This window comes from Carassius carassius, chromosome 41 (assembly GCF_963082965.1).
Source record: "Carassius carassius chromosome 41, fCarCar2.1, whole genome shotgun sequence".
Lineage (NCBI taxonomy): Eukaryota > Metazoa > Chordata > Actinopteri > Cypriniformes > Cyprinidae > Carassius > Carassius carassius.
Genome location: NC_081795.1, coordinates 18043029 through 18113238, shown reverse-complemented (window position 1 = coordinate 18113238; position 70210 = coordinate 18043029). Strand labels below are relative to the sequence as shown.

Below are 70210 nucleotides of genomic sequence, written 5' to 3'. Positions count from 1 at the left end.
TTGCCACTGTTGATTCAAACGTGAGTTTTGAGCAGTGTAAAGTAGTGCTTGTTGTTTGTCGTTTTTCCAATCACAATTTTTATGTTTACTTGGCGTGATACAATGCTAGGCATACAAAGACAGTACCATATTTTCCACACTATAAGGCGCACCGGATTATAAGGCACACCTTCAATGAATGGCCTATTTTAGAACTGTTTTCATATATAGGGCGCACCGGATTATAAGGCGCATAGAATAGAATATACTCCAGTCAAACGTTTGACTGGGTTTGCGTTATGCATCCACTAGATGGAGCTGTGCTAAATGGAATGTCAACATTTTGACAGAGAGCCTTGATCCATATATAAGGCGCTCCGGACTATAAGGTGCACTGTCGTTTTTTGAGAAAATTAAAGGCTTTTAAGGGTGCCTTATAGTGCGGAAAATACGGTATAAGCCATTATAATCAATTATGTCCCCACTAAATGCTACAAATACCTTGCTTGTAATGGGTTTTATTGGTTTTGTCTAGTCGCGACAGGAGATGACATCACAGCATGGCAAGGGGCTTAACATTTCCATTACACGCTTGAGCTATTTGTCCAATCTCAACACACTGGAGAGCTGGCCAATCAGCTTACACCTCGCTTTTCAGAACGATGAGCTTTGTAAAAACTGACTAGCGTGTCAAGGTTTTCGGACCCTTAAACTGCATAAACACATTTCATTACACCTATTACACAAAATAATGTTCTTTTTTTTTAGCAATTTCATATGACCCCCTTTAATAAAACAATGTTTCACAGAAAACCACAAATCATTATATGCACAGAAACTTAGTCCTCTTCTTAGAACTTGGTTACAAATTCCAACCACACCCCGCCAAATGTCAAAGTTGGTTTTCTGTACTCAGAAAAATAATTCTGCAAACAAATATATGCATTGAAGATGTGCAATTAGATGTGCAAAAATGCATAAAAAATGATGTGCATTCACTGTGCATGTATTATCACTAAGAATCCAGGCACAGATATACATGTACACACATGCATGTGGTCACATGTTGATATGCAAACATACTTGTAGTTCAATACTGAGAAACACCAACATTTTTATATCTTAGAAAATGTGTTAATGACAAACAGTAATAACTTAATGAGCCATTACTAACAAAAATTCCTTTGTAAATACCTAGAACAAACATGATAACTCTGGTACTCTCCCTAATTAATGTGTGCATTGGTATTTCCCTGTACATTGGCAATAATTTACATGTAATCATAGGTTCTCACAATAATATTGTAGATGTTTCATGTTCTATATTTACATGTGCTCATGTACACGGCTACAGTTTGCACTTGATTGTACATTTATAACTAAGAGAGAGAGAGAGAGAGAGAGAGAGAGAGAGAGAGAGAGAGAGAGAGAGAGAGAGAGAGAGAGAGAGAGAGAGAGAAAACATGTTGCTTTCAGAGTGGGTAAATTATCTGCCATCACGGAAGACTGACTAAACCAAAACAGAAGGGGGGGGGGGGGGGGTTCAGAGTGCAAATACATAGAGAAGCAGTCAACCGCTCAGTCTCACATTCACAAGAGAGAGAGAGAGACGGGCGGACGCAACTGAACATTGAGCTGGCTCTTTTAGAAGAGTGATTTAGTTATCAGGAACGCTTCATGCTGAGTTTTTATGCGTGTGTTTGTGTGTGGAACTGGACTGGAATTGGGATTTGTAATATTGGATATGATTTTCAACTGATATAAACATGGATTGGACTTCATGGATTTCTTTTTTGGTCACATTAATAATCATTCCAGTTTACATAGCAGGTAAGATTGATTGATTGATTGATGTAAAATATTTTGAAGCTAATTCTTAATTTTGCTAGGATATATATATATATATATATATATATATATATATATATATATATATATATATATATATATATATATATATATATATATATACACTGTATTTTACTGGATAATAATCGGAAATAATATTTATTTGTACATTAAATATTCATAAAAATAATATCCACAATACTGAAAATGCACAGTGGGCGCTTGACTTGAAACTTGTCCCCAGTTTCTGTCACAGCAATGACGTGAGTGATGTAAATTCCTTGCCAATTTGGCCGCCCCCCAGTGACCTTGGAACCTCTCAAAATGAATGTATTTCAAAGACAATCTTTAACTATTCATTTAACTATTTATTTGACAAAGGATACTGATTATAAACACTGATGCTAGGTGATATTTGTCCGGTTCCTTAGGTGTTAAAACCAAATGTTATTCTTTCATTGTTAAAACCACCCTAAAAAATACTGTTAGAGAAAACTGAAACTTGTGTAGTTGGATTTTTTACTCAACCCACACAAACTAACCCCGGTCTTCGCCAATACATTGTATTGTTCAGCATTGTGTAAGTGCTTTTTGGGAAAATTTGGGTGGTTTGCTTGATGAAGCAAACATCCATTTAACTAAAATGAGCAAAGAGAAGGTGTTGTCATGCCACCTACATCTGGAAAGTACAGCTGATCATCATTTGTTCACAATAAATACGGTACCTTAAGTGTGACTGGAACAAGTGCAAATAAACAACTTCTCCATTGGGAAGAGATGAGCATTGATCAAAAGAATGGGGAAGGGTGTGGACAATTCTGATATTTTTTCTCATTTGTTCACAGGTAAACCGCTGGAATTAAATGTGACATTTGACATATGGGAGGGAAATGTAACTGTGCTCTGGGATCCCCCTGAAGGAGCCACCGTATATGCCCTTTATCAAGTAAATACAGCACTGTAAGCAGAAATCTTTTCCTAATATCCATCAACCAGTATAATACAATATATATCCACAGTTGCCAAAATATTATTTTCGTTTTTTAGCTTGAACTCATTTTTACAATACTCCAAAGCTAATACCTACTTCTCTTTACTTTGATAGAGATAAAGGTCCTGATGCTGAGTGGGACATTGTGCCAGAGTGTAACATGACAACAGAAACTAGATGTGAACTTGGGAACTTTACATACGAACCTTTAATGAAAATAAAGATCGGACTGTTTGAAGGAAATTATAACTTTTCCTGGTCAACATCAAGAAGATTTCATTTAATGTACAGTAAGTATTCGCAGGACAACTATTTACCAAACAAAAGTGTAATAAATACAACTACCAACTTTTTTACTGTCTACAAGTTGCACAGTTGGTAATGGTGATCTTCCATCTTTCAGGCAAATTGTTGGCTCCAGAGTTTAACCTTTCTTCCTCCTCTAATACGGTGAAAGTTAAGATTCATAGGAAGCCTTTTCTCGCAAAGCTTTTTCCATATGGGACAGAATACTCAGTTATTCTGTATCCAAAAGGACGGGAGAGTGAGGTGGGTTTTTTAGTGTACCAGCCCAACCTGTTTTGTTGAAAAAGTATCTTTACAAGAACTGAAATTGCTTATTACATTGCATGCCATTGCGATCCCTATACCTGTGTTTTCTCTGACGTAGGCTTTAAAAGTAATTGATGTTGATGAAGAGGGTAAGGTGGAGTTCACTTCATTATCGTTATGGCAGGAGTATTGTGTTCAAGTGAAAGTGGAGTTGGTATCTAATGATGGCAGAAACACCTCATTACCACAATGCATATATCTATCAGCAGGTACTATACAGTAGATCACATTTAAATAACTAATAATCATCTAATTTTACAGATGTCTTTCAAATAGAAGAAGAATCTGATGCTGTTTTTATATAATGCCAGCAAAATATTAAAAATGAATCTGTATTTATTTAATACAATAATATATGTAGCATTGTTTGTAGCACAGTTTATTGGGCATATTCGTTGGGTTTATGTATGTTCCTAAAATAATTTCTATGGAAAATAATTTAAATCACTTTCTCCTGTTTGTCAGATATGTCCCTGATGATCTTCGTAGCTGCTATTGGTGTAGTTGGAGTCATGTCCTTCTTCATATTTGCCGTCTGTTTCTTCCTGAAGCGTCCGAGGAAAATGCCGGCGGTTCTGGTGAGTACGCTTGGGGGTTTTAAAACAAATGCAGTTTCTTCAAAACCAAAAGTGCTAGAGCAAGCTAGTTTCAGGGTCTTAAAAAAGGAATAAAGTCTAAGAAATACAGCTCAGTACTGACGCCTGTCATGAGTGTTGGTTCTCCTTTCGAGGAAGAGTAGCAGAAAAGGGAAATGCTGGGGATTTTTTATGATCTTTGTATCTATCATTTCAGTGATGTTTGGTTTTAATTATAACACAATTTGATTCAGAATGAAACTATTTTCTGTCACTTCCTGGTTGTTAAATAAATAAATATATATATATATATATATATATATATATATATATATATATTAAAAAAAAAAAAATCCTATACAGTGTACAATGTATTAATATGTGACAAAGCTGAATTTTATGCAGCCATCACTGCAGTTTTCAGTGTCACATGATCCTTCAGGAATCATTTTAAGTGTGTTGTGGAAAGAGTTTTACATTTAATTTAATTGTTCTGGATTCTGTGAATGCATCCCTGTTGAATAATAATTAGTTCTTACACATACACAGACCTTACAGACCACACATTTCATTTATTATATTATCTAATTTTTATTTCCATCAGAAATCTGCTGTGAATGGATGGAACCCTATGAACGTAGGATTTATCCAAGTGGAAACAGTCACTGACAAGGGATGGCTATTGACCAACAACAAAAAGGCGGGAAAGAGTAAAGCATTTGATGAGAACAAGGACCTTCTGGAGGAGGACAAAGAGAGAAGAGAGAGTACAGACAGTGGAGTGAGTGTTGGCCAGCAGCATTTAGTTAAGAACCCAAGCACAGATGGAAATATGGGACAGGAAGACAGCGGCTGTGGCAGTGTGACTGACTCCGAGGACAGTCTCAGCAGTGGAAGAAGAAGTCTGGAAGAGCTCCCTTCCCTTGACGGAGGAGTAAATAGCTGCAACCAAAGTGAAAGAAAAGAGGACAGTGGCTTGGGAATGGGAAACCGGGATGTGTCTGACAATCTCAAGGGGGCAGTTGGGGACCTCCTGTCTGAGATAGTAGTCATTGGGGATGGATATCGTAGTCAGAGTCCTTCAGCTTATGCTGAAAGTGAGGCCAACATCCCATGTGACATAGAGGCTAACATGGCTAGCCCTAGCAGTGGCTATCGTTCTGGTCATGTCACATGCTTATGTTCTGACGTTGAAACTTGCATGTGGTGCAAAACCAGGAAGCTACCAACAGACACTGATTCATTGTCTCATGAGCAAACCACAACCGATGATGACGACGACAGACCAAGCTATTTGAAAAAATCTCCTCTACAGTCTGTGAATGTATTAGGTTTGGGAGATTTGTCCTCCCAGTACGACGAGAGCTGCATCGAGTCTTCGCTTTTTATCACCTGTCCACAACTTTTACAAGAACCTTGCCAGCTGGACACATTGCCTCTTAAATTAGAAGACATAGAACTGACATTAACGTGAGATGTGAGACTTTTTATGACTGGGTAAAAGCACAGAACAAAGCGTATCTGCTTTTCCTCATGCTGCTTGCTCCAGCAGATGTTTATTTCTCGATTAGAGCAACAGCAGAGAGATGCTATGTGTGGCTATGTCACTAATACTGGGACATACGATGTGGGGCTGTCCCTCTGTGACTTCCTGCATGCATCAGGTTATCATTTTGGCAATATGATGACCAGAGAGTCAAGCTTCTATTTGAGTGATCAAGAGTGAGATACTATCAGAATGGGATGACGATGACACTGAGACATTACTAATTCTCAGTATCTAATCTCACGAATCTCACCCACCATTGAGACAGTGACGCAAATATGTAACAATCTCAAAAAAGGGGGGAGTTTTGGTAGCAGTGCTGCAGACGAACTATTTTTTTGGGTGCCCAAAGAACCTTTCAGTAATCTGTTGTTTAAAGAACATTTTTTTTTCTTCTTAGACTCTTCAAAATAAAGTTTCTATATTGGCAATGTTTTTTCCAAGAAGAACAAAAGGTTCTTTGTGAAGAAAAGGTTATATATATATATATATATATATATATATATATATATATATTAAAGAACATTTTAAGTGTCACTATAAAAAAAAGTGCAATGGTAAGGTTGTGTGGATGCTAAAAGTTCCTCATAGGACCATAAGTGGCAATAAAGAACCTGTACATACACACTTTAACAATTTTGCACATACATTGTACGTATTTACATTTTATGTTATGTTCTGACATTTTTATATGCTGAATATTGAGTTGTGCTGAATGTGATGGAATGATGGAAAATTTTTTACATTTTATTTGAAAAAGTGTATTCATATGCAGAACTCACCAACATGATGATTAGACTGGTTACAAGGGTGTTGCTTTGGGGTTTTTACTTTGGTGTTTTAGCATTTTGCCTAAGTCAAAAGTGCCTAAGCACTGGTAATTGAATTTTTTTTTTTTTTTTTTACATTAACACGTTCAAGAGACACATTACATTCATTACATACACAAATTGTTGCTTTCCCTGTGATTCGAACCAATGACCTTGGTGTTGCTAACACCATGCTACTGTTTGGAAAAAAATAAAATAATATCTGTACTTTTTTTATGTTCACTTTAATTTAATTTCAGGTGACCAAACAAGACACAAATAAACTGAAAATGCAAAAATGTGGCCCAAATGTGAAACCTGTGATTCTGCATATCACTAGCAAGAATGTATACAAATCATGAGGCAGGAATGTACCATATGAAATTCCAATATAATAATAAATATACAGATACTAATGACACAGGGAAAAACCAGCACTTCCTCTAGTAGAAACCCACGAGAACCTGTGACTGTTTGCATATTAAAATGCCAGGCATGCTTGTGATTTCCTTTAACAAAATATGAGATGGATTACAGCTAATGCAAACCACATCACTTCTGTAAATAAATAAATAAATAAAAATAATAATAATATATAAATAAAAAATCTAACTACGAATGAAAAGAATTTCTGGAGAATCCATGAGCAATTTACCCTGGTAAAGTCCTGGATATAAACATATCTTCCAATGCAACAATGAAACAAGTGATGAGCAAACCCATTACTCAATGTTCCCACATAGTCACTGTGCTATATGGTGAAACAGACTGAGTAAGCGAGTGAGAATAAGAGAGTGAAACTCAGCCGCAATCAATGACTTCCATCTTCAGATAGGGAGGGAAACAAGAAGTACTCTACCCACATCATTTTCAACACACTGGCAGAAGCTTACAAAAGCTCTATTCATAATAAAATTGGAAACGTTGATTTGGAGACAGAAGGTCATGGTGATTCCAATTTTTTTTTTTTTTTTTTTTTTTGAGGGAGAGAGAAGTGTACATACTTGCTTAAGAAATCATTCTTCCCACTGTAGTAATTATCAGCTATTTTTTATTTGATTTTATTATTTTAATTATTATTATTATTTTATTTGTTTGTTTATTTATTTATTTATTTTTTTCAAAGAAAAACCTCAATCTCATATGGACTGTAATACAGCATGAGGATTGATTTGAATACTTGCTTTCTCCAAAAAGTCTTGTGTTGACAGTCATTTGTAGAATGGCTGGTACCTCTGCTTCTCATCTCAATAGCAAATTGATTGCTTAAAGAAACCACACAGCTGATACAGAACACAAGAACAACATTTATACACACCTAACTATTCATCGTTAAATCTCACAAGTTCAGTTTTGAAAGTGTCAGGCTGATGCATAGCGAAAACGATTCACTTTCTGCACTACAGACTACACTGCATTGAAATCATTAAACGGGTGGTAAATAATATGTTCCTTTGTAAGGAAAAGTCTTAAATACCTAGTGAAAGTTATTCTTATTATAACATGTTGTTTCAGATTATAAGTAATTGTATATATATATATATATATATATTTTTTTTTTTTTTTACTTGCCCTTGCAAAGATTTCCCTGGCCTTGCCACAATCAGTCAATCAATCAATTAGACGTATAGTTTTCATTGTTGACCATAACCTTGTATTGTAATAAATGATAACCATTTAGCACATATAGCTACAATATAAGATAAAAATGAAATTAATATTCATTAATTTTTTCATTATGTTTTTCAGGTATGTCAAAAAGTATTCCAGATAAGGATGCACTGATTTTCTTCCACTATTTCGAACAACAAATTTTAACCATTAGGCCATAACTTTCCCTAACATCCTGTTTACAGACTCTGTAATATTTCCACACAAATGACAATTTGGGAAATGATTACACTGCTGTGTGCATAGAAACAACACGCATGTGATAGAAGCGCACTGAGCTGTGGGCTGATCCATTTAGTGACAGATCGGTCAACTGTCACTGGAAGTCCTTATTGTTGAGGCCTTGTTGATAACGTGTTTTACAGATAACATCATGATGATCACTACGTTCACTAGGAACAAAAATAACAGCCTTCTACCAGTTCTCAAGGATTCAGCAAGTGAAGGCCTGCTGCTGGAAACTCCAACAGGGTCTACCGAACACACACTCTGGAATAGTTTTAGCAAACCGAAACTAACCGGGGCCTCTCAGTGCCACTAACCATTTTAGGTGAGAACACAGGAGGATACTGGCTCCACACGAAGGCTATAGAATAAAAAATGAAATAAACTCTCTTAATGATTCTCTCATGATACTCTCATACTTACTCAGTATTAAACTCTCATTGATTTCCAAAACATATTTTAAAGAACTATTGAAACTAAATAAGATAATAAATATATATTTTTTGTCAAAAAATGTATATGATATTTGGGCTTTAAGTTAGCTTTTTTACACAGTTGCATTCTTACTGCACTAATCAGTTTAATACAGTTCAAGTTCTACAGAACAATGGAGACAAACCAAAGATAGAAAACAGGAAGTGCTTTAGAATGCACTTCCTGCCTTCTATCTTTGATGTAACAACTTAAAACTGCCTATCAGTAATAAAACAAACAATTGTGATATTTATAAGAATACAAGAAAAGTAATTTAAAGTAGTTTCAGATGCATAGCATGTCACAATTTTTATTCATTGACATGTCAATCCAACTCCCTATATGGAGAATAATGAATACCAGAAAATAAAAACGAGGACTCAAAATGGTGAAAAAGAAATAGATCTCAAAACATTAACTGGAAATTTGCACAAAAAAACCTGCAAGAATCTTCTCATCTAGTGACCTCCAAAGACATTGCTTTTGTTCATCTGTCACCTTTTAAAGAAAAGATGCCAACAGGTTAGAAGTAAATGGGAAAATTGTGGAGTTTTTGTGGGCTAAGTTGACATCTCACTCCTCCGGTTTGCTAACATCTGCTATCAGCTTAGTCATGTCTGCGGTTTCCTAGCTTCTATGCAGATCTCACAGAAAGTATCTGCCACATATGACCGACACTGAACAGAAAGATTTTGAGTGTATCATCTCAGGGTTTGCCCCACTCTAATATGTAAATATGATAAATAACATCCTCATTCACATTTTGATCGCAGTTATCAACATTTAACGAGTCAACAAAGTTCACAGTGTAAGATATTGTAAGATTATTATTATTTTTTTAAATGTTCTCACTTAGACTGAAGCACGGCTCATGCTGAGTACCAGACAGGAAGTGAGTAGGAAGGGCTGATGAGGAATGTGGTATTTTTAGTTGTAGTTTCTGAGTAGCTCTGTAGGTCTCAGATGGCCCACACAAAGAATCAATTGAGAATCAACAGCCTAAAGCTTATACTTCACAATAGCATTCCGACGATTAACTAAAACTTTCATCAGGCCGTCATCTATTTAACCCAATTATTCACAAGTGCAAAAATGTCATATGCTGGTTGGGGCCATTGCAAATTTTATCTAAAGATGCATACAGAAACCTGGCCAATTAATGAAGTGTACTCTTAAAGGAATAGTTCGCACAACAATGTAAAATACCCCATGATTTACGGACCCTCGAGCTATCCTAGGTGTATATGACTTTCTTCTTTCAGACAAATACAATTAGAGTTATATATATATATATATATGTGTGTGTGTGTGTGTGTGTGTACAGTATATATAATGTCCAGGCTCTTTAAAGATTTATAATGGCAGGGGTTACATTTACATTTACGTTTAATCATTTAGCAGACGCTTTTATCCAAAGCGACTTACAAATGAGAACAATAGAAGCAGTCAGATCAACAAGAACCTTATCTTATCTTATCAACAAGAACCTTACTTAGAACAACAGTATACAAGTGCCATGACAAGTCTCAGTTAGTCTAGTATAGAACGCATAGCTGCTTTTTTTTTTTTAAATGAAAAGACAAGAAAAGGAAAAAGTGCTAGTATTAGTTGGTTAAGTGCATGCGAAAAAGATGAGTCTTTAGATGTTTCTTGAAAATGAGTAAAGACTCAGCTGTACAAATTGAGATTGGGAGGTCATTCCACCAGCTGGCCACAGTCCAGGAAAAGGTCCGTGAGAGTGATTTTGAACTTCTTTGGGATGGTACCACAAGGCGCAATGACAGTACATGCAGGAAGGCCCGCCAGGAGAGCATTACAATAGTCCAGTCTGGAGAGAACAAGAGCTTGGACAAGAAGTTGGGTGGCTTGCTCTGACAGGAAGGGTCTAATCTTCCTAATGTTGTATAAGGCAAACCTCAAGGGGCGGGTCGTTGTAGCAATGTGGTCTGTGAAGCTTAACTGATGATCCATCACAACTCCTAGGTTTCTGGCTGTCCTCGAAGGAGTAATGGTTGGTGAACCCAGCTGTATAGAGAAGTTGTGATGAAGCAATGGGTTAGCTGGAATCACCAGGAGTTCTGTCTTCGTAAGGTTAAGCTGAAGGTGATGGTCATTCATCCAGCTAGAAATGTCACTCAGACAGGCTGAAATGCGAGCAGCTACCGTCGGGTCATCTGGCTGGAATGAGAAGTAGAGTTGGGTGTAATCAGCGTAGCAGTGATAAGAAAAGCAATGCTTCTGAATGACAGATCCTAATGACGTCATGTAGATGAAGAAGAGAAGTGGTCCAAGTACTGAGCCTTGAGGAACCCCAGTAGCAAGGTGTTGTGACTTAGAAACATCACCCCTCCAAGACACACTGAAGGATCTGTCAGAGAGGTAGGACTTAACCCACAGGAGTCCAGTTCCAGAGATGCCCATCTTTCTGAGGGTGGACAGGAGAATCTGGTGATTAACAGTGTCAAAAGCAGCAGACAGGTCCAGTAAGATGAGTACTGAGGATTTTGAAGCTGCTCTTGCTAGTCGCAGGGCTTCAGTAACCGAGAGCAGAGCAGTCTCAGTTGAGTGGCCACTTTTGAAGCCAGATTGGTTGCTGTCCAGGAGGTTGTTCTGTACAAGGAACATAGAAAGCTGGTTGAACACAGCTCGCTCAAGTGTCTTTGCAATGAAAGGAAGAAGGGATACCGGTCTGTAGTTTTCAAGAAGCGCAGGATTTAGAGATGGTTTCTTGAGCAGTAGGCTTACCCGAGCCTGCTTAAATGCTGAGTGAAATGTTCCAGACTGAAGAGAGGAGTTGATAATGTGAGTAAGCGAAGGTATGACTGAAGAGGAGATCGCTTGAAGGAGGTGAGTGGGGATCGGATCAAGTGGAGAGGAGAAGTTTGGAGACGTCCATCTCTGAGAGTGGGGAGAAGGAGGAGAAAGAGTGTGCGTTGGTCATTGTGAAGTTGTCCTCAGTCTGCGGTTGGGAGAATTGGTCACTGATGGTTCTTGTCTTATTTGTGAAGAAAACTGCAAAGTCGTCCGCTGTAAGAGTTGATGGAGGAGGTGGCGGTGGATTAAGAAGAGAAGAGAAAGTCTTGAAGAGTGTCCGAGCATCACAACAGCTGTAAATTTTTTTGTGGTAGTAAGATGTTTTAGCCGTGAAGACATTTGCAGAGAAGGAAGAGAGGAGAGACCGATACACACTGAGGTCGGTAGAGTTTCTTGTTTTATGCCCTTTCCTCTCTGAAGCCCTGAGTTTAGAGCGATGTTCATGGAGAACCTCGGACAGCCAGGGGGCAGATGGGACGGTGCGTGCTGGTCTAGACAACAGTGGGCAAAAGTTGTCCAAGCAAGATGTTAAAGTGGAGCATAGAGTGTCCGTAGCGCTGCTCGTCTCCAGAGCTGAAAACTGAGAGAGTGCAGGAAGTGAGGATGAAACCACAGAAGATAGGCGAGATGGAGATAGTGAGCGTAGGCTCTGTCGAAAGGTGACCTGCGTTGGAGTGTGAGGCGCTTCAGGAGTAAGTGCTAGGTTAGCAGTAATGAGGATGTGGTCTGAGGTGTGCAGTTGAGCAACTGAAGAGTTGTCCACAGAGCTACAGCGCGTGTAGATAAGGTTCAGTTGGTTGCCTGATTTGTGAGTCGCTGTAGTAGACACTAGCTTGAGATCAAATGAGGCGAGCAGATTTTTAAAGGGTTAATGGGGGTTAATAAAGGATAAAGGCCTTCTGAGGTGAATCGATGGATTTGTGTTAGAAAAATATCTACATTTAAAACTATATAAACTGTAATCTTTAGCTTCTGCTAACTTTTATATGTGCTTTCACAAGAGAGTGGTGTTCCACCATGTTGGACGTAAGAGTAGCCAAAGGAGGATCTATAGGCTAGATATCATCATATTAAACATGCTTTGGCTATGAATCATGCCATATTCACATGACATAGCCATAGTTTCTCAGTTAACACTCCAAAAAAGAAAAGATAAATATCTAGATCATTCAGCACTCACTGAGAAATTCACAGAAATTCACTGATCATTCACTGAGAATCAGCTCTAAATGATTCGGTGAGAAGGCGCAGCCCTGTCATCAAACTGAATCATTCAGAATGTTTTGCAAATCCATTTAAATTCATTGAAAATAATTGACTCAAAAAATAATTAATTCACGCAACTGTAAATACTGTTCAGTTTCTTGCACAGACCAATCGGTCTGCTTCATAAGACCTCAATATATGTTATATATATATATATATATATATATATATATATATATATATATATTTTTTTTTTTTTTTTTTTTTTTTTTTTACAGAGAATAAAGTTATAATTTATGATCAACCAAAACAATTATCAAAAACACCATAAATTAACAATACAGTAATTCAGAAGTGCTCTGTGCCATATGACACAATCATTTTAGCCTTTCAAAGACATCTGAGTGAGAATCCTGTGGAAGACTGCATGATAAAGAGAGATATAAAGTTAAAAAATATGTACAGTTATGAGACACAAAGTATTGAATGTGAGATAAATTAGCATTGGGGTATATAAAGTCAGCATTACAAGAAATAAAGTTGCATTTTTGTTTTCTTACTCTGAGGGGGAAATGGGCAACCTTTGTTTTAATAGAAGACTATCAGTAAATGTGAACATGTTGATGTTTTCAAGTGAACAATGATCGCCAAAGAGCAAAGAGGAACAGCAATCACAACAAAAATGTTCACAGGGGTCCAAAATGGTTCTATTTTGCATTTCATAAACTGAATAGCTATATAGTACAATTTGAGTGAAAACTTGAATAAAAAAAAAAAAAAACACACTAACAAAAAGGATACTTCTAGTCTAATAAATCTGGCCAAAAATGATCAAATATGACCTTATTTTTCTTTGAAATTAGAAATCTTGATATACAAGTCAAGTTCCATATTCCATCACCTTAACAGGAAGTGTATCACCCAAGAGGATTTCTTTGTAAATCACAATGGATATTTTGTGACCTTTCTGCGACCGAAGAGACTAATATTTCATCAGTGTATATGGTGACCTTTGACGTCATTTTTATGTGGAAACAGTCTGGCGTGAGAAGTAGGCTTCGCCGTTTTTTTGTGGTGAGACTTGTACGGTGACAAAATTCAGAGAATGTCAGAAAATGAGAAAAACAACGAGAGAAGCGATCGCAAAAAGCAATAAAGGTTTGCTGTTTTTCCTTAGCTGTGTGAAAATGATTTTTTTTTCTAGATATGAATCATCAACATCCCCATCACTAACACCTTCACCTCAGAAACGTGAATCACACTTTACACAGAAATAATTTCATAACAATATGGAAAAAATTACAGTTACAGATGTTGTAAATAATGGACTAAAATAGATTCTGTCATGGTCTATGTACACTATCTATAGGCAGGGAGAATGACATAGGAGCAGTGACGGCTGTTACTTCTTGTCAACGATTCTGCTGACTGAAAATGGACTTGAAGATTTCTTAATCCCAACTTTCCTGTTAAGATACACACAATTGAAATAAGTCAATAAAAACCAACCATAAAATGATTCCACACACAAACATAAACAAACAATAATTAATAATTTCTCTTACTTTAAAATTTTGTCTTTCACCGAAGGATCTGTCAAAGAAAAGAAAAAAGAAAGAAAAAAATAATAATACATTTCTCACTGTTAACTTGCATTGTTGAGTTCTAGTTCAATGACTTTGATGAATTCTTGTTTGTTAGTCAGGAATGAGGATGGTGCTTACTTTTGCAACATTTGATTTTCTTAATGCAGATCTGCACCAAACAGATAAGCACGAATAATCCCAAGATCCCAAATGCTACAGCTATCCCAATTGACACTGATGAGGAGCTATCTGGAAGATGCCATCACATAATCAGCTCAAAATATATGTATAAACAACAGCACACCATTACATTACATTACTTTTGTATTATTATTAAACACAATTAAACACATTGTTAAGTAGCTAAATTAAACTACATTGACTTGTTGAGTGTGCATATAAGGATGATTGACTGGCCAGTATACTGTGACATAATGCAACTATACAACAGCATGTTCCATTAAAAACCCAAGGAGTATGTCTAATGTCCAATAAAACATGCATACTCTTTTACACATTTAAATTTTTGCTATTTTTCTTAACAAAAAAGTACATATTATACTTAAAAATAAGCAAACTGGTATGCAGCATTAGACTCTCTCATATCATCAAAATTATAAATATGCAGTTTTGTTATGGTTGTTGACAAAAAAAAAAAATAAATAAATAAAAATACTTAGTTCATTAATTATCCTTTTTGCGCTCTTGAAATATAGGCTATTAAAGAACAAGGAAAGAACACACATACTGTATAACATTTTTATACATTTTAAAAGAATGGCATATCAAACGATAATTGGTAGCTACAGTATATAATTACATTTAGCAGACACTTTTATCCAAAATGACTTACAGTGCGTTCAGACTAACTTTTTTTTACCTGACGTGTTCCCTGGGAATCGAATCCACAACCTTGCACTGCTAATGCAATGCTCTACAACTTGAGCCACAGGAACACATATATAATGCTACTTGTTACTGACTGCTGCCATTTTGGTTGTTGTTTTTATTTTAAGTTTTTCTTATGTGACATCGCCACAGTCAAGTGCAGGAAGTCTGTGATTTTTTTGTCCCAACTTGTGACTAAGGGCCCTATTTTAATGATCTAAACGCAAAGTGTAAAGCACACAGCGCAGGTGCACTCAGGGCATGTCCAAATCCACTTTTGCTATTTTAACGACGGAAAAACGGTTGGCGCACCCGGGCACATGGTCTAAACGGGTTGTCCCTATTCTCTTAGTGAGTAATGGGTGTTTTTTGGGGGTAACGTGCAATAAACCAATTAGAGTCTCGTCTTCCATTCCCTTTAAGAGCCAGTTGTGCTCGTGCCATGATGGATTTGCTATTTACGCAGCGGTATTTGGCAAGCGCAAAGAGAATGCGTCTCCGAGATGAAATGGAGCTGCTCAGATAGCCTAGATAAAAAGCCTAATTCTGATAATTAATAATTCATGTGATGACTATCCATTATGACATGTAGGCATATATATATATATATATATATATATATATATATATATATATATATATATATATATATATATATATAAATTTAATAAGCCTACAGACTTTAGACCAGGTTTGAGTTGGTCTATGGCGCAGTCTATTTTCAGCTCCTTAAAATAGCAATGCGCCAGCAATGCGCCTGAACACACCTCTTTTTAGACCAGCAAGCCCATGGGTGCACAAATGGGCGCAAGTGCATTTGCTAATTAAATGACGTTGTGTTGGACGGGAAAATGTGAATGGCGCCGGATGGAAACTAGCAAACACACTTACGTTGCGCCTTGCGTTGTGCCTTGCGTCACATTGCGCCGGGTGTATGATAGGGCCCTAAGAGTTTGACTAAAACACACATATTCACTAGAAAGAACGCACTAGTAATCACAACTATCACTAGTTATGGATGCTAAGTCTAGCACATGAGCTGAAAATATGCATTATGTAATGTTAAACGTTTAATGAATCCACAAAATACTTTGACACAACACTAACATACTGTCCCTGAACATTTAAAATGTATTAGTATGTGTTGACAACAAAAACACATTAAACATATTCAAATTTATTCATTCAGAAGCTAACAAAAGCTTGTTTGTGAACAGCAATAGACATACTCTGAGAAACTGTGTTTCTTACCCATGATGCTTTTTTTCCTGAGAGCAGCTGTACTTTTTTACAATGTGCTCAGAAGAAGAGTTCGATATCCTTTTTTTACTCACAGAAACAAGTATTTTCCAAGTCTTTCTCTACAGTGCTAACTTTATATGCCACTGACTAGTCTTATATACATCTGTTGACAAGGAAAAGTTGACATTTTCTAAACTGGTCTGTCTTCATTCTCCTCTTTTTTTTTTTTTTTTTTTTTTTTTGTAAAAGGCCCACCCTTTTACATTAGTGCTTCACATTGGCTATTATGGCTTATTCTGATTGCTTCTTGAGCTCATTGGCTAGTTTGTTTTAGTGATGATGATTTTTTTTTTGTCTTGCTAAGACTGAGGCTACATTTCCTTTTTGATTTGGAGACACTGAGGTGATTTAAGGACAATTGGTTAGACTGTTTTCAGTTGAAGTAAGTGTTCTGTTCTGGTAAATGTGCAGTATGCCACAGCATGTCTTCACCCAGTCTTCTTATATACACCTACATTTGTCATCTAGTTTATTGTCACCTGTCTGGTTATGAATCAGATGGAATGAGTTTCTGCATTGTCATTCATAACACGGCAGACTTTGTGTGGGTGGATGGGTTTTAAGTGAACATGCATGTGTTTCGTAATGCCCTCTGCTGTTCAATAGTTGAAATACTGGAGGCTGGTGGGTAACATGGTTGGTGGACATGCTTTTCTATAGTGGAGAGTGAAAATACTTTTCATCCATTAATGGATTCCTCTCTCGGAATGCAATAAAATGCCCTTTAATTCAACAGGGGCTTGTGTAAGACAGAACGGGAAACTTAAGGAAGGAAATTAAAAACCAGAGAGATAAGGTTCAGCCTTGTGAAAGAGAAAGTGTTAAGTGTTTTCACCACATTGTTCAACCCCAAGGCTTCAGAAAAGATTATTCTTTGCTAGTTAGTTAATTAGTTCTGGAACACGTAGTTACATTAGTTTAGTCACTGTAGCTTTATATGCTTTAGAAATATAACTACATGGTCTAGATATTTTTTGGCTTCAGATGAGTTATTTGTAAAGTGAAACCAACCAAACATCACAGATGCTAAAGAAGCTAATTTATTGCTGTCCTTGTATGGGAATTTTTCTTTAGCATGACATAAAAAAATTACATTAAAAAAAATGTTATATTAGGTCAGTTTCTAGAAATATAAATGTACTTTTTTTTTGTCTCAAAAAGGAAACAGAAACGAAAAGGAAAAATAAACTTTTTATATTTGAATAGGTTTGCAGTAATGTAAGGTAAATGTTTGACCTTTACATGAATAGAAGAGAGTGGGTCAAATGTAACAAGAGTTGAAGGACTAATGTATTAATAACAAAATATCAGCTCCTCATTTAAGAGGAAATCCCATGTGGGGATTTCGAATTTTGCACCTGATTCTGTTTATTAAAAAAGTGGTGAAAACCGATCTGATGCCCTGCACACAGTCAGTTGCAGAGTTCAGAAATAGAGCAGATAGACAGACAAAGCAGAACTCACTGCAGAATTCCCAGAATGTATTAAACACATAGATCAAGTACCACAACCAGTCATGTGCCACTCACAAGGCTACAGGTCTAAAATACCCTTGAATAACACATTTGTGGTTCTTGCCTAAAATGAGGCCTTTTGAAGCTGTTTTTGGCAAGATCCACTAAATGCTAAATATAAACAGGAAAAGCAATACATATGATTGATTGATTTCATATTTTTGTATAATATTGTCACGAAACAGAGAGAGAGAGAACCCAGGAGGCGAATAACAGGTTAATCTTCTTTCAATAGAAATAAAGCGAAGCCGCAACGGCCGATAAACAAAGGCAGATTTCAAGGATAATTCCTGGTCGAGACAATGAAGCCTAAGTGGCTGGTCCAGGGAGCTTGTGTGCAGCGAGACCAAGGAAACTGGTGAGGCGTCGGACCCTTCATTACTCCTCATGGCAGAAAACTGGGCGGAGAACAAAACAGGTAACAAACAGCCAACAATAGATTCTCCAATCGACTAGACAAAACTGGACAGGACAGAACAGAACAGGACTAATGGTCTGTAGATAAAGCACAAAAACGTCAGAAACATCCGAGGTGGTTAGTAATAATCCAACAGGGAATGAAAAGAGACAGAGCTAGAAATAGAGAGCCTAATGATAGGAGATGGAGAGCAGGTGAGAGGATGAGAACGAGGAACAGCTGAAGATGATGAGAGTAGAGATAAGTGAGCACAAAGAAAAAGGAAAGAACCAGCAGATGGAGACAGAGATAGAAGAGAAGAGAGAAAGAACCCGGATCATGACATAATATAATATAATATAATATAATATAATATAATATAATATAATATAATATAATATAATATAATATAATATAATATAATATAATATAATATAATATAATATAATAGTCCCGCAGATTGTTATCTTGCCTATTTACAATGTTACTTAAAAATGTATTAATATGATAATAATTACTTATAAAAAATTAAAAAATAAATCAATCCATTAACACATTTTGACATGAAATGTTACATTATTTTATAAATTATTTAAAAAAAAGATTTGATTGTTGTAGTGATGAGACTGGATTAACATGAGACACATGAAACTTGTACATAATATAATATAATATAATATAATATAATATAATATAATATAATATAATATAATATAATATAATATAATATAATATAATATAATATAATATAATATAATATAATATAATATAATATAATTTGCAATTAAACCTGATTATTTCTTACAATTTATGAAGTGCCTATCTTTTGATTTAATTGAAACATTTAATCTAAGACTCATATGTGACCTTCTGTAATTATTTATGTGAGTAGAGATTCACATCCTATTTTACTTTGGTTTAGCTGAAATGATTCAACACATCTATAGACAGATACTTGATTCCACACTAGCTTTGTGTAATATCCTGGTCAGTGCTGTAATCTAAGCCCATTTCCCTGCATATGGGATTCTGGGATATTAGAGAAAAAAAAAAATTGCTATGTGATTAATAGCAAAATCATAATAATTAAAGTTAATTCAATTACATTTACTGTAGGCTTTAAGTTCTTTTGTGTATTTGTAACAGGCAGGGTGTGAGTGTTTTCTTAGCATAGCAGGAAGTTTAAAAATATAATTTAGCTGAAAACAACGAAGAAAAAATTGTGTTTCTAATACATGACAATATAAGAAGTCCCTTATAACCTTATCTAGTGTTTGTGTAAAGAATTTGTTCCAAAACATTGACATTCTTCTGTAGATTTACAACCTATTTAGTTTTGGTTTTACTGTAATGATGCAACAGATCTATGGACATATTTCTTCTTTTTCTATTAATATTGTACAATATTCCAGTAATGTTAAGGGCATTTTTTTTTCTGTATATCAGATATGAGGTTATAAATATGATTTATTCCTCTAAAACAGTTCAACCTCATAACCAGCACTGATGGCATTGGCTTTGTTTTTCACATTCTTGCTCAGTTACAAAGTGATTTGAAATACAAAAACAATGTGAGTCACTGATTCACATGACACTTTAGTATATCTGCATCATAACAGTAGCTGAGCGACTTACTTTGTAACGATGGCAGTCTCAACAACATGTTTAGCAAGTAAACAGCTCTGGTCATGGCTAGTCAGTATATGTTAAACAAAGGTCTTGTCATTGGAGTTCATTACACACAGTTTCCTAATACAAGACCAGTATCATGGGGTCATACTTATCAAGAAGAGGTCACTCTGACCTGACCCTTAACAGAAACATGACCACTCTCCCACTGAGAACTTTAACAGAAAACGTGTTCTCTACATCTCACTCGAGTCCTCTCTCTTTTTAAAGAAAGAAATAAAAGTGATAACAGAGCACCATGGTGAACTGATTATGGATCTGGTTCACTTGATTATATAATGGTTTATTGTGTGTTTACCTTTGAACTATAGCAAAGTTTACAGAGTTTAGAAAATGAGGTGAGAGATTGTTTCTATTTATATACCCTGAAGTTGAATTCATGACGTGAGTATTGGGTTTATGGCATTATGAGGTAAATGTGAATTTGAGGCAAATTCTTAAGTCATGGTGAGTAACTTTACTTCTAAAAGGAAATAGTATAAGCCTCAATGTGCATAAGTGAAATTAATGATTGAATCAAATCAAATGAAATGGAAACATAAACAACTTAACTGAATTAAGTATGAATCTGGATTCACAGTTATAAACTACTCTGTTAGGTATCATTTATGAAATTGAATAAAGTTAAGTAAACTTAATTTAATCAAATCAAATGGAAACATAAACAACTGAACTGAATTAAGTTTGAATTTGGATTCACAGTTATAAACTACTCTGTCAGGTATCATTTATGAAATTGAAGTAAAGTAAACCTTATTTAATCAAATCAAATGTCAACATAAACAAATGAACTGAATTAAGTGTGAATCTGGATTCACAATTATAAACTACTCTGTCAGGTAGCATTTATGAAATTGAAGTAAAGTAAACCTTATTTAATCAAATCAAATGTCAACATAAACAAATGAACTGAATTAAGTGTGAATCTGGATTCACAATTATAAACTACTCTGTCAGGTAGCATTTATGAAATTGAAGTAAAGTAAACCTTATTTAATCAAATCAAATGTCAACATAAACAAATGAACTGAATTAAGTGTGAATCTGGATTCACAATTATAAACTACTCTGTCAGATAGCATTTATGAAATTGAAGTTAAGTAAACCTAATTTAATCAAATCAAATGTGAATATGACTTCACAGTCATAATTGAAGTAAATTAAAGTGAAATGAACCCCAAATAAACTAAACTATCAAATCAAATGAGGAAATGGTCATAAATTTAGCATTTTCAGTAGTGAAGTGAGTGAAATGAACCAAATCCAATCTAATCAATCTAAATGAAAAGTGAACTTAAATCAAATGAAATGTGAATATGCTCTTACAGACATGGACTTTATTTTTAGAAATAATTTTTTCTTCACTTCAGGACTAAAGTAAAGTGAACCAAACAAAACTGAATCTGATTGAATCAAATGTGAAAATAATTTCACAGTCATAAACTGTACTCTGACAGGTAGAATTTTCAGAAGTGAAGTGAAATAAATGAGTGAAGCGAGCAAAGTTAAATGAAGCAAATCAAATATAAAAAAAAAAAAAAAAAAAAAAAGAATTTTTCAATATAAAGCTCATAATCTTTTTTAAGAAAGAGGTCACAATGGTAGAAGAGTTATTGAGACATGAGCAATGATACAACAGCATGAATGATATGTTCAGTTGTTTCAATGTGAAAAACCCGGAGATTCCTGATCCACATTAATAACTAATTTTATGAGCTGTGCTCATTCAAATAATTTAAATACAGCATAATTGCAATGATAAACTACTAGTCATAGCCACCAAAATCTCTTTGAAAGAAGATCCGGGAAATTGAGAGCTATTTCCTGCTTCAAAAACGGTGCAGACAGCAGCCCTGAACCCAGATTAATTTGTAATCTTTCTCAACCACACACAAGATTTGGCCCCGTCCCACTGAGGAAGTGAATGCAGCAGGGAGGAGCAATGTACCTAGGTGAGATGGGCGGAGGTATCCTCTTACATAGGTGAGAGTTTTGATCAGGAGCAGGGAAACCACGAACGAATCTGCACAAGACAAAGGCTGGAAAGGAGGAATTAATCAAAAGGCAGTGTCTTTCAGCGTGGTGAGTTTGAAACAGCATTAGGGCCGATCAGGTAGCAGTAATTAAGTGAAAGACAAGACAAGGAAAGAGTTACAGTAAAAGAAGCATAGTGTAGAAAAACAAGATTAAAGGAAGGTGTCTTCTTCTGGCATCGAAGTGGCTTCTGTGGTTTCTACTGCCCAGTCTACTGTGGTCTGTACGACCGGCAAATTGCAGGAACGTATCGACAGCAGTGATATAACCATAAGGGTGAGTGTGAACTGATTTTTTTCTACTCAAAGAAAGTTTTTCTGTGCAGTCATAAGCAGGACATTACTGTACAGAGCTGTAGATCACTAGGTTGACAAGTGTAGTCTGTGTTGTTGCGCTATTTTGAAAAAGATAATTAACTTTTGGATGATATGGATCTGTTGAGAATTGTGCGGTAAAAGATACTTGGACTTGGAGGAATTTGCTTTAATGCTGATAATTCTTTCATAATTCTATCATCATGTACTTACCTTTATGTCATGCCAAACTAATCTGACCAGCAGATTTACTATCATATGGACAGCAGATTTATTATTAAAAGCAATTGTTATTAAAATGTCCATGGTTCATTAAAATCTAGCCTATATGTTGCACTTGAATTGACGTGCTACATCCGTCATGTTGTCATTATCATGTGATGACTTACATTGTCAGCTGCATCGCTTCACAACTTATCTCCTGTTGCCTTATGTGATAGTAAAAATCAGCTGTGCACTTCAGAATCTCACCAGAAATAACTTTTTTTCATGCTCTTTTATAATTTTTGGACACAGTACTATTTTCACATACTGTTTTCACCTACTAGGATACTCTGTAGTATTCAGACTACTAGTCTGTTTGTTAGTGATGGGGATTTTTCGCAGACTCTTCTGCAGGTTACATTGTTAGGACAGTAGGTGGTAAGTAATTGTCTTATTTTTTAATTCAAAGAACAAAACACGTAAAAGTCTTACGGGTCATTGAATTATTCACTTAAGCCATTCAGAAAAAAATAAAAAATAAAATACTACGGGGCAACATAGAATTTTGCTGCGTTTGAAAATATTTTTACATTTACATTACATTTATTCATTTAGCAGACACTTTTATCCAAAGCAACTTACAGATGAGGACAGTGGAAGCAATCAAAAACAACAAAAAGAGCAATGATATATAAGTGCTATAACAGGTCTCAGTTAGTTTAACACAGTACACATTTAAACACATTTTAAATAATTTTTATTGGTTTTATTGACTGTTTGTCTCTAAAATGTAAGTTAGTCAATATAAACTCTGAACATTTTTATTTTAAGGAGTACTATTAACCGGCATGGATATTACTAGCATATTGGCTGTTTATTAGTAATTATAAAACACATATAAAAAAAATAATAATAATAAATAGATTAAATGTTCAATTCAATTCAAGTTTATTTGTATAGCGCTTTTTACAATACAAATCGTTACAAAGCAACTTTACAGAAAATTATGTTTCTACAATATTTAGTAGTAGCTAGTAGTTTGTGCACGTTTGACAGGATTTTAGAAAAAATAAAAAAAAAATAATAATAATACAAGACGTAGTCAGCTAGACGATGAACTATCAATATTATTAATTAATAGTTATCATATGATGCAGTCACACATGTAGCAATAATTATTTAGTTCTGTTGTTGATTCAAGGTTAGGATCATCTGGGGTCCTCTGAGGGTCAGCATCATCTCTTCTCAGGTGTTCTGGATCCAGACTGGAGCTTGTGTAAATCCTAGTTACCACGGGATGTAAATCCCGTGGCAAAACATAGAAACAAAATAGAGACATCATTAGCATAGCTGATGTTCCAACAAAGTAAAATTAGTTTAACACAAGCTAAAGAATAAAAATGCACATTTGATCAGATGCAACTACACTCACAATTTAAAAGATACATTTTTCATATGCTTGGCGAAAGAGATGTGTTTTTAATCTAGATTTAAACAGAGAGAGTGTGTCTGAACCCCGAACATTATCAGGAAGGCTATTCCAGAGTTTGGGAGCCAAATGTGAGAAAGTTCTACCTCCTTTAGTGGACTTTGCTATCCTAGGAACTACCAAAAGTCCAGCGTTTTGTGACCTTAGGGAGCGTGATGGGTTGTAACGTGGTAGAAGGCTAGTTAGGTACGCAGGAGCTAGACCATTTAGGGCCTTATAGGTAAGTAATGATAATTTGTAACTGATTCGGAACTTAATAGGTAGCCAGTGCAGAGACTGTAAAATTGGGGTAATATGATCATATTTTCTTGACCTCGTAAGGACTCTAGCTGCTGCATTTTGGACTACCTGTAGCTTGTTTATTGAAGATGCAGGACAACCACCTAGAAGTGCATTACAATAGTCCAGTCTAGAGGTCATGAATGCATGAACTAGCTTTTCTGCATCAGAAACAGATAACATGTTTCGTAGCTTGGCAATGTTTCTAAGATGGAAGAATGCAGTTTTTGTAACATTGGAAATATGATTTTCAAAAGACAAATTGCTGTCTAATATAACACCCAGATTTTTGACTGTAGAGGAAGTAACAGTACATCCGTCTAGTTGCAGATTGTAATCTACAAGATTCTGTGTAGTGTTTTTTGGTCCAATAATTAATATCTCTGTCTTATCCGAATTTAATTGGAGAAAATTATTTGTCATCCAATCTTTTACATTTTTAACACACTCTGTTAGCTTAGATAATTGGGAAGTTTCATCTGGTCTCGTTGAGATATATAGCTGAGTATCATCAGCATAACAGTGGAAGCTAATTCCGTATTTTCTAATAATATTACCAAGGGGCAACATGTATATTGAAAATAGAAGGGGACCTAGGACGGATCCTTGTGGCACTCCATATTTTACTGATGATAAATGAGATGACACCCCATTTAAGTAAACAAAATGGTAGCGATCGGCAAGTAGGATCTAAACCATCTTAGAGCCTGCCCTTGAATACCTGTATAGTTTTGTAATCGATCTATGAGTATGTCATGATCTATGGTGTCGAAAGCAGCACTAAGATCAAGTAAGACTAGAAATGAGATGCAGCCTTGATCTGACGCAAGGAGCAGGTCATTTGTAATTTTAACAAGTGCAGTTTCTGTGCTATGGTGGGGCCTAAAACCCGACTGAAATTCTTCATACAGATCATTTTTATGCAGGAAGGTGCTCAATTGAGCAGACACAACTTTTTCTAAAATTTTAGACATAAATGGAAGATTTGAAATAGGCCTATAATTTGCCAGTACACTAGGATCTAGTTTTGGTTTCTTAATAAGAGGCTTGATAACCGCCAGCTTGAATGGTTTTGGGACGTGACCTAAAGATAACGACGAGTTAATGATATTGAGAAGCGGTTCTTCGGCTACAGGTAACAGCTCTTTTAGTAATTTAGTGTGTACAGGATCTAATAAACATGTTGTTGTCACTTTGGGGTACATTATCTATAGCAGTAAGATCGATTCCATGCGATATAATTAAATCTAGTGTATGATTAAAACGATGAGTGGGCCCGGTGACATTTTTCTTGACTCCAAAGGAGTTTATTAGGTCAGTAAACGCAAGTCCTAATGTATCATTTGCATTATCAACGTGAATATTAAAATCTCCCATGATTAGCGCCTTATCAACTGTAACTAGAAGGTCTGAGAGGAAATCTGCAAATTCTTTTAGGAATTCTGTATACGGCCCTGGTGGTCTATACACAGTAGCCAGAGCAAGAGATACATTAGATTTCTTTTGCATGTCTGACAGTGTAACATTTAGCGGAAGTATTTCAAAAGAGTTAAACCTGTATCCTGTTTTCTGGGTAACATTGAGAATATCACTATATATTGTTGCAACACCTCCTCCACGACCAGTCTGACGGGGCTCATGCTTATAACAGTAGTTTGGTGGAGTAGACTCATTTAGACCAAAATAATCATTTGGTTTTAGCCAGGTTTCAGTCAAGCAGAGTACATCAAAACTATTATCTGTGATCATTTCATTTACAATAACTGCTTTGGGTGTGAGTGATCTAATATTTATGAGCCCACACTTTAAAAATTGTTTTTGTTCATTTACTTTACATTTTTCTGGTTTAATTACGATAAGATTTTTTCTAGATCCTACATTATATTTTGACCTCACTATTCGGGGAACAGACACAATCTTAATAGTTTTTACAGCGCAAGTACTTTTATCATTTAAGCGGGTGGAACAAAAGTCATCATAATAGTTATTTGAGAATTGTCTTACTAGTCACATGGAGCGAAGTGTCCTGGAGATGTTGTCAGAGAGCAGCTCCGCTCCGACTCTGCTGGGGTGTAATCCATCAGCGCGAAACAGCCTAGTACGCTCCCAGAAAAGATTCCAGTTATTAACAAATAGCAGTTTTTGTTCTTTACACCATGACAACAACCATTCATTTAAAGCAAAAAGTCTACTGAACCTTTCGTGTCCTCGCCGATACGTGGGCAGTGGTCCTGACGCGACGATCGTCGCTGCGGGCGTCGTGCTGCGAACCGTCTCGATCAGGCTCCTGAAGTCCCTCTTCAGCGTCTCCGTCTGCCGCAGCGCGGTGTCGTTAACCCCGGCATGAAGCACGACCGCTATGGAGCTTTCCTCGGCCTTCAGGATCGCCGGTATCTGCGCAGAAACATCGAGAACACGAGCACCAGGCAAACCACTGAGTGTGCACTTTACCTTCGGCTAACGTAGCACTTATGTGTCGGACGACGTAGTCTCCGATGATCACAGTGTCGCGTCCTGTGTCGTGGAGGGGAGCGAAGCGGTTCCGGATGGAGATGTCGAAGGCAGGAGGGGGAGAAGTCGTCGCCCGGGACCCGGCTCGCGTCCTCCGCTGTGGATGCACCCAGGGTCTGTGGTGTCCCGGCGTCGCAGTGAAGGACATCTGGGAAGATCGCGTCCTGGGTGCACCGGGCCTGTGCAGAGAAACACACGGAGTAGACGTGGTGGGACTGTTAGCAACACGCTGTATACTTACCCCGGACTTGTGAGCGTCAGCCCGGGATGATTCCAGCGCGGCTCTCCGCTCTCTCAGCTGGGCCTGCCTTTCCTCCAGGTCGCGAATCTGCTTCCCCACGGCCTCGAGCTCGAGCTGCACAGAGTGGAGACATTCATCCGCCATTAAAGCAAGTAACAGTGAGTACAGCAGTGGTAATGTGTGTGAATAGAGTATTAGCAATGTAAGCGCAGTTAGCAGCAACCACGCTTGCTGATGCTAACGGGCTAAAAGCTAATAGCGGACCCGGGAGATCAAAATAAAACTAGTAATAGCGAGGTGCTCTGATTGTTTTTGTTGTAGAATACAATAGAGGATATATTCACACGTTATATAAACGGAAACGATGATGTATAAAATTGATTTTTAAGTTAGAAATAGTCAATGAAAAGAATATAGTGACGGAGCTCAAACGCAGTACAGCCGCCAACAACAAACAGGAAGTGACGTTGAAATGTTTTTTGCATTGGTTAAGTTGGTTTGGGTGCATCTTTTGAACTAGCAATACAATAACCTGAATATGTGGCACAGGAATATACAGCCATATATAGCCATAACTTGTGGATGTGATAGGCTATTGTAAACTATTTTGTGCTTTATGGTGACTCCACGTGAAATATACATGTTGGTTCAAAAATCCCTACTTTGCATTTCAGTCATTTGAATAGGTTTGGTTTCTGAAGTAAGGTGGATGTGAGGTTAGTATTCCTGAAGTTTTAACTTCAAAAACTGAGACGTTGATAACAAATGCTTGGTTGCAGTTTGAAAGGAAATATTTGGGTTGGCATGTGTAACTAATCTGCTTTGGCTTTTTTTTATATAAAATATGTACGAATTGCCGTAAGATCAGGCTGGTTAACATAATTCTATAATTAATTATGGGTGAATTTTGATTAATTAATTAATAAAAATAAATGCATTACAACACAAGAAAACTGTGAACACTGCACATTGTTTGTGGTTGTGGAGTTGTTGACCCAAAATGATAACTCCCACAAAACAGATGCCATGCAACAAAACAATAAACTTTCAAATCTGAAGAAAATATCTCGAAGAAAACCATTTGCTCAACTGTCCTTCCACGCATCATCAAGCCCCCTCCTTCCCTCCTGGCCATAATGCCCTGGTCATTGAAAGCTGATTTAGAAGTGTCAAGAACTAAGTTACTATACTTACATATTGAGGTTATTATATCTTAAGAATGGTCTCAATTTCACAGTAGTCATTTATATTATAAAAAAGATTGAAAACCTTTTGAAGAATTCTGTTCTGCTGTCAGAGGTGTGTCTCCCTCAGGGTCCGTGAGAATATTTTCCCCTCTCAGACTAGGTGTTACCCTTGGATCAAGGAATACTGACAAACCAAAAGGTTTTTTATTTTTTTGCACCTAATTGGAAGATTTAAGTAGAGTCTGGTATTACTGCGAATCTGCATCCAGGATAGGTCACTGTTCATCCTTTTAATAAATATAGAACCCTAATGAATGAATAATTGAAAGCATGGAATATCCAGAATAATCAAATATCTAAATTAAGATAATTAACTAATTTCTTAATTAGAAATACAGCTTAAAAGGATAGTTCATCCAAACATGAAAACTCTGTCATCATTTACTCACCCTCATGTCGTTCCAAACCTGTATGAGTTGATTACTTATGCTAAGCATAAAACATATTTTGTATATTGCTGGTAATCAAACAGTTGGTGGGTGCCATTGACTTAGTATTTATTTTCCTACCACCAACTTGTTTGATTACCAGCAATCTTCAAAATATCTTCTTTTATGTTCAAAATAAGACAGCAACTTATATACAGGTTTGGAACGACATGAGGGTAAGTAAATGATTCATTTTTGGGTGAACTTCCCCTTTAAGTTTAATGATCACTTAAAACTGGAGCCATGCTTAAACATGGAGCTAGAATAAATTTGATTCTAAATTATGATAAATCTAGTTCAAGTATAACACCTACTGTACAAACATTACACCTTCTCCCATGACATTGTATTCTGTCGTTGGGACAATTAGACGGACCTTACACAGTGTTCTGTGTATATTGTTTGAAAATGCTTGTAGCTATTATTGATAAATGTATGTTTAAGGTGTGCCATCTCATTGTGTGTCTAAGGTCTGTCATCTCATTAGCATTGCATATTGCACACATACTGGTGAAAAATGTATAGCTTGAATGCACTGTAAGTCAGTTTGGGTAAAAATGTCTGCTAATTGCATAAATTAAAATTGTGGTTGATAAATTAATAAGAGGAGAAAAAAAACACACCCCAAAACTAAGTCTTTAGTCTGAATGCTTGTCAATACAAATTCCATCATGTAAGAAATCAGCCATACAGCTCTAACTTGTTGTACACATGCACAGATACAAGCATCAGAAATTCAGATCATATCACACCCCATTCTTGACCTCAGTTCATGGAGCTTATTAGTGAAACTGACCTGTGGCTAATCAGTTTGTGACTCCCAATGACGTTGTTTAGAGGCTCATTAGAAAGAGTGCCATAAGTTATAGGCTGCTATAAAGATAAACTGTAATTGAGATCATTTATGTAATTTGAATCATAACATTTCTGTTAAAGGGGTCATACGATGCAATTAAAATTTTTTCTTTCTCTTTGGAATGTCACATGCTCAAGAGTCAACCATGTTCTCCTATAATGCCTCGTTCTAACACGCCCCCACAAGTCTACATCACAAAGTGGGAAAATTGGATAACGCTGCTCAAATGTTAATGCAAAGAAAGAACTATTTTACTATTATTCTTGCTATTGCCGCCATGTTGTGGAGTCGCTGTGTGATTTGTTCTGAAAGCAAAACTACTTTGTACCTTTCAAAAGAGAACACAGCTAGAAATCAGTGCTAAAAGAGAACCTTTGATGGGATGTGCATGAGCAGAGCAGCTGTCTCGTCCTCCTGGGAGACGGCATCACAGTTTGTTAAGTAGAGTAACATTTCTATCACACGCTTGAGGCATTCAGCCAATCACAATGCACTGGATAGCTGGCCAATCAGAGCACACCTCGCTTTTTTAGAACGATGAGCTTTGTAAAAATCTGTGCGTTTCAGAAAGGCGGGGCATAGCGGGGCTTGCAGCTACTGTTTATTTCTTGCTGCGGCCTACATGTTTATGCTGAGTAGGATGGTTTACAAGGAAGTGAGAGAGATTTCGTGAGCTATTGGGAAAAAAATCCCTCATGACACATTGAAAGCGATATGAAAACTACAACTCAGTAACAAAGATTCATGCGTACGTGTGTGAAAGAAATAACAACCTCTCATGTTCCCTTTCCTCTTTTCTCTTCCTCATTCCAATTCTCAGACTAAATTTCAGGTTCCTGAAGAGAACACCAGACCCTTAAACCCACCACCACAACAAGGTACAGTATCTGGGTTAGCTGGTCTAATGTATCACATGATTTATCAGTCCAGTAAATACCCTCTGTTGTAAAACGCATGATTCAAGTGGGTGTATTGCCAGAAAGAAACCATAGAGAAACCACACTGCATTGATTTCAACTTCATATTAATATTCTCCTTCAGTGCCTCAGCCCGGAAAACACAGAAAACCAATGACGGCTCCAAAGACTCAGAAAAAGAAAAGACCAAACAGGAAAAAGATCATCATTACTGTCCTGATAGTGGTGGTCGTACTGGCCATTGTGGCAGTGGCTGCGTTCTTCAGTAAGTTCTAGGTCATTTTAACCCCGTCTGGATTTCATTTGAACGCACATGATTATGATAATGATGGAGGCCGAGGCTAGTCGTCTTGCTTTCACTCCTGTGAATATTTCTCAGGGCAAGTTTATTAACCTATTATGTAACCTAAAGACTTGGCTACTTAAGTTACTGGATATTTTCACTGATAAAGTTAGCTGAACAAACATGTAATGTTGTTAGACTGTATGTCATTGAATGGGCTATTTATCACAATTTATCAGTAAAACACTTGCACAATTTATGTAGCAGCAAAAATATAAAAGCTATCATGCATGAAAATTGAATGATAGACTTAAAATAAATTGTACAATTCATAAAATTGAAAACAGAAATGCTCCAGTATAAATCTGTTACATTTAAAGCCTGGAAACTGTAATGCATAGTATAAATGTATAAAATTTAAGTTTGTATTATTAAATCATGAATAATATTTAAAATAGTCATGGACATTTCAGTTGATACTTAGTACACATTCATTTACTTTATTTAAAAACTGTATTGTGTAAAAACTGTGTATGTATAACTGTATTTATTTAAAACTTTATTGTGATAACTGTCACACAATTTTATAACAATTTAAGCATGAAAATGGTAATGAATTCATCATATAACTTGTATAAATTGAAAACATCTAAAACCCGCAATTCATTGTATAAATGTATACAATTTTAAATATGCAAACTGTAATACATAGCAAAATAATAATAATAAAATGTAGATATATATTTACGCATTTAGCAGACGCTTTTATCCAAAGCAACTTACAGTGCATTCAGGCTAACATTTTTTACCTAACATGTGTTCCCTGGGAATCGAACCCACAACCTTGTGTTGCTAACGCAATGCTCTACTTTAACTTGAGCTACAGGAACTTTTTTGTTATTATTATGTATAGTTTCACAAAAATATAGTCAAACCATTCTGTTTAGCTTCAAATTTTGCAATTCTACTTATTTAGATTAAAAATCTAAATAAGTCAATTAAAAAAAAAAAAAAAAAGTGAACCTGGGTCTCTCACACCAAAATAATATGTATTATCCACTGCGCCAACACCACCCACGTACAAAAGCTTACATTTAAAGTAATTACTAGTTGTAATAAATTTATTATATATATATATATATATATATATATATATATATATATATATATATATATATATATATATTTTATTATAAATTGCCCTTACTTGATAAAAAAAAAATTAATAAAAAAACCATGTCCCGAGAACACCTGAGACGCAGGCTTCCTTCAGTGTTTGTTTTTAATGTGGGTCGGCGAAACTGACTTGCTATTTTCTGTTTATGACCTTTCACACATTTACTTTTTACAATAACAATTAGTCACAAACTGACAAGTCTGAACTTCTCATTAGTTATTTAGTCATAAACAGAATGATTCATTTAACCTCAATGCTGATTATTTAAATAACAAATGCTATTGTTACTCCTCTTCATGACAAAGTCAAGCAGTTGATCGAGAGCAAGTATTATTTTTGCTCCACGTCGGTGAAGTTCATTCCGCTAGAGAAGGCCTGTGATGGGAAGGAGGACTGCAGTGGAGCGGAGGACGAGTCAGCCTGCGTCACAAAGTTTGAAGCCAACTCCACCTTCCCCTGTAAGCACACACACACACACACACACACACACACACACACACACACACGCCCACACACACGCTCCCACACATACCTGCTCAAAAGCATGTGTGCAGTCAGTACTGCTAGAACCTGTATGTCCTGTTTAAGGACAAACAAGACAAAATCCCCAACCGCACCCTCTGAATTTTAAAACGGCAATGTTCTCTTTCTCCACAGTACGGCTGATCTCAACCAATAATGTGCTCCAGATATTCAGCCCTGATGGTAATAAATGGAAAAGTGTATGTGCAGACAGTTTCACCCAACAACATGCTGAAACTGCATGCCAGCAGCTGGGTCTCTCAGAGTGAGTTTTGGCCCACAAATCATAGTGTCATTGCACACTTAAAAACTTCCTGTTTCGACAGGAAATATATCAATGCTGAAAGTTTGCACAACTATTTGATTTAGAAAATGAAATAAGAATAACAAGCCTTGGATTACTGTTATTTTAGTTTAGGTTTTAATAATATTTAGGAAATATATATATATATATATATATATATATATATATATATATATATATATATATATATTATATTATTATTAATTTTAATTTAAGTTAATGTTTTAGTAATTTTGTTGTTGTTTTTATTGTCTATGTCATCATCATTATTACTATTATTATTATGATTATTATTTCAGTATGTCATGTTAAATGCCTTTGCAACCAGCTGGAATAAAATAACCTTATTAACATTTTGTTTCTGTTAAAGTTTATTTTATGTCATGTAACAAAAGTTTATTTGAGGTTCCAGTTTCAGTTAACTATAATAACCCAGTTTTGGATTCATTACTTCTGTAAACATTTTAGACTGCTAAATAAATGTAAGAATCCAGCTGATCATTTGATCTCAATTTCATTTAATTGCATTTTTCCTCCTGTTTTCAGTAAACCCACTTTCAGCACAGTTCAAGTGGGTGTTTTGCCATCTGATCTGAAGATGTCTTTCTGTATGGTGGGCTCATCTAATCTGACCGTATCAGATCTGTGAGTAGATTTACACACTGTAACTTTGTACATACAGTGGCCTTGAAAGCATAACATTTCGGAAAAAGAAGGTTTTTAAATGATGAAACAATAAATATGTTGTGTCCAAATTAGACAAAAGTACTTGCCATTGTCCTGGTTGTCAAATGTTAAGCATGAATTAAGTTAATTTGAAAGTATTTTGGGGGGTTGCCCATTATTAGTTTTGGTTTTAAGCTTTCTCACATTCTCTTTCTCTCTCTTTCTCAGTAAGTTATGCAGTCAGGGAGCAGTCGTCACGTTAACATGCTCAGGTAACTGTGGACTCCTAATCCAACAGCTAAATAGGACATATTCAATAATAAAACAAATGGATAATTACAACAAGCACAAAACTAGCAATAGAACATCAAATGTGTTCAATAACACAATCAGTCATATGGACTGAGCAATTTAAAATGTTTAAAAAAAAGAGAATAAGAACACAACCGCTGACATGTAGCCTATCATTTGGTTAAACTCTTCATTTAATGTTTGTGTTTAAAATACTGTGTTAGGGTTAACATGTATTTATGACATATATTTGTATTATCCAATTTTGTTTGAACATACAAGTTTTATATCATATATTATTTTTCTTATGTTTTGATATATTATTGGCTCTTTTATTTTGTAGCAGAGTGTGGGTTGTCCAGAAACCAGGACCGGATTGTAGGCGGACAGGACGCTATCATTGAGAACTGGCCATGACAGGTCAGCCTGCAGAGCGTCGGCAAGCACACCTGTGGAGGGTCACTGGTGTCTCCAAACTGGGTCGTGACCGCGGCCCACTGCTTCAACGGGTGCGTGTGCAAAACCCTCATACTAAGCAAATGCATGTTTAACCTTCTGGCTCTCGAACACATTTCATTCCAGCTGTGGTCCACAAATCTATTAACTTATTTAATTCAAAATATCTATATTTAAAAATGAAAAAAGTACACATTTCTGTTATCGTTATTGTGTTATCAAATTACAGTACGCGCGTACTCCAATGTATAATTAGAGGTTCCCTTGAAACTGTATGCTGTACGTCGTTCATTATTCACCATACAAAAAAAAAAAAAAAAGTAATCAGTACTGGATTGTTTGCATCTTACCTGATGCATACATTTACACTTTTCTATATATAACTAATACATGGTGTTTGTTGACTGACTAATGTTTTTAAGGTCACATTGCTCTTGTTTTCTTCAGGGAGGGCAAGAAGGCTCTGATAAGATGGAAGGTGGTGTCTGGATACACATATTTGGGCTCTTCTGGAGCTTCATCTGTGGACAAGATCATCGTCCACAGAGAATACAGTTCAGGACGCAAAGACTACGACATTGCCATGATACGACTCCAGTCTCCCATTACTGTGGGAGGTACATCAGCACACTCAACACTCACCATTCGACACAATTCAAGATGTCTAGATACTGTATGATCCAAATCGAAACCCCAGAACGTTTGAGTTACTTTATTTTGAACTGGATACAGCAGCCTTCCATTTAAACCTGGCCACAAAAATGCATTCTTATCAGTCTTTTTGGAAGTGCTGAAGAGATGTATATGTACAGTACACAAGAGAAGGTTTTCATCAGTATTTCTTCTTCTTCTTCTTCTTCTTCTTCTTCTTCTTCTTCTTCTTCTTCTTCTTCTTCTTCTTCTTCTTGTGCTAGTATTAGCACAACAACAACAACAACAACAACAATAATTATTATTATTATTTTATATTATAACTATGATAATAATATAATTATATGTATGAATAGCATAAGTACTAAGTAATAATTGTTTATTACTAAACTAATCTGTTTATTTAATTATTTTATTATTAAGGTAAGTACTACTAATTAAACTAATGAAGACAAAATTATTTATATTTAATGTAATTATATATATATATATATATATATAATTGAATTACTGAATTATCATATATTATAATTTCATAAAATAATAGAATATTTAAACAGTTATGTGAGATAAAATATATATGTTTGTATGTTGTATGGTAAATAGTTAATTAATATAATAATATATCTATATATATATATACGGTGCATTAAGTTTCTAAAGAAAACTAAACAATATGTTCACAACAATAAAGCGTTAATATAAATTTGTAAACAGCATATTATAATGCTGTGATAAATCCACTTATTGATTTTTAATTGATAAAATATAATAATTTAGTTTAGATAAAATGTGTCAGCTATAATTTTATCATCGGTACATACCTTGAACTCTTCAAGGTCAATGTTTTGTGTTATCTTTGGTCATGCAAAATGGTACTATTTATTTATTTATTTATTTATTTTCAGAATCTCGTAGGCCAGTGTGTCTGCCACCTCAAGGTCTTGGTCTTAAAGATGGAGACCCCTTAGTTGTGACCGGCTGGGGCCATATGTCAGAAAAAGGTTCCTGGCTTCTTTCCTCTCTAGCAGAATCCTTATTGTTCAAATTCAGTATCCGTCAAATAACTCTAATTCCTCAAACTTTAACATTATCTGGTTGTTTTTTTCCTGCAGGGAATTTGTCTCCAAAGTTACAGAAGGCTCAGATCTCTCTGATAGACAGTGCAAAGTGCTCAAGTCCCACAGTGTACGGCTCTTCTGTCACTCCCAGGATGGTCTGTGCAGGTTATCTGACAGGAAAAGTGGACGCGTGCCAGGTAAGTCTTATGGTTTTCTGTGAATCATTAGTTAAAACGAGTGTATTTGTATTGTTTCTCTCTGTTAGGGCGATAGCGGCGGTCCTTTGGTGTATATAACTGAACGCTGGATGTTGGTGGGTGTTGTGAGCTGGGGTGTGGGTTGTGCCAGAGAAAATCGTCCTGGTGTTTACACAAACGTGGACCAGATGCTCGACTGGGTGCATTCGGTCATGCAGGTATGAGCACATTGTTCTGGAAAAACTGTAGCTGGAACCAAAATCACAGATTGTCTTCATTTTTTTGTTTATATTTGGCTCTGTATTTACGACGTATTTATTGTTCTATATAGTTTGAACATGTATGGAAGCTTATTTCTGCCACAGAATAAATGAATAAATAAATAAACATGGTAATTATGGCTTTTTATCCGACAATATCATTATTCTGAGAAAATAAAAGTACTAATTGCAAGATATAAACTCAAAATGGAGAGATATAAACTTGCAATTCTCAAAAAGACAATTGAGATATATTACCATTTTAAAAAAATTCTATTTTTTCTTGCAATTCTGAGCAATTCATTATCATGTGAATTTTAATTTAACTGTTCTTTTTCTCAGAATCAGAAGAAAAAAAAGTTGAGATATTAACTCAGAATAGCACAACAACAACACAATGTGATTATTGTTAGAATAAACTCACAACTGTGAGAAAAAAAAGTCAGAATTGTTAGATAAAAAATAATTAAAGTCCCAATTACCTTTTTTTTTAGCTTTTTCATTCTGTGGCACAACAGAACTGTGAAAAATAAACATGTATAATTGTGATACATAAATCTAGAATATGTTTATATCTTGCAATTGTGTCTTTTTACTCATAATTGCAGGTTTATATCTTGCAGTATTGAATTTATATCTTGCAATTCAGACATTTTTCTCAGAAATAGCAGAATAGCAAAAAATAAATAAATAAATAAATAATAATAACTCACTTGTAACTATGGGTAGTATGAATACAATGTGAATATACAACATCTGTGTGTTGTTGCTACTATTCACAAATCCTCTTCCATACTTTTACATAAAAAGCAATATGTCTGAATTGATAGAATTTGAAAAAAAAAAAAAAAAAAATATATATATATATATATATATATATATATATATATATATATATATATTTTTTTTTTTTTATTTTTTTATTTTTTTAAATTCTATGAATTCGGACATATTGCTTTTTTTCATGTAATGTTTAGTATGGAAGTAGGCATTTCCGTACACAGCATGTGTCTGTGAACACGTACTAAAATTAGAAGAGTGGATACTCATGGCTGTTTGTTGTCTTCAGGAGTACCATTGAATCTGGGATGGAGAGAAAACCGCAAACCCACAGATTCACAAAGATCTTCAGTTGTCAAAAAGAAGATATAATTTTGAAGATATACTGATTTACATAGATTTGTGGAAGAATCGCTGTGGGAGTTTTACTCAGGGTCTTAAATGTGAAATATATCATGTACAGTATGTACAGAGTATAATGAGAACACCTATGCCATCTTCTGGCTGATTTATACTACTACTTTTTTGGGACACAGCAATGCAATCTTAAAGGAACAGTTTTGTCATTATTTACTCATCCTCATAGCTCCAAAGCAGTACGACTTTCTTTACTTTGTGGAAAACAAAATAAGATGTTTAGAAGTATGTTCATTATGCTCTCCTCTAAAGAACAAAAATGGATTGGGAACAGAACTCTTAGAAATAAAGATTCCAAATGGGAGTTCCCTTAGTAATGCCATAGAAGAATTATGTTTGGTTCCCTAAATAACATTTCAGTGGACAGTTCTTAAAAGGAACCTCCCACCGCTTATTTTTTTTTTAAATAATCTGAAGAGCATTTTTCCACTAAAGAACCTTTTTTTTTCTGTAATGGAAAGATTCCATGGGTGTTAAAGGTTTCATCATGGAGCCATAGATGCCAATTAAGAACTTTTATTTTTAAGAGATGCAGGGTCAGTGAAGTTCTAAAACAGACAAAACTATAACGCAAAAGTCCATACGATAGCTTTGTGTTTGGAACTCATTACAATTGAAGTTTGATATGTTGTCATTTGCTTTTAATATATGGAAAAGAGCAGCTAAATTTCTTAGGTTGTGTTCTATTAAAGATGGAACATCAGAAAGTCTTGAGGATGAGTAAAAAAAAAATATATAATAACAAAAAAAATAAAGTCTTACAGGTAATATTAAACATAGAATGACAAGTCATGCCATCAGTTATAGAGGCCAAATCGTTTTATACAGACTGTTAATATTCAATTGTCAATGAGTCATATTCAGACTAAAGCTAAAATATGTCATTCGACCAGTTTTTACATTTTATTTTTATTAATGTCTCTTATTATTAACTTATGAATGTTGGTTTTTAATGTAGGGAGGATTCATGTAATTAGGGCTTTATTGAACAAGTTCAAAAAGTCACCCATTTTTATCCGAATTCACGCTATTTCTGAAAGTAAAGGATATTTATTTGTAAATGTAAATATTGTACAGATTTGCGTTTGTCATGTCTAATTCATTATAATAAAGTGAAGTTTGGTAAACAACGAGTTTCGTCAATGACTCCACCACCAGCAAGCAAACAAGCACAAACAATTATTTTTTGCAAACCTTTATTTCGCATATATATTCATTCATTTATTTGTTTATTCTTTACAATCCAGAAAAAAACTACTGAGGTGCGTTGTTATGATAAGGGAATATGCCTATATGTTGGTACAAAGTGAAGTTTTGAGAATAAAGCTGTACGTACATGTTCTTTTTTTCTGAGAAGGGTACATGAAGTACGTCTATAAGTATTTAAAGTGCTTAATCAGAGCCAGTAATCACAAAACCTGTAGTAAAATGTTAGCCATTCAGACATTGTTGCCTATTATTTAGCTGGTTCCCTCGTGAACATACAGAAGAGGGTTCAAATGTACTTTTCTTCTGGGTGCACTGAACAGGGCTTGTGTTTCAGTAGCTTTGATAGTTGTGTATTTAGGCTGTTGTCTTGGTTTACTTATTGGAATAAAATATCTTTCATTTGTTTAGATTATGTGGTGCACAAAGAACACTTGCGCACGCCCGTAAAATATACATTTTAAAACTCTACATATGTCCTTATCGAATGGCTAAGTTTGAATTAGCATGCTAGCATACCACTAGTAGCCTACTATATTTGCAGTAGCCTATGCAATAGGTGATTTTCAAAATGTATGGAATTCCTACTACAACTGACATTTGCTAAAATTTTCAATATACTGTATACAGCATGTGTAGTTATTGTTGAAAAATTAAAAGTAAAAGTAAAAGTGTAAAAGTAGCTCAATTCCACTGAACCACAGACTTGGCACCACTGATGGAAACTGAAAATATAAAATAAAAGCTAATTTAAAATTGTAATAAATATGATAACAGTACATCAATAATACTAAAATACCACTGTATATGATGTACAATGTGGTGCCCCACATTGCAGTGCTTCTAACATAAATTTCCATTTACAGTGAGATTGATTTTCCAATTTCCAATTATTAAATGTAAGACTTGATTCATGACAAAAGTGAAGCATATTGCATTCTGTTCTTCATACTATTTTTAAAACGCTGATGGTATTCAGTGTATACTGCGGAGTATGCAGTAAGCAGTATACTAATTTGCCTTTTCAAACATAGCCAGTGCTACTGGAAATCTTGATCATTTTAAAATGTTGGAAGTCTAAAATCCACTAGAGGGAGACAGGGCGTCTTGGAATGTGTTAGAGCACATTGCAGTCTTTACACTCTCTTGGCTTGGCAGTGAGAGTGAGTGAGTCACCCAGGCACATATCCATTATTTTGTAAGTCTACTTTACAAAAGGTCAATCTGTTCCTGATTGGGAGCCGATCGGTGTGAGACAAATTCTCAAATGAATATAGCACAATAATTTTAAAAGAGTGCAAGTGGTTTTGGACATCCCAGTAGAACAAATTCTCGCTGCAAAATAGAAAGGAAAAATGGTGCATATAAAGCATATGTTATATTCCATATCTCATATTTTCTTTCTACCAAGATCAAGCAGCCTATTTGAAAATGCAGCTGTAGATATTTACCATAAATTAGTAGCTGTAAGATGTGGCATGCATATATATAAATTATGATATAAATCAGACTTATCCCTTCAGATTCCCTGCTACAGATGCATGGCTCAGTGCTGCACTCTTAGAATGCAGTTTGCACTGCAGCTATGCAGTCTGGTTTTAGCGCAGTGGCTCTCCTTCCCAGACATTACTAACAAGCCCAGAGTTGGTTGATCTGAGCCAAACATTCCAGCAGACATAAGTAACCAGACCAAGATATATATATGTCTATAGAGTAACGCGTTACACCAGTGGTTCTCAAATGGCTGCCAACCAAAAATGGATTGCAGGTCAGTTTTTACAGCTAAATGCATTATTCTAGCAAAGCAGGCGTATAATCATGCAAAGAATTCTGTGGTATTTTGGCAAATCTTTACCTGCCACTTGGTAGAAGCAAATTAATTTCGACAGACTCCATCATGGACAGTTTATATGACATCCAGAACCATGATTACATTAAATACTATATTTGGAGTTTTCAGTTTTCAATGCTTGATTTTGAAGACATTATGGTTTACTTTGTATGACAAGCTTTATTTATTATGCCACTTGGTGTCCAATGCAAAGCAAAACCAGTTGAGAACCACCACACTACTTCATTATCATTAAACATCAGATTCAAAATATTTAGAGAAAAAAAATAACAAGTTACAAAAACTGAGAAGAGCAGGAATTGGATTAACAAAACAGCTAAAAATAGCGAAATAATAATAATAACAAGAATAATAATAATAATAATAATAATAAAAGAAGCTCTAATAAAAGTTAAAGTTGGCAATTTGCATACAACAGTTCATTCTCGAGAGCGTAGGCACTCATGTATTGAGCATTTTTTTTTTTTGCTAATAAACCAATTTTTTTTTTTTACATTTTCCTTTCTTTTTTATTACAGTATTGCTGATCGATGTAATCTCCTTGTTTATGTGACCATTTAATCATAAATAAACTAGCTGCAAATGACAAAAGGCAACAATCTGTAAGAAGCATAACATGTTAAAACATTCAGCCAAAAATGAATCAAAGAGGCCATGTGAACAGCTCGAAAACAGTTAGGACACTCAAGACTAACCACATTACTGTACAGTGCATCTGACAGACAGAGTGGCACCAAACCCTTTCTCCAAAGCATGGCTGATTTAACACACATTTATTATTTACACATTACTAAGGGTTTCATACAGCTCTGTCAAAAGCATCCCACACAATTGAGATTGCCAAAGCCCCTGATTTCTAAATATATATATATATATACTGTATATATATATATATATATATATATATATATATATATATATATATATATATGTGTGTGTGTGTGTGTGTGTGTGTGTGTGTATGTTTGTGGTGTAATCGCAAAAAGACATTCATCGCAGGTTATGAATTTGTCAATATATTTATACTTAAATAAGATATGGATATGAACACACGTTGTGCATTTATGGGGTTTCCAATACAATAGGGAAGAGAAAGATGAACGAAACATGATGGCAGAAGCAGTTTTGTTTGGTACTTGAATCTTAAATAACTACTGAAACATTTGGAAAGTTGGCTTGTTTTGATCAACAGAGTTCACTTCAGAGTTCCAGAACGTTTAACAATCAAAATCTGCCATCTGTGTGTTTTCTCCAATTAGCATCAAGATCATCTGATCTATGAGAAGATTTGAGAGGTTTATGCTAATGCTAGTTATGTGATTTAAGAGGTTTATGCTAATGCTAGTTATATGTGATTTAAGAGGTTTCTGCTAATGCTAGTTATATGTGATTTGAGAGGTTTATGCTAATGCTAGTTATATGTGATTTGAGAGGTTTATGCTAATGCAAGATTAACTAGTGAGGATAACATTGTTTACCACAAGCACAGATTGATCAGTCATGTGAGAAGAGACAGGAGAACACGAGTCGGTTGAAATTGATACATAGTACACTAGATGAACTGTATAAAATCGTTCACATGCATAAGGAAAATTTATTGGTTTATTGGAAAGCAGCATCAAAAGATCATTCATTTTCTACAGGGAGATGGTTTCTGGGGATTGTCTTTATATATTGTATCTAAGGATTTTTTTTGGTAGTTTTTTTTTTGCATTTTTATGTGAGCATTGTTTAATTTATTTATATAGCATGTGGAGCTTGAAGCGTTTACAGGCACCTGTGTTTTATCTAAAGCAGAAAAAAAAAGCTGAAAAGTAAATACATTTAATAAACCATGCTGGATATACCCCTTATCTAAATTTTTTTTTTTTTTTTTTAGATATCACTTTTAGAAATGGAAAATACTCTACACAACCTAATTTTCAAACACGAAACGTGTAATTCATATTGTACTGCAAGTTTGTGTTGTATTATCAGCATTGCCACAAGAGGTGCTATTACATCAAGGGTGTTTCTGGCCTTCAAGTGGAGATGCATCCTGTTCTTTATGACCTCCAAATCAACTGTAAAATTAATGAGAGAGGTTAATAATCAGACACAGTTAGCTGCTTGAATTTGTGGTAAACATATTCCAATTTAAAGAGGCACCCATGGTTTCTATATGTAACTTGTTTAGTCTTTTCCCAGAAAGGTGTTTCAAAGTTAGTTTTGCTTCTGATTTAGAGATTTTACCTCAGGATATTTTGGAATGCAGTGTGAAGATGTGTAAAGTTGCACTGGAGGTTTATCGCAAACATTTTCTTATGTGGGTCTTGTGCCGTTGAGCAATTTAAAGGATATGGCAGTTTGTGAAGAAGGCAGTGTGTGTGTGTGTGTGTGCTGTGTCTCACAGACAAGAACAGAATCCAAGCACACCAAAGAATCTGCTATCATCTGCTATTTGAATATTTTTATGCCGTTTCAATCTAGCAAAGGGTGTGTGTGATTTTAGGATCTAAAATATATATTTCCACATAGCAGTATTTTTTTTTTCTCATAAAGATAATAAAACTGTCCATTGTTATGACACACATGATCTTTTCACGCTTTTGGTTTCGGTTTGCTGTCTGCTTTGGATCCCTGGAGACCATTTTCTGTATTGTCATTCCTTGAAGAGGTCACAAGGCAGTCTTTACTATAAGAAAGAGGAAAATGACATTGTAGGATCAATGACAAATATGAGTGTGGTTGACAAAACAAACAAACAAAAGCAAAAAAAAAGAGAAACATATTTCAAAAATTGTGTTTAAAACATTTATGCCAAGTTCTTAGAAATATACTTGATTTCAAATATTTTCATATGGACATACAGTAGGATGTGGTCATATATACTGGTGTTCTTGCAAATTGTCCTGGTTTAAATTGTGTCATTCACAGCTGGTTCAATTATGTTGACTATAGAGAATGGAAGATGAGCATCCCAAGGTGTCTTCTCTATGACCTCATATCTAAATCCTCGTTTTGTACTTCTAATTAGTGACTGGTGTTTTGTTTTGCTCTCTCCTCTCCTCACTTCATCACTTCTCAATGGAGCTTACGTATATATGTGAACGTTATATGTGAGCATTACATATGAATGCATGTGAGATGGTTAGGGTTAGCACAGAGCCATGTGCAATACTTTTTTATGATTGATGGATGCACTTTATTGGACTTCTGTTGGACTACTGAATATCAACAACTATGCATTGCCATTATAAACCTTGGAAGAGCCAGGACACTTTTTAATATAACTCTGATTGTATTTGTCTGAAAGAAGAAAGTCATATACACCTAGGATGACTTGAGGGTATGCAGTAAAATTCATTTTTTTGGGTGAACTATCCCTTTAAGTCACAATGAATCAGAAAGAGGAAATAGGGAACTGTTGTGCTGGGATGGATGACCCCTTTTACCACTTTTTACCATTACCCAGAATGCCTTGTTATTGACATTCACTCAAAATTACAGAACGATATTTATTGACCTTCGCTCTGGTCTCACATGTGATTTATAACAGTCACCATGTCAGAGACACCAGACAAGCACTGGACCCTGGTGGATCTCTTCTGTTAAGCCCCTTTCACACTGCACGGTGGACCTGGAACAATTGTACCCTTGTATTGTCCGGAATGGCAGTGTGAAAGGGGCTTTAGTGTGCAGCGCATATACCACCATTTACGGAGAACTGAGGATGACTCTGACTCTCAAAATATAATGTGTTTAACATATAATATCTTGTAGCTAAATATCTACCAAATATCTAATTAGAAAATAAGGGCAGGTTAACATTTATTCATTCGTTTTTTTTTATCTAGTCAAAAAACTATGGGAAGTTAGTGTAAAGTTTATTAATGTAAAGTTTATGTAACATTAATGTAAAGTTTTTGCACAGGATACTTACTTCTTCTCCTGGACCTTGTTTAGAACAGCGAGGACTACAGCTTTCACCACCATGATGAGAATGATCAGACCTATGACCCCGCCAAGCACGGACACAATGATGATGGTCAATGTGTTGTCCACCTCTTTCACTGCGAAGACAGTAACATATTGAGAAGATCTGAGTGGGTAAACATCAAAAATAATGAAAAAAAAAAAAAAACACCAATGGAGACTCACATTCGTCCACCACAAAAAGAGTGAAAACTGCACTATGATTGCGTTCCTTCTCTTTGGGGTTACGTGCGAAGCAGATGTAATCTCCCTGGTCCTCAAAGGTGACGTTATGCAGTAAGATGGAGATGTTATTCTTTTTGCTAGAGCCAACATAATCCACCCGCTCATGATAGATTTTCACGACGTTAGGTTCTATTCCTTCTGCTGGGATGATGGCCTCACAGAGCTGAGGGAAAGGATGATAGACAGTGTCATCAGAGAGTATTTGGACAATTAATCCACACCTTTTGTTTGCATGAACTGTCTAAATCTCTCACCTTAACCAATGTCCCATTGTCCTTGAACTGCCAGTTGAAGTAAAGGTTTTGAATGCCAATGCAGCTGGCATAAGTGCAGGGTAAGAGTACTGAACTTCCATTCATCACTTCTATGGAATGGACCTTCCCTGTATTCACCTCCAATGCCTGAGCGTACCACACTCCTGAGAGAAATGGAAGAAATGAGCACCAATTATCAAGCCAGCAAAGACTTCCTAACAAGAACAATAAATAGTGACTGAGAGACATTTGTATGGTTGATAGTACTTCTCTGGGTGTGTGTGTGTTTGTGTGTGTGTGTGTGTGTGTGTGTGTGTGTTTGTGTACATCCTTACTATGGATTATAAAGCAGTTTGCCAAATGAGTATAATATCCAAATACTCAGTATTCACAATGCATTGAGCAACCAATACTCGGATATCCTGTATAATGTACTTTCTATTAATAAAAGAATCCTAAAAATGAATAAATAAATCATTTTATTTATTTGATCATCATATTATAATGATTTCTGAAGTAAAATTTCAGCTTTGCCATGACAGGGATTAATTACATTTCATAATATAATAAAATAGAAATAGCTATTCTAAATTGTAATAATGTTTTATTATTGATCAAATGATCAAATAAATGCAGCTTTTGAAAAAAAGTATTTTATATTATCATACATATATATATATATATATATATATATATATATATATATATATATATATATATATATATATATATATATATATATATATATATATATATTGTATTGATTCAGTTCATTGTAAAATTTTGCTTATCTTTTACTCATGGCTATAAAAGGGAGTTTAAAGGGTCACCCCAAAATGAAACACAATTTAAACACAATTTAAGATATTTTGGATGAAAACCTGGAGGTTTGAGACTGTCCCATATACTTCCAATTAAATAACAGTGTCAAGGTCCATGATAGGTATGAATAGTCTTCATCAGAGTACTCCATCTGCCATCAGATGTGCAATCTATGTTATATGAAGCAACAGGAATACTTTTTGTAAGCGACTTTGCAATCTATGGGACAGTTTCAAGCCTCCAAGTTTTCATCTAAAATATCTTAAATTGTGTTCCGAAGACAAAAATAGCTTTTACGGGTTTGGAACGACATATAGGTAAGTGATTAATGACAGAATTTTCATTTTAAGGTGGAGTATTCCTTTAAATCTCAGGAGACTGATAAAGACAGAGAGAGGAGGCAGTCTTTGGTTGCATCGCACTTGTTGCATTGCTCAGTGTCTTATCAACAACTATTTTGTTTTCTTTTACAAAAGAACTGAGAGAAATATTCTCAAAACAGGACTTTTGACTGTGTGACCAGCCTATTCTCCAAACACTGAAAAGAGAGCATTTATGACAGACACAAGGAACATAACAGAGGCTATTTACGGCAATCCGTTTAACTTTTAATGTTTAAAAACTATTAGTATCTATTTTCATGCTACAAGTACTTATTTTTAGATAATAGCATCTATTCCATTATCTACTAGTACTGATTCATTAGCTACTAGTGCTTATTCTTTAGGTATAGTAATAAAATAGATGCTGTTTATTAGAAACTAGTTCTATATTTCAATGGTAAACTGTAAAAAAGCTGCCAGGAATTTACAAGATTAAAGAGCATTATTTTATAATAATTTACTCTAGTCAGACATTTACTGTTAATCAGTGTTTATATATATATATATATATATATATATATATATATATATATATATATATATATATATATACACACACACACAGTTTATGTGTGTGTATTAGCATAGTTTCATCATCCTGCCACCAGAGGTCACTTGTACAATGACTAACAGAAAAAAAAGAACAAAAATTTAAATTACTGAAAAAAATATGTTTTCATTATAATAAAGTGTTATGTTCCCAAATACACACATGGATCATATGCAATACATGAAATACCTGAATAATTGAGTGTTAGTCTTATCTACAGAGCATTGATTAACAAAACAATTGACATACATTTGAACTTATTTTCCCTGTAGACTATTTCAGGCTGTATTTCAATAGTTTTGACTAGCAGCACTATAATCCATCTTATCTCCAGCCAACAGCTTCATGATGGTTCATTAATATTCACCGTATTATTTACATTCTGAGTAGAAATGTAAATTAATTAAATAAATTAATAAATAAAATACTAGTATCTAATAGGCGCAGGATATCCTTGGTCTAAAAATTTACTAGTAACTGAAAAATGAGATAAGTAATAGTTAAACATTTTCTTAACAAGTAAAGTATAATTAAAAGTTATTCACTATTGGAACAAATACTTATATTTTCAAAAAGGATACTAGAAGTAGAATAAGCACTAGCTAATGAATTAGTAGCTAGTAGCTAAGAATAAGTACTAGTACCTAACCAAATAGAAACTAGTGTCTAAAAAAGTAAGTACTTGCATGAAAATAAATACTAGAACATTTAAATATTAAAAATTAACCCCACTTGACATAGGCTATTTGTATTTTACCCTATGTTCTAATGTGCCATGATGCATAAAAGTTCACAGACGTGTTACCTTCTTAAAATATGACAAAAAGAGCCATTCAGTATGACATACAGAGTTGTTTTCTGACCTAAGCTCTGGTATTTGTAGCATGTGTCTAAGAGCCACTGTGGGAAGGACTATTTATAAATGCATCCAGTAATTAATTTCACAGTGAATCTGATCATGTGTTCATACGCCAATATATTCTGTGATGTTATTACTTTTTGTGTTTAGTGTAGTTTTCAAGTGCAGTTGACTTGACATCTCTGTGGTGCGATATGCAATGGTTTCTCTCTAAAACATTTCTGAATTCTTCTTTAATTATGTAAAGAAGTTTTGAGACAGTCAAACTTAAGACAAGCAGGTTATGATCAATTATCCTTGTACAGCACTATAGATAATGCTGACTGTTAAGAGCAGGGTTCAAGCAAGATAACAGCTTCTTTAGCAAGACCATGCATGCCTCCTGTCTCCTGCTTTCTGGCTATTGATCCCTTTAGCTTCTCTCATGGAAGATGGAGGAACAGCCATTATAGGGCAATTATTCATTGATGAGGCCAATCTAAAGCTCAGAGTTGATTTTTGAGCCTGTCATCACATTGACATATACACATCCTGCATGCTTAACTGATGCACAAAAGATGCTGTCAGATGGACAACTGACATGATCATTGTCCTCTCCTTTTCTCCCATATACTCCTCTATTCAGAGATGTTTCTTTCATTTTTTTGAGGCCATTCTATGTAATTTGGTCAACTTTATATTCTGATCTGATTGAAATGTGCCATACCAAAAATAGTATTTTACTTAGGCATTCCTAACATGTTTTATCATGCTACTACCATATTTGTAGAATGTTTTATCCAGTTTAGTTCCAAACAAAGATCACAGCAGTATTTTGCTTCTCTGACCAATGGAAGGTGTTAACTTATTGAATGAATCAGCTATTTTGAACGAATCAGTTGAATAAATGAATCAGTGATTCACTCATTAACAAGGTAAAATGCTTTGTTCCTGAATGAACCAGCCGTTTGAAGGAATCGGTTGAATCTCACTTGCTGTCACCTACTGTCACCAAATGATTTAATTTCACAAATCGATTTTTTTTTTCCATTTTTTTAATTATTTCAAATGTCAGTATTCAACGTGTTATGTTAAAAACAAAACATTGGGCCTTTTTATGCATCTGTATCTGAAGTTTATATAAATCCATGTCCTCTCTGAGAGCCTACATGAACTGTGTAAATCTAAATGCTTTTTCTGATGCAGATTCCAGAAATGTTAGAATGACAGACACTAAGTACCGGAAGTGATTCTTATTCTTACCCCTAAAAAAAAAAAAAAAAAAAAAAAAAAGAAGAAATAGATAAAAACTGAACACAATCTTGCAACTCAAGCTGTGAATTAACTTTTTTAAACTGGGACTTCAACTTCAACAAAAGTCATTTTTTGGTAAGGTATGTACTTTTACTTGAGTATGACTTTCAGGTACTTTATACACCACTGGTTGTGAAATCTGTGTCTGGAAATCTTTCGCTCTCACTTGCAAAATTCCAGATTGCATGATTTTCTAGTGAAATGGCTGGATTTGGAGATTCTTCGAACAACAATAAATGACTGCAGCGTCTTGTGCATTGGTAGTCTGCTTTTAGACCAACATACTTGACACAACATAAATTAATAGGCCTGCAAATTTTATTTGTGCAGAAAATGTAAAAATTGAGAAAAATGCAACTATGTTGGCACCTATTACAGAAGTATTCAGGACTCACTAAGGACTCATTCAGAACTCCATTTCCCATCCTGCCTCATTCCTGGGACTGATTGCACACACACACACCTGCATCTAATTACACACACACCTGCAGCTAATACACACACACACACACACACACATCAGACTGCAAAGTCTTGTTAAGCCCCGTCTAGCATTTCCGAGTGTTTTCCCTGTGTTTGTTCTTCCGTGTCTGACCTTTGGATTGTGTATTCCGACTCTGATTCGCTGCTGCTTCTTTCTGTTTTCGATTCTGGTTATCCCTGACGCCATTCCTGATTTCTGCCTGTCTGACCACTCTTAAATAAATACTGCAATTGGATCCAAACGTCTCTGACTCTGCACCGTAACAGCGGTCCCTCGCTCTGCACATTTAAATTGATATATTTAGCAGACTTACAAGGAATACCAATGTTAGAAACCTCAGTGAAATAAATGATGACTAAATCAGCAGATTAATTGTGTGTGTCCATCATAAGACTAAGTGCATCTAATCTGCAAGCTGTTTTAATTAAACTCTAACCTTCATACCCATAACCCTCATTTCTGTTTCATCATTTTCACTGCCATTGTGTTTGGACAAATTCCTCAACTTAATTATTAATTCCTACAATGTTTTCATTCAGTCACTGTGGAATTTAATTAAAAGCCGATCTCAATTTGATACAATACCTGAACCCCATCTCCCCCACTCTCTATCTCTCTGTTGTTAAACAGTAAATTCTCAGTGGCCTGTGTTATTTATTGCCTTTGTCTGCTGGCAGTTGACCACAGCTGTCCTTGGGGTGCTATTTCATTTATAGAGTGGATCGAGGCACCCTTTACAGTATATTTACTCTGACCATTTGGCGCAGGTGACATGCCATATGTGTTTTCAACACCAATGCAGATTGAGAGAGTTCATGTTCACTGCTAGAAAAGCCTGGTCTCTGGGTGGATCTGTGATGCATTAGCTAAAATATTGTACTTAAGTTGATTCATAATCCTACATCCTAAAAGTGAATTTATGACTTTGCATATCCAAGTCATGTCCTCTATGTGTACACCATTAAGGGCTGTGTACATCAAGGATGATATAAAGTTTTAAAAATCATTCTAATTCTATGAGAATTCTCATCATTTTCAGAAAGATTTTTTCCAGCTGCTGAAACGTTGCAACCAATCAGCATCCAGCAGACTTTAAAGAGTTTAAGTATTTAAAGCTGCAGAAGCACGCTTACAGGAATATTATTGTGCATTGATTTAAACATTAAAAGGTTAGTTCACCCAAAAAAACAAATTCTGTGATTAATTACTCACCATCATGTCGTTTCAAACCAGTAAGACCTTCGTCCATCTTCGGAACACAAATGAAGATTAATTATTGAATTAATGAAAACATTTTCATTTTTGGGTGAACTAACCCTTTAATACCATGACATTGTTATCTTTATCGTTATCTTCATCATATCTCCTAACCAAAGATCAAATGATCACAGACGGAAATCACTTCCGTGAAGTGACCATCGCATGATCCATTCGCTAGCGGACTTCTGGACTTCGCTTTCGTTTGGAATGTCCCTACAAATGGTGTCCCCTTCCCAAAGTGTCCTTCAGGGGCGCAAAAAAAGCCATTTGGAATTGGCCCCGGGACTTCTAATGGCAGGTGCAGTGACATGTTAACTTTATGATTAACGATTGCATCTTTTTTTCAGAAGGCGGGTTTCCATCAATAGAGTGGGCATATTGACAATTGCATTTTTCTTCATTCAAAACTATACCAGTGATACGTCTTGGGTATTTGTTTTTGATATGTCATTGTAAATGCTTCAGGAGTTTCAAAGTTGTCACCAAGCATCGATTTAGTTCAGGCAGGCTATGTCAGTCAAGCTCACATCAGCTGATTCTGACGTGTACCAATCCAGTTTGGACACTTATAATAGCAGTCCATTTAAATTCCCATTCTCCAGCATCTCATCTATAGGGTTGGGTATCGTTTAAATTTGAACGATTCCGAGTCCGATTCCGATTCCTTGTTTCGATTCCAGTTCCCAACGATTCTCGATTCCGATTCTTTTAAGAGGCAGAGTCAAAAAAAGTTTAAGATATTTTAAAAGAGCTTAGCTAACCAACTGTCTTTCTGAAGAAAATAGTCTGACCTTCTCCATCAATTTGAATTCTATGAACTTTTTACTTTTTATTAACTTTACTATGAATTTCTCACAGGGCTGTTTTCAACTACAATATAAATATCAAATCTATGAACTTGAATATTATATAAATATTATTAATTATGAATATATTTTCACAGGGGTACACTTTCCTCAAGAGAGCTTTATTTTTGAAAACCTCACAAACATTTACACATGACAGTGTATGATACTGCAGGTACATAAACATTACCTTGCTCCCACTGATGGGCTAACCTGGTGCAGAATAGAAAATAAACTATTAGAGACAACTTTTAAAACTAAGTCCAGATTAGCAGCAGGTACAGTATAAAATCAGAAAAAGTTCTTGTTCAAGAAAATTATCATATCTGCTTTCTTAGGCAGGATGCGTGAGCGTTCTGGACAAATTGTATCTCCTGCTGTGGAGAAAACACGTTCGCTCGGAGTAGATGACGCTTGAACACATAAATAAGAGAAAGAAAGATTTGACAACAAAGGATAAGTCTTTTGTTGGTTCCACCACCATTTGGGCTAATTTGTTAGCTGCCTCAATGTTGGCGCAAGACATGTTATTTTTTGTATGTATTGTTTTACTTATCAGATTCGGACTGCAGTGTAGTCACTGCGGTGCCAGGCTGGGGGTCGGAGCCAGAGGAAGAGGCAGCGGAGGACGGTCGGCGCAGCGCGTCAAATACAGGGCACACATTTACTTGCACTCCATGACATCGGAGGTGCTTTATCATGTTTGACGTGCACCCTCCTATGCATGAAACAATCTTGCTGCAAATGTTGCATTTTGCCGAGATTTCGTTTTGTTTCGAAAAGTGAAGCCACACTTTGAACCGCCGACGCACGCAGTCCATGTTCGATCGCTCGTTATACCAAAACTTCCGGTGGACGCTTCTTCGTTGGTGTTCAGCGGTTTCTTCTTCCGGTCGGCGCCGGGCGGACTGTGAATCGAAACTTTTTTTTCTCTTTCTTTTAAGCTTTAGGAATCGAAACTAGGAATCGAAATTAAAACTTTTGAACGATACCGGGAAAATCGCAAAGCTAGTCCCGGTTCCACTCGATACTCGATTCTCGATACCCAACCCTACTCATCTATCATATTGCTGCTCGCAAATCAACTCCTTCCTACAACCCCAACTCCACCTAACTGAACATGTAATCTAATCAGATTTTTTTCTCCCTCTCTTTTCTTTGTATACAGTACAGTTCACTATATTGCAATCATTCTCTATCATGTATTTTGTATTATCTACAACTCACGTAAATTGTGAATTATAATTATGTATGCATATACTGGATCTGTTCTGTACCCCAGGGGGGTTTGACTTGCTGCTCTTCCTGCTTTACAGGCATGGGGAGTTTTGCCCATTGGTTGTTTTACCTGTCAGCCTGACGGCCCTTTGTCATTCAAAGCGGCCAAGGTTCCCAGACCTTCTGTTGACAGTCTGGAGGTCTGGTTATGCAAGACTAGTCCTGAAATAATTTAATTCGTCTGCATTGGCTCAAATAGGAAATACAAGGGCCATAATAATTGGTACAGTAAAAGATGTTTACAATTGGATTTCAAGCCAAGCCACAAGGTTATATTTATGTGTTTGAAAATGCCAGAGAAACAGCACTTTAAATCACCTTTAAATGTTTTATTGGCACATTATTATATTTACAACAATATTTGTTGTAAATTACTTTAAGTGTAACTTTAGTTGTTTTGCTTTTTTTACCTACTACACAATAGAGAGGTATATAATCATTTAAATGCATTTAAAACAACAGATACAATTTAATTGCCCCCCCCCCCAATTCTCCATATTGCAGCTTACATATGGATTTTTCACATTTACCTGGAATGAATGAAACGGATGGGAATGTGGGAAAATGACAGAAGGAGGTGAAAGATCTAGATACTCTTTGACTGTGGAACAGATGTTCCATATAGACCAATATGTCCTGCAGTTACTGTCAAGGTTGATAGAAGCTTGCATGATTCTTTGCAAGAGACTCAGGTATTACAGACAACACAGTGTCTTTTCATAAAATGACAAATAATGAAATCTGTCATCAGACCAGACTCCCCCCTGAGTTACAAAGCTGGATGTCAGTAAATGATTCAACTCAAACCTCTTTCTTGCTGAGGGGGCTATTTAAGCATGAGTTCACTTTTACCCTCCGGTGAGGTCAGCATGTGGCAAAAAGTCTGATTTACCATCTAGTTTTTCAAGCCAGGTCTTTAAACTGTCTGGAACTCTGAGTGGTGGCTTCTACAGTATCTATTATTACATCTTATGAGATGGTATTATTCTGGTGCCTTCATTTTATGATAATATTAAATGCTAATACTCCAACCCACCTGAACACAAAACAGCAAACTCATTATCCCACAATAAGGCAAAAAGCATGTATTAAATAGCACACTAATTATATTTATATTGTTAGTTATATGGTGATTAATACTTTACACACTGTAATAAATGCATACATAAAATGTCCACCTACTTCAGCTTAAAAGTAAGCTTGGGGAAGTCGTGGTCTAGTGGTTAGAGAGTTTGACTCCTAACCCTATGGTTGTGGGTTTGAGTCTCAGGCTGGCAATAGCACTATTTAGGTGCCCTTGAGCAAGGCACTGAACCCCTAACTGCTCCCCGGGCGCTGCAGCATAAATGGCTGCCCATTGCTCCGGGTGTGTGTTCATGGTTTGTGTGTGTTCACTGCTCTGTGTGTGTTCACTGCTCTGTGTTTTAGTGACCCTGATAGGAAACAGGTGTGGTACAATAATGAGTTCCTAGGCAGGAGTTTATGGGAAATGGAGTCCAGAGAGAACAAAGACAAAACCCCTTATTGTGACAGAGCCCCCCCCCCCACTAAGAGCAGATTCCAGATGCTCCAATATATATAATTTAGAGAAGAACTCACAGTCCACGGTGGAGTTGATGGAGAGATGGACCATGAAGGGAGTATAACAGGAGGTTTCACGGGTCCGACCGACAGAAAAGGAGCAGGTGGACGGGGCCCCAAGGCAAAGATGGAGAGCCGAAGACCCAGGGTGACAATGAGGGTTCGGAAGGCCATCCAATGTGGAACCGACGACTCTGGCGACCGAGGCGAAGGTGGGGTTCCAGAAGGCCGCGGTGGAGCTGGAGTGACCAAGGACCAAGGTGGAGCCAGAGGGAGAGAGGAGCCCAATGGAGCCGGAGGGATGGAGAGACAAGGTGAAGCCAGAGGATTGTAGTCCTGAGACGAGGGCAGGTTGATGAATGACCAAGGTGGAGCCTGAGGAACAAGGAAGCCTGCCGAAGCCAGTGGACCGATGGGCCACAATGGAGATGAGGGAGCTTTGACCCAGGGTGACACTAAAGGGTTGATGGACCGAAGTGGAGTCCCGGTCTCGAAGGCCAAGGACTAAAATCTGGGATCCTCCAAGCTTGGTGCAGCTGGAGGCTGTCTGTCATCAAAGGATGACCTGAGGGACAGACCGACAAAAGTGGAGACAGAACAAACAGCATGACAGGTACAGGAGGAGGAGGAGGAGGGAGAGGGAGGTTGGTTGTGAAAACAAGTTCAATATAGTGACTATTCAGCATTGTAGAGCAGGCAGAGAGTTCTGAGACGGTCTCCATTGCCGTGACTGGACAATCAGAGAGTTCAAATACAACCTCCATAGCCATTACAGGACAGGCAGAGAAATCACATTCAGTCTCCATAGCTGTGACTGGACAATCAGAGAGTTCAATAATAGCCTTCTCGACCGGAAAAGACAGTTCACTGAGATTATCACTGGGCGCCACCACTGCTCAAGGAACTGAGGCAAGAGAAGAGTCTCGGAAGAGACTGTAGTGGATACCATGTCCTCTGGGAGCACAGCAGCAGACACCGCTACCTCGGAAGGTTCTGCAGTGTAAGCCACCACCTCAAACAAAGATTTTGTAGCCAGTGCTGCCGCCTCTAGCAAATCAGTGGTGGTGTGGTGTTAAACATTCTCTGGAATGGCAGTCATCTTGGTAAGAGACTCTGGAGTGGAAGATGCCGCTGGAGTGCGGTGTTCCTTCTCCCCAACACCCACAGTAAATTGAGAACCACTTAATTGTGAGGCTAGATCAATATAAGATTCCAAAGTCCAGTGAGGTTCATGCCATGGCATGTTGGCATGTCCAAGTTGGTCAAATGGGCCAGCTCAACAAAGTCCATTACATAGTCCTCGATGGGCAGATCTCCTTGACTGAGGCAATTAATTTGTGCTGCTGGATTCATCTTTGCTGTTATGGATGCACTCATAAAGCTGCTGGATCTGGGTCTGACTGAATATTCTGTAACGTGGGAGGCGTGACAACAGAGTTGAGGATCCAGACGCAGATTTTATTTAACAAGAGCATGGTCGAAACAGGCAAGGTCAAACACCATCAAACAGGTACAATCCAAGGCTAGACAAAAGAGTAATCCAATAAACAGTCCAAGGTCAAAAACAAGAAGTCAAGGCAAGTAAAGTGTGTGTGGATGTGTGCAACCTTTATAGTGTCCCTGATAGGAAACAGGTGTGGTGCAATAATGAGTTCTTAGGCAGGGATTTATGAGAAATGGAGTCCGGAGAGAACAAAGACAAAACCCCTTATCGTGACGCAAATTGGCTGATCAAATCAAATTTCAACTTAATATTAAAATTAATGAAAGTTTAAATTAGTTGAATTATTTTGGTGACTTTAAGTAATGTCAAAATGGAATGTTACCATGACTTATATTAATACTTAAAAAATATATATATATATATATGTAATAGCAATGTTACCATGACTTGTTACACACACACACACAGTATATATTTTTAGTTATATATGATTATGAAAGTGTAGATGTACTGTATAAATGTAAGTGTAAAATTAGATGTTTTTGTAGCTCTGCATTCATTATCTTTTAAATGACTAAATTATAATTTTACTCTTTGGCAGGAACCATCACTATCACTGCTTGTCTTTCTTCTTTCTAGGATACCTCCACTTGTTCTCCAACTGTTTTTCTTCTCTCTTTACCTTCATTCACCCCATTTCTTTCCATTGGCCCTAATTCCCTCTGAGAGACCCTGAGTGGTGTCTGCAGGAAAAGAGGGAGGAACTAAGGCTTACAGTAATGCACCAGCCCTTTTTTTTTCAATTAATGTACTGACTCCAGCATTGCAGTGAGATGGGGAGCTCGACGTTCTGATCATATTACCACAAGCCATTTTGTCAAGTGGTTTCCATATTTATTGATGGATGACTTGCAAAGAGATGGTCCAGCTTGTTTATGGTTTTTATTATTATTATTATTATTATTATTATTATTATTATTATTGTTGTTGATTTTTATTATTATTCAAGTATTTAGTCATGTAGATTCCCATATGAAAGACTGAACAATGAGATGTCTTATCCAAATTAATTATTCTAGATATTTTCTAGATTCTTTTTAGATTCTTCTTCTGCTTCCCATATTACTCTCTTGAGACCTCGGTAAATTCACGTCACACTGGCATTTTAGTGTCTCAGTCTGTGCTCAGGTTTGCCAGTTGTTAAACTCTGAAATTATAAATCATAAGTCAATGAAAACTTTTTGAAAACAAACAAACAAACATTTATTTTAATGTCCAGGACCAAATTATCTTTAAGTATTAAATTATTAAGTATATGCTACTACATTCATAAAATGTATTAAATAATTGTATTTCAACAATGTACTCATTTGTTCTCATTGTGGGAATTATAGGAAAAACGAATGAAAATCTTAAATATGTGAAACATAAATGATAACTACTTTGTCTTCTAAGCTACTGAAACTAAGCCTTAAATAGAAATATTAAATATATGTATAGATTTAAAATGACAAGAACACATAATATTACTAAAACTAAAATAGAAAAGTACTACAATAGTATAATAATAACAATAACAACACTGGTTTAGTATATATTAGCATTGTATAATTATATTTTGATATTTTGATAATTAAAATATATAATATGAAATTAAAAATATGTATGATTAAAAATTGTTACTAAAAATATCAAATTACTTAAATGTGGTTGTTGAAAGTGTTAACATTTTATATTTTACAAAACAATATAATTAAAAAAAATCTTATTTATTCTAAAATGAGAAATTAAAAGTTTAAAAGAGAAATATAAATATTGATTGTTGTAGTTTAGGAATTGATTTTGGGTTGATCAGTAATGGATATTTTTACCCAGAAATGCATTACAACAACAAAAAAGGAAGTTTTGTTAGCTGTAACTTAAAAAAAAAAAAGTGTGCATTTAAAAATGTATATACCTCACCTTCCACCCCTTATAGAGAATCAATATCCATAATACATACCACAAACCCTAATGTGCAGTGGTATTATGTTCATATTGCTACTTAACAGAACAAATGGGGAATGGAGAAAGAAAGAACGAACGAAAGAAAGAGAAGCTGAGTGAGAGGAAGAGAGTGGAAAGTGATGTCTAACTATATCTACTCTCTGTAACAGGACTCCATGTCTGGTTCAGAACAGCCTATGACATCGGCATTTCATGAATATACTTCTCAGCCGGCAGCTCTTACTGTTGGATTAAACCAAAGTCTCTTTAAGGCCAGTCAGTCCAGCTGGTGATCATAGGGCTGCTATTTTGTAGTCATGCAAGTAAAATTTGATTACAAAGTGTTGAGAGAATCTCCACACAAAATCTGCGAGCATAAGTAAAAAGTTCAAGAATTGATTGCAACAGATGTTCATTGAAAAGCAGCCAAACCTGCTAAAAAAAATACAAATGGTGCTAGATGATGTCATGTGCTAATTAGCATGTTCATGTTCACGTCATCATTCTATAATTGCATTCTGCATAGAGTCAGCTCTTTACACTTGTGCTCACATACCATATTTGAATACATCTGCATTCCCAATAAAGCTGTTTTCATTTACATAAGTGTGATGCATAAGACATAAGTATGAAATAGTGACTGAAATGCAACTCATTATGACTGTAACTTCCAAGCTGCATTTATGCACTGCTAAAATTCTGATTTATAAACATAGCATTGCCTGACTTGTTTGTATCTCATACATTTATTAAATGCACAGCACAGCCTTCATATTATATTCTCTTCTAAGGGAAGAAGCTAAAAAAAGTTGCTAAAAGGGGTATTAAAGGTCACTAAATCTAGCAGCTGTTACGAAGTTGGCAACACTGAGAGCCACTACCAATAAGTAAGATACGTTCCTCGTATTCAAGTGGGTCATTTACTGTCATTTAGTAATGCTGCTAATTTTCAGTGATGATAAAAGTTCTGCTCAGGGTTCCAGACGTGAGCTCCTAATCATGATTGTCCTAATCACTCTGAGGTGTGAGGAACTAGTGACGGTAGAAGAGATATCATAACTACTCTTTACACGCTCTGCATGCCATGACATTACACACGTGTGCTCTCTGACTATTTATAGAGCCTTACTCTTATTCACTTGTTTATTTTCCTATAGACTGCACAGGACAAAGGGTGTTGAAATTTAATTTAATTACAACTATTAGTTAATACAAGCAATGTCTATTTGGTACTATGAGAAATCTGTATTGTACTTACAGAATTGTTTTAAGAGCCATTTTCACAATTACACTTCTATGTCTTTCAAGATATTCCATGCCTCTGCGTATTCCCCTGCCACCAAAAAGTCTCAGCGCATAATCATTGTCAAAGCTTTTTTTTTTTTTTCACCTTGACAAGTGAGTAAATCCTCTTCTATTAAAGAACTAGTGAAGTATCAATTATTTGGTCCCATAAGTGTTTTGTGATACATACTATAGGCTTTTAAACAATGTGTTTTTTCCTTCTTACAGACATGGATCTGATTAACTCTGATAATATATGAATTATATGGGCTATATGGGTTGTTTATATTGCAATTAACTTTACATTCTATCAACTGCAGGCACACCGACAGGACAAATTGTAAACCTCCAGTAAAACTATGTTGTTTGTCAGGATGTTGATTCATCCCTAAGTGGCCCCTTACTTTGCTCCTTACTTCTCATAACCTGAAGGATGTGCCAAGAACATATAAAAATACATCATAACTCCCCGAGTCCACTGGGAATGCTGCAGTGGATGCATATTAACCATCTGAGTTCATGCTATGATTGATAGAGAGTAGAAAAATTACCTAGTTTAACGGCCTTTAATTCACCTTTACAAGCAGTAAAGGAAAAAAGGGAAGGGGGATTTGTTTGGAAGAATCAGCCTCACCTGCTCATAAGAATTAATGTAATTCATTGGTAAAATTCAGTCAGCTCAGCATACTGTTGTGCAGTTATTAAAGACTCGCACAACGCAATACATCATAAAGACACTCTAAAGCAGAAATGCACACGTCCCACAAACATCCTGCAGCTGAGGTAAAGTGAATGTCTTTTACAGTGAGATCATCAGATTTTGATGTAAGAAGTAAGCGCAGTAAAGAGAAATAAAGGTTTTGTCATGGATGTAACCAAATTGTTCAAGATTTGGGGTACTATATGTACAAGAAGTACAAGAATCAGTCATTGAAAAACCCTTATCATCTGGCCGCTAATATGAAAATTGGGGAGGCCGTGTTCCCCCTCAAACTCACTTTTGGTTACGCCCCGATTTTTAAGAGTTCAATAGACATACACTGCTGGCAGGTAACTGAAAAGCAAAGGCTAATCACCAGAGAATATTAGTCATTTTAAAGCGTTAGAGATGAAAATGTTAAATATGAACTTTGATAGACCAAACTGCACAAGTGTGACTTATGATCACCATCAATATCGGCCAGTTTAAAATGTCTCTTGATATGTACCAAGTACCGACATGTTACTTATTTTTTTCTTCCCACCCTCTATTACTCTCGGACAAGAGGCAGGAGAAGGATCCTGATCCTTCTAGTCTGTAGCTTTTCGAGACTTAGAAACTTGGGATGTTTCAAAAAATCGACCTCCACAAACAGCAACAAGTATAACCCAGCTTGTTTGGTCCTCTCGACTTGTGCAAGCCATGCAAAAACTGCAGCATTTTTGAGCCGCCCACTAGGAAAGCGTAGGACGGTGGGCTCAGGAGTCAACAGCTAGAGACAGGGACAAGGCAGGTATAGTACAGGGAATGATTACAAGAGACTTACCAATCAGAAGTGTGATGACCAGACCAGCGTGGACTACATCGCCAGACCACACACACCTGTGCAAGAATGATCGTTTAGCTTGCAACTCCATGTCAGCCCGTCTGCCCACTTGTGCCTGTCTGTCCCTGCTTGAGTCCTCTACAGTACGTTTTGGGTGGGAGGGGCCACACGGGACACGGCACGAAATCAAAACAGAAAGACAAGACTTTCAGCTGGGGAAGTCTTACGGAGTATCTCCCTGTCCTTGATCCCCCTTTGCAGTGTTTCCCGGTAAGGGAGGAAGAGGGAACTAGAGAGCAAGAAATACGGAGGCAGCACTTGATTCGTTGCTTGATCTTCAGATCAGTGGTTCTCAGCTTCCGGCAGTGTCAAGCTGTTACTCTTTTTCACTCACCGTGGTTGTAGACGCAGGAAACAGCATTCAGCAGCAGCTGCAGCGCTCAACTTTCAGTCTGGGGAAGAGACTGTTGGTCTTACCCCTGAATAGGTGCCGCATGCTGGGATGAATGGCCAGAGGAGGGGTTGTGGGGGGGATGTCTGTAGCCAGTCCTGGAGAGAATGAGCCACTGCAGAGGCACAGAATGAGTGAGAGGGAGAGATAGAAAGACAGAGAGAAAAAAGGGAGGGTGGGAGAGAGTATGAGGTGGGGATGAGTGTATGTTGTTGGTGCTGTCTTTTAGACTAATCACATCTGTGGAGATCATAAAACCTTCAGTGTGTCTGTTTATTGCCTGTGTCTGTGAGCATAGGATTCTTTCTTTCTGCCCATATCTGTTTCAGTATCAGTTGGATTATTTTTTTTCAGTTCAGTTTGTTCTGTTCTCATTATTTTACATTTACTGCTGCCTTCTGTGTTTTGCCTTCCCTTCTTTTTCTTTCCAAGTTATCCCCATAAATTATTATTATATATTTCATTGCTCAGGGGTTGCTCTTTCACATCTCAGGAGCAAGGTCAGAAATTAAACATGATTTAAAATGTGGGGTCCAAAATGTCCATGTAATAAATTCCTTTTATATTTATCTGTTATATATAATTGCATATATTTAAGTTTTCACTTTCATGTTGTATTTTAAGCATTTAAGTTCCTGTGGCTCAGTGGTAGAGCATTGCATTAACAACACAAAAGGTTGCAGGTTCGTTTCCCAGGGAACACACATACTGGTAAAATTAGCTTTGGATCACAATCTACTTTAAAAAAAAATTGCACTATAATTTGCTTCGGATAAAAGTGTCTGCTAAATGCAAAAATGTAAGTCTTTCTTACTGTAGGAAAAGTAAAGGGATTTAATATTTTTTCAAATAAAAGTAAAAAAAAAATACAAGTGCTTTTAAAACAACTGTGTGACTTAAATCACAGTCAGACTTTGTAATTATGAGATATTTACAATTTTTTTTGAAAGGAAAGAAAGATAAAAAATACTGCTTAAATATTCTGTGCACTGTAAATATATTTAGACTTAAATACAGTGTAATTGTTGTTATCATTATTATTATGTTTGTGAATAAAACATTTGATTCTCATTTTATTAACACTATTTCAGTTATAATATTAAATAACATTTCTAAATAAATGAATAGAAATGGAATACCCGTGAACATATTACCAGTGAAAACATTGCCCAGATAATCTTTGGTATCTTGGCAAATCTGAGCATAGTTTGAAACATTCTTGAGACCTCCTTTGAAAGTCTGTAGAGATTTATTTTTTCCCCCATGGAGAAACATTTGAGAAGACATCTGAGAAGCAGGACACAAGCATTGAATCTTATTGCTATATAGGACAAATACTTATTAATTATTATCTACTTCAGTCTGTTTCTCTATTTGGAGCTTTGCCAGGTTTTAGTAAAACCAACCGCAAACCACCCTACAATGCATGACTGGATCAATGATTATGGTTCAAGGAAGAGAAGAGAAGCTGGATCAAACACCACCTAGTTTGACTAAAATACTAAATATGTATGATAAATGAAGTAATGGAGGCTTGTGAGTCCTGTAGTATCCCAGCTGAGCTAATTCAGGATAGCAAATGTATCTTGTGCATAATTTATGATGCCGTTTTATTTTCTGTAGTAATGCATCCAGACAGTCTGTTTTCCATAGTGGCCATTTTAGGTTTGTTAACAAATGACTGCCTGTTTGCTCAAACATTGCCTCTCTCTATGACACTATTTATATCCTGGCCCCCATGATATTGCGTTAGATTCAATGCAAAATGTAATTTATGAATATGATGGACTATTATCCATGCGTCCATGCACATTATGTTATAAAAATACTTAAATGTTTGTAATTTTGGTGTCATCAAATCTTTGAAAGATACAAATGCTTTAGTCGCTAGGTATCAAGTATTCTAGATATTTAGGAGCAAAACTTTATATTGCTCAATGGTTTGAGTTATATCTGTGAAATATTAGGCACTTATTCAATTTCTTTTTAGCCATTGTTAAAGGTTGCATAAAGCATAATGACCTGTGGTTGGTAGCTTCACTTGTCATTCAGAAGTCTTCCTATTGTAGTTGATGGTTCTTGTCCAGAACTTCCTCTGCAAAGTGGAATAGACTTTATTTTGTTAAAAAGCCTGGCTTTGTGAGTCTAAGCAATCTGAAACGTTCAATGCCATGGATTATTTGATTATTTGTCTCATCTGCCCAGAATTGTAATGATTGGATTGAACGGCAGATGAGTCAGCAGTGCAGCTGTTAAAAAGGAAAGCCTAATACACAGGTAAGTGTTCTGGGACCCTTGTGGTCAAGGTTTCATAGACTATGATACTTGGTTAGTCAATCACTTTGGCCATTCAAGACATATGTGGCCTATCTAGAAAACAACAAAACAGGTATGACTCACCTGTCAAATTATGGCATAGCTAAAAATCTTTAGGTTATTCTAGAATTTCTCACTTACCACTGCATATCTGACATACTGTTTTTCACACACTATATAGTAGGTGTACATATAGGTTTTTTTATATTATTGTTTGGAAAAGGTAAGTATATGTATTGTTTCTGATGACTGTAATGAAATCGTTAGGCCTGATCGTGGGGACCATTTTCTGATGAACAGCGCCATCGTGATGCAGATGTGTTACCAAAAACAGATAGCAGCTGTTTCACAGACATCTCATCCAAACAGAGACATTAACCCTCTCTCTCTCTTTCTCTCTCTCTCTATATCTATCTCTTTCACACACACAGAGATATCTGACTGACAGAATGTCGTCCTGTGTAGGCCATTGTGATTTATAGGATAGCACTTGATATCAACCCCCTGTGGTCACAATGTGACCTTGGGAGTCCATATCACAGCATATGTGTGCAAGGTTGGAGTGAGAGAGAAAGAGAGAACAATTCCCATAATGCAATCTACTATATAGAACAATTACGAACAAGAGAGAGGAGGAGAGAGATGGAGGATGGAAATGAAGAATGGAGGAACACAAGTTTGGGATAGTTTGGAGCAAGAGACACAGTCAATGGCTTTGGACTGAGATGGACCATGTAATAGTAAAGGAAAAGAGAAGAATATTTCATCAACATGACCTTGACATGGATGGATTTCATTTGGAAGTCACAAACATGCATCAAACGTATCATATGCAAGTTTTGGAATGCATGAAATGTTGTTAAATGAAAAACAAACAGTAATTGCGTAGAGGCTGGACTCCCCTGGACTGCGCCAGCGAGGGGAGCGTGATGTTGCAAAACTTAGCCAGAAGGGAAAGGCAGAGAGGAATGGAGGGGAGGGGTGGAGGAAGAGGAGAAGAGGTGTGGAGGACAGCAGGAGAAGGGAGAAATCGAGCCGAAGAGGTAGTGATGGAGAGAGTCTCTGCATTTCAAGTGCTTAACGGTGACCTTAGAATCTCCCTCTACGTGTTTCACTCTCAGGCTCTCTTTCTCTCTCTCACTCACTCTGCATTAAAGTACAATGCTGCAGTTCTTCAGACCTTTATCGTCCCGGGAACAACTACTGTACAAGAGTGTCTGCAGGAGGATGCAGCCCTTCCTACCTTTGTTTCTCTCATCCTCCCTCTTTTTCTACAACTGTATGATAAGTGGACAGTGAACAGTGATGCTGAGGCCTGACAGCAGAGGAGAATTTGTCTGAATTTAAGAGTTAAGATTTTTCTTTCGTAACTGGGTAAGTAAAGCAGTCATGTTATCATGCTATAATTTGAATGCATGCATCTGAATCTTTTTAACTCACTCTATTTACATAATGTCTGTGTACATTTATTTCAGTCTAGTTTACAATATTATTTATCCTTAAGGAACAACTTGTACCTGATCTGACACTTAAACATTATTTTCTGCATTTACATTTTTCTTCTTTTAAATGTTTGTCAGTTGACAATATAGTTATAAAAAAAAAAAAACCTTTAAAAATAACATTCTGACAGAAAATGGATTTAAAGTAATAAGCTATAAAATGTCTTATCTGACAATAGATAAATAATACACAATCTACAATGCAATGTCTTCTGTTTTGCAAGACAGTTTTGTCACATCATAGCCTAACCTTCAACTGTATCTCAGTACAAATGTTTGTTCTTAAGATAATTTATATTGTAATATACCCATTTAACACCTATGTGAGTCACATTTCTGATTGCTCATGAAAAATGGCAGTAACTTAATTAATTAGAAATTCCTTGAAAGGAAAAAGGAAATAGAAAAATACAATTCTTTCTCAAACAAACGGCAACATTCAAGCATCTTCTTCTAAATCTATTCTTGTATGTTGACTTTAGATGTGTTATCAAGGGGAAGGAAGTTGGAATGCATAACCCTGAAGAAAACAGTAGATACTACACTTGATGAGAAAAATAAATGTAAAAATTAAAAACAAAATTAAAACACATAATGTGAGATTACTAAAATCTGTACACATAACACCTGCCAAATGTAGCATATAAGAATGCTACAAATGTTTTTCCAAATGTAGCATATAAGAATCAAAATAGGTAACACGGTAAGACTTTTCTTACGATTCATTTGACTTGACAATTCCTGAATGAAATGACAGTAAATTAACAATATTGATAATAATAAATAAATATTTGAGGACAGAAAAAAAAGAAAAAAACAGAAATAGACATTTGTGTATCTAATTACTGTAACTGAGGCAAGATTGATCAGCTGAAGTGTTTTTTTTTTTAATCACTGTAGTAGCAATGCATTAAAAACATAAAACAACAACAACTAATTTTCTGAGTACTGATCAAGAAATTCACAACTTTGTTTAACTGCATGAATGACTACAGTGCTTATCTGTTTGCAAATTATCAGACCACCTGATTTGTATGATTTTGAACTTCAAGAAGTCTTGTTGTTGTGGTCTGGCAGATTTTGCCACTTTGATATATCTATATTTGCATGCACGAATTACCTTCACTTTTGCCTGTGTAGCAATTTTCCCTGCAGCAGTAGCTGGTGTTTATCACACTCGGGTGATGTTGCTGCCCCCTCAACCCCCTCTTTCAGCTTCTCTCTGTAAAACCTATTTAAAACACCTGCCCTTTACCTGCTCCATTTTTACATCTTCTGCACATTGCCAAGCACAAAAATTTGCTGTTTTTTGACACCAGTGAAAACTATCTCAGTTGGCTGTGTTAAACTAAACATTAATATTTGCATGCAATAATTCCAATTGTATTTTAATATTAATATAACGTTTTATTTACTTTCATAGAATAATATGAATATTTAATTCATTATTAAATGAATATATTTTATATTTTACACAGAAGAAGGAAAGTCAAAGGTTTTAAACAGCATGAGGGAAAATCAATACGTTTTGAGGGAATCTCTTTGAATGTTTAGTTAACTTTCAGTTAATTAAATATTTTTAGTAGGTTTAAAAAGAGACGGGGAAAAAATGCTTAGTTTCATTGTTTTTATTAAACAAACAAACAAAAAACAACCAGTTATGCAGCTTATAGTTATGGTGCAGTGCAAGCATATGTATTTAAAGTAGGACAGAGTCAGACCTTCAGCGATACACAAAAACAGAGGCATGCATGATGGAAAAACGGGCAAAAAACTGGTCCCCAAACCATTCCAACCAAACTTGCTGGACTGCTGTTACATCAAGGCAGTACAATCATAAATATGGTATCATGGTTACATCATACACATGATAACATTCACCTTCTATATAACATCAGGCTTCTGACAGTTCAAAATTATATTTTATGAACCAGTATCATGCCTATTATTACATATGAATACATGTAAACAAGTAACTAGGATATTGTTGTCTAAGTCTATTAAAAGATAATCAGGGATTTAGAGTAGTGTTTCCTGGCAATTCAACCTATAAATGGGATTTGTAATATCCTTTTTTTTTCTTACTTATTTTTTTTTACATGTTGTGGATGTGGTTCTGATGCAAAAATAGTGGTAAAAATACCGTATAATTCATAATGTATATATGTATGTAAACAAAGTAACTGAATTTCATTGAATACATGATTATCATTGACCTGGTTATCATTGATTATAAGAGAATACATAGAAAAAACAGATAACAGTTATTAATATGTAAATATCAAATTTGGTAGGTAATACAATAAAGCAACACTGAAGTAAACATTTAAATTAACAACAAGAACATTAATGATAATAATAATATAAAAAGAATAATGAATAATATAATCCCTTAAAATAAATCTGAGCTGCAACTGGAGCAAAATTACACATGTAACAGCAGAATCCATAATGGTACATAATGGTATATATATACTTGATCCATAAAATACTTATTGGAATATAATATGCAGAAAGGGTAATATATTTATGTATGATAGATTTATGTATGATAAAAATTAAACAAGCCAATGGACATTGGCATGTGATGATTGCATCCAGCTGCCGCTGATCACAGCTGGAGTATAAAAAGGCAGCCGGTGCAACGCATACCAGGTTTTCGCTGAGGAGTCGAGGGGTCACAGTTATTGTAGGACTACCCACTCAGTGAGATTGGATAACACTGGGAAAACGTACCCATTCTACTTTGAACAGGAACATTGCGGAAGCCTCATCCTTCCCGAAGGAGATTTCGGATTCACTTACACTTATGAATAACCGTTTAGGTGCTTATGGAAGAATAAAGGTGATTGTAACCCTCTCCAAAATTGGTAGAGAGACTGCCGGGGAAACACGGGCACTAAGACTATACCATGGACTATACCATGGACACCGCCGCTTGCTCATATGCGGAGCAGGAGTGGGGGGCAGATGCAGGGGGCTGCCCTCGGTGATGAGCAGGCTGGGGCCTGCGGCTGGCAGACGGCAGCAGCTGCCCGCTGGGGCAAGTAGTGACATATCTCCTCAGTCTGCTTCTGCTGGGCTTGACCACATCACTGAAGAGGCCGGTCTGGGACACTGGGGCATTGAGTAACCAAACTTTGTCAGCGTGCCTCATGTCGACCAGACACAGCTAGAGATAGCACTCCTGGACCACAAGTGTGGACATCACACGACCCAGAGAACTCGTGGTGACCTTCTTTCAGAACATCTGAATCGTTACCACCCTTGTGCAGGTCCTTTCAGTGCCTTGGCCTGATGAGCCTGGAGTAACACCATAGCGTGTAAGGTGGAGGCAGCTTCTGCACAAGCCATATAAGCACCACCAGTCAGACCAGACGGATACCCACAGGCCCAGAAGGGGAGCAACCGGTTTCCCCGCCAGGAGGAGGTGGTCTTAGGACACAACTACATCGCTACCGACCATTCCACCGGGGGGATCGCCATATACCCCCTATAGCTGCACCCCCCTTGGAGGGTGGTGAGGGAGGAAGAACCTGAAGGTTGGTTTCCAGCAGTAAAAGGTGCAGTCCATGACCTGGTGAACTCCTTATGCACCTCCGGCAAGAAAGAAACTTGGGCGGGGTGCTGAGAGCCAGCGAGAGCCACCCCAAGAAACCAATCATCCAACCATGAGGGCTTGCGACCCGGTGGAGGTTTCCACTCAAGCCCTACCTTCTCAGTGGCCTGGGAAGGCATAGCTGATATCTCCAGATCCAAATGAGGCTTTGCCATTGTCCAGAAGGGCGTTAGTGGAGCTCAATCTTCCTCTCCAGAGAGCTCTCCCTCTAATGCAGTGAGTGACATCCAATCGACCCTTTGAAGAGGGCTCAGCACGTTCCTTTGGTGGCTTGACTAGTTGCAAAGTGCTAGAAGAGTGATGGTCCCCCGAGGGTTGGTTCCCTGAGGGGTTTGCCACCACTGTAACCCTCAGACCACCTGTGCTACTGCCCGAAGTAGTCCTTGCCTGGCTGCCACCAGAACAAACCCTACATCGCGGCAGAGGCAACGGAGCTCTGCACCCCTGGAAGAAACAGAGTTTGGCCCACAGCTCCGAGATGGTTATCTTCACGCAAATGTGATCATGACTTATCCAGCAGAACAATGATGTCGATCGCTCTGAAACAAAATGCAGGTATGCACTGGACTGGCTACCTTTTTTGCCCTCATGCTGTGATAAGTGGCAGCTGAATGCAATCATCGCATGCCAATGTCAATTACGCTTCTATGGTCTATAAACAAAAACTGTATATCTTTTATGAGGTTTTATGCCACAACAAATAACTGTTTGTAAATGAGCCTGCATTTCTATGATATTATTGTCTTGCTCAATTAAAAAATACAGAATTTTTAAATAAGACATGCTGCTATTTTTTAACATCATTCAAAATTACAATATACACACATATGGTATATACTTAGATATATTTACTTTTTTATTAAATAAAACTATTTAAAACACACTCCTCACATTTCCTGAACATAACACAAAATTATACTGTAATACTATTTAGGTTATTCTTTGAAATTGTTTAGATTTAGCAGATTGAATGTAGGGGACCTGCCCCTTCCCTACATAATCTACTAGACAGACTGCAGTCTATTACTACAAGTCCACTGAAAGTTCACAATCACGGAGTGTTTCATTATCAAAATAGATTCCCAACAAAGTCAGTATAAAACAACAGAATTTCCCATTCTAGACTTAATAGCTGTAGTTTTGTTTAGATTCTCCCTTGCCCCCCAATTACTTGAACTCAAAGTTACTTGTTATGATGCCATATAGGTATTTTTTTTATCCTCCAATCCAGTACGTATCTTTCATTTGCTTTTTCCTAAATTTAAAACCTTTTTAGCATCTTTCGGAACAGATACAATTATGTGTGAAATTTGATTATGAGGCTAATATGAAGTGTTATATTCAATACTGACTAAAAATTCATTTCACATCTTGTATGTTCAAGAAGATACTCATGTAAAATAAATTCACACATTCCAAATAATACACCACAACATACATTATCAAACACAATCAATAATATTAACAATCAAATTTCTGTATAGGTTTGTTCTTTTGCTTTTAT

The 70210-nt window shown here is 36.1% G+C and overlaps 3 protein-coding genes and 1 long non-coding RNA gene across 4 annotated transcripts; 2 read left to right on the top strand and 2 right to left on the bottom strand.

The window, feature by feature from the left end:
* Positions 1-1580: 1580 nt before the first annotated feature.
* LOC132122916 (uncharacterized) lies at positions 1581-6288 on the top strand. Its single transcript, XM_059533416.1, has 8 exons — positions 1581-1809; positions 2673-2787; positions 2933-3108; positions 3222-3367; positions 3489-3639; positions 3896-4008; positions 4610-5922; positions 6084-6288. Exons 1-7 carry the CDS (start codon positions 1746-1748, stop codon positions 5477-5479), a joined length of 1635 nt encoding a protein of 544 aa, XP_059389399.1. The 5' UTR covers positions 1581-1745; the 3' UTR covers positions 5480-5922; positions 6084-6288.
* A 7147-nt stretch (positions 6289-13435) lies between these two features.
* LOC132123301 (uncharacterized) lies at positions 13436-14569 on the bottom strand. The gene is made up of 3 exons (XR_009426491.1): positions 14475-14569; positions 14316-14343; positions 13436-14216 (listed from the first exon to the last, which is right to left on the bottom strand). It is a non-coding gene; the product is annotated as an uncharacterized LOC132123301 (long non-coding RNA).
* A 7530-nt stretch (positions 14570-22099) lies between these two features.
* Positions 22100-38447, top strand: LOC132123300 (transmembrane protease serine 4-like). Its single transcript, XM_059533854.1, is given in 13 exon segments — positions 22100-22436; positions 30550-30607; positions 30771-30911; positions 32412-32564; positions 32764-32893; positions 33479-33577; positions 33827-33870; positions 34233-34398; positions 34793-34962; positions 35905-36000; positions 36112-36254; positions 36323-36472; positions 37584-38447. Coding segments are annotated over 11 exon segments (1275 nt in total). The 5' UTR covers positions 22100-22436; positions 30550-30607; positions 30771-30799; the 3' UTR covers positions 37596-38447.
* A 4569-nt stretch (positions 38448-43016) lies between these two features.
* LOC132122915 (sodium channel subunit beta-4-like) lies at positions 43017-61389 on the bottom strand. The gene is made up of 5 exons (XM_059533415.1): positions 60819-61389; positions 45224-45387; positions 44910-45132; positions 44692-44821; positions 43017-43443 (listed from the first exon to the last, which is right to left on the bottom strand). The coding sequence occupies exons 1-5, from the start codon at positions 60907-60909 to the stop codon at positions 43350-43352; spliced, it is 702 nt and encodes a 233-aa protein (XP_059389398.1). The 5' UTR covers positions 60910-61389; the 3' UTR covers positions 43017-43349.
* Between the last annotated feature and the right edge of the window lie 8821 nt (positions 61390-70210).

Coding starts and splice junctions, on each gene's coding strand:
- LOC132122916 (XM_059533416.1), top strand. CDS start 1,746: ATGGATTGGACTTCATGGATTTCTTTTTTGGTCACATTAATAATCATT. Junction 2,788..2,932: donor TATCAAGTAAATACAGCACT/GTAAGCAGAAAT, acceptor TTACTTTGATAG/AGATAAAGGTCCTGATGCTG. Junction 4,009..4,609: donor GGAAAATGCCGGCGGTTCTG/GTGAGTACGCTT, acceptor TATTTCCATCAG/AAATCTGCTGTGAATGGATG.
- LOC132122915 (XM_059533415.1), bottom strand. CDS start 60,909: ATGGAGTTGCAAGCTAAACGATCATTCTTGCACAGGTGTGTGTGGTCT. Junction 45,388..60,818: donor GGTCATCACACTTCTGATTG/GTAAGTCTCTTG, acceptor CATTTCTCTCAG/GAGTGTGGTACGCTCAGGCA. Junction 43,444..44,691: donor AACAAGGTCCAGGAGAAGAA/GTAAGTATCCTG, acceptor TCTTTCTTATAG/TAAAGACTGCCTTGTGACCT.